The 72,089-nt window shown below is 37.4% G+C and overlaps 1 protein-coding gene across 1 annotated transcript; it reads right to left on the bottom strand.

Moving 5' to 3' along the window:
- Positions 1 to 30,701: 30,701 nt before the first annotated feature.
- Positions 30,702 to 70,708, bottom strand: CPA3 (carboxypeptidase A3). The gene is given in 12 exon segments (XM_090286412.1): positions 30,702 to 30,862; positions 44,342 to 44,426; positions 48,187 to 48,389; positions 49,392 to 49,469; positions 55,770 to 55,890; positions 57,195 to 57,277; positions 57,280 to 57,295; positions 58,342 to 58,443; positions 58,561 to 58,663; positions 64,071 to 64,144; positions 70,469 to 70,545; positions 70,624 to 70,708. Coding segments are annotated over 12 exon segments (1,188 nt in total).
- Between the last annotated feature and the right edge of the window lie 1,381 nt (positions 70,709 to 72,089).

The following is a 72,089-nucleotide window of genomic DNA, read 5'->3' as shown; positions in this document are numbered from 1 at the left end:
AATAGGGAAATAAATTTGACTTTGTCAGAATTTGAAGAAGGTAATGTCTGCAGATTAGAATTGAGACAGGGGTTGAAAACTGATATCTGCCTGGCACAGGCTGCAAAGTACTTTGTTTAATAGGTTACTATAAAATTTTTTAAATTTGAATTTATTTAGGTAGGGCATGCACTTCTTAGTTTGCTAGACTCCCCACCATTCCCTATCGTGTACCTAGCATTTCACACATTTCTCTTACCTTTCAGGCTCTTGAAGACATATACAGTGCAACCCCTGGCTTAGAGGAACTGGGAAAGGGAGACACAGGAGGGAGGAGGCAGAGTGGCATGACTACTGGGCCAGAGCTGGGAGCAGGAGAGTCACACTGGAGGGTGTATGGAGTGGGGCTACTATATATATACAAGGTTGGCTCAGACCAAGCAGCCATGTTGGAAAATAGATTACAAGGCATTGAGGTGTGATTTGAACAGTACTTTAGATCTGATCCTGCTCTGGAGAGCTCTGTAAGTGCTTGAGGATGAGAGAGACAGGAAGTCCTGGAATAAGATTCAGGGATCAACCTGGAAAAGTGCTGAGAGTCTAGTTCCTGTTTGCTATAATATCTGTTTTTGCTATGGGTTTTGATGACTAGAACTGCTCTTCTGAAGAGAAACAATGAAGTCTGGAGTCAAATATGACATGTAGAAATGCTGCCCCTTACCACCACCACTCCTGATCTCGCCACTTACCTGTGTGTCCCAGGAAAGTTGGGGGCTTGAGAGAATCAGCTTCCCATGTGTAGAACACGAGTCTCTCCTTGTATGATCTCGGTAGCACCAATGCACTGCCCTGGAGTCAGTGCTGTTCCTGCTCCTGGCATTGATGCAATGGCTCACTAGGGGCACAGTGACTTAATCACTGCACTTTGATTTTCTATAATAATTTAAAGGGGTTGCACAAGACAGCCTCAGAAGATTTATTCGGCATTAGTTTCTGGTGATTGGCACTCAGAAAAAAATGCCAAGACCGAGTTCTTAATAAATATACCCTGCCGTCAAGCAAGCACTTGTGAAGAGTCTGGGTCACATTACATTATGGGAGTAAATGGTGGGGGGAAGAGTGAAGGGGGGCAAAGTCTAATAAGATTAGACATGAGTTCCAATTCCAACTTCACATTTTTCTAACTGAGGGGCCATAGGAAAGCCATTGAACTTCTGTGAGCATCTGTTTCATTTGCAAAACAGTGACGCTGGGATGTGTGTGGCAGAGTTGGTTTTTTTTTTTTTTTTTTTTTTTGAAATGAAATGAGACAGTGTTTGTAAGTGTCTGGCACATCTTCATTCCTACTTCATCCACGTGCAAGTCACTCCTGGAACCCTGGAGTCCTGTCTGGGAGACGGACTCTTAGTGAGAAGGAGCCAAGTCTCAAGGACACAGCCTGAAGAGTTCCTCTGTGTGAGAGGAACCATGAAGAGATAATGCACTGATGTTTCCTGATTAACTCAATTAAACTCTGACCAGTTAACATGCTGTTAGCAGTTTTGATTGCCACAGCATTTTTTGTTCTGTTGCTCTGCTATCAGAAAAATCTAAGGAAGCATTGCGTTGAGGATCCAGAGGCTGCTTCCAGAGGAGGTGGGGGAGTGCTGACTGCCACTGTGGTGATTTGGCAGGTGCTGAAGAGGAGCCTCTGACCAAGAAACAGCTCTGCCTAACTGCCCTGAGGCCTGCAGGACCTCACCTTGTTGCTTTACATAAGTCATCTTCCCCCCCAAAGTCATTTGGCCACTTCCAGCAAAAAACCATGCTTTCCGAGACTTCCGGCCAAGATGGAGGCTTAGACGGACACGCTAGGTCTCCCTCTACAACTAGAGAGGAATACAACTACTTCAAAACAAAGGATAACTAGAAATTCCAGAAAATAAAACTACACGGAAGCCCAACATATGAAGTTATAAACCAGCGCTGCCATTTGGGCAGGTAAGAGTTAAAGAGGGCAGCGCTGTTTGCGGTCGCACCTGAGACAGCGGCGAAAAATCCCGGCGGCAGTCAAGCCCCTGGCAGTGCGCGACCCCAGCGCTGGGGAAAGCAGCCACCGCATCGCCTTGAACAGTGAGGCCCAGGGGGGCGGGAGGACGGATCCCAGTCTCCTAGCTGAATAACTGTGTGAATCCATCTTGGACCCCCGCCCCCAAAGAAAGCACCACAGGGCTGCGAAATAGGTCGCAGACAGGCGCCAGTCACTGATTTGTGACGCGTACGCAGGCACTGCCCCCTATAGCCAGCCCAAGAAAACAAAACGCATCTGTCAAAATGAGGCAGACAACTATAGAAATCCCGGTGACACAACTCACCAGGCAACAGATAGAGAACCTGACAGATGAACAGATAAGAAACCTGTCAGAGGCTCAGTTCTGGGCCATTGTTATCAGGTGGCTTACAGAATTCACAAAAGAGCAGGAAAAAGATAAGAAAGAAGCGAAAAACATTCATAACGAAAGGAACAAAACCACATACGAGACAGATGGTGAGGAAAAAAAATTCAGAGTTCATTTCAACAAACTGGAATATGGAGAAGGAACAAGCAGTCAACCAATGCAGCGAGAGGAAATGGGAAGCAACAATGAGAGGATCAGAAACCTCTGGGACAGCTATAAAAGGCCCAACATAAGAATCATTGGTTTGCCAGAGAGTGAGGAAGATGAACTAGAACTTGAAAAATTGAGTGAAAATATAATAAAGGAGAACTTCCCAGACTTGGGGAAGGGAATAGACTTGCAGGTCCAGGAAGCAAGGAGAGTTCCCAAGAGACTGGACCCAGGGAGAACCACACCAAGACACATTATAATCAAAATGTCAAAAATTAAAGATAAAGAGAGAATCTTAAAAGCAGCAAGAGAGAAGAAAAGAATTATGTACAAAGGGGTCCCAATTAGACTATCAGCTGACTTCTCAAGGGAAACCCTACAGGCAAGAAGGGACTGGCAAGAAATATTCAAAGTAATGAAAATCCAAAACCTACAACCACGAATACTCTATCCAGCGAAATTGTCATTCAGAATAGAAGGACAGAGAAAGTGTTTCCAGGACAAAATAAAACTGAAAGAGTTCATTAGATCCAAACCACTGTTATATGAGATGTTAAAGGGACTGGTTTAAAAAACAGAAGCTAGGGAGACGAAACAAAGGCAAACTAAACAGGCAACGAGAGTGGAAAAGGAACTGTGGGTACGGGAAGCATATTGGGGGGAGGTCAACAGGGAGGGGGAGTGGGGAGAGGGAGGGAGATGATATAGGAATTGGGGATCATGGTAGGAGGGAATGGAATAGACGGAGAGAGGTTGGGAGGAACTGTATGCACAACTAATGGACATAATCTAAAAGGGGGGGACAACTGGAGGGAGGGGGGCCACCGGGTGGAGGGGAGCAGAGGGAAGGGAAATTGGCACAAATGTAATATTTTAATCAATAAAACACATTAAATCTGAAAAAAAAAACCAAACCATGCTTTCCAACACTCCCGAGGGCTATGACACCTCCCCTCCCCCTTCACAGGGCTTTGTCTGTAGGGTAGGAAGAGTGTGGGGATGGGCTGGTTCTGGGCTATTGAAACAAGCCTCCAGCAGGTGCCTCTGTCATATCACAATTTCCTCTAGAAAACCTCAGTTAGAAATCTAAACCAATAATAAGGTAATCCATTCAGTAACTAACTAGAAAGGCCATATATCCAAAGATGAGATAAAAATCTGTTTTAGGTAGAACTTTGGATAGTTTGTAAGGCATGATGTCACTAAATGTGGTTTCCTAGTTTCATAACATAACAAAGACAATTTCTTTGACTGATTTTGTTTTCTCTTGAAACAAGGCCTAGAACTTCCAAAATTTTTGGTGAGCTCTTCAAAACTCAGCCACAGATTCCTAAGGACAGAAGCAGCGTAGTTGAGGCAAGTGGGAGTGAGTCTTGCGGTGGTGTGGGAAGGAGTGGAGGTGTGGGGTGGAGATTCAGAAGGGAAAGGAGCCACAGCACCTGGCTTTTAGGCAGAAATAAGAGAAAGAACACTGAGATTACAGAGGAGCACCTGCTCTGGGAGCTAGGGGCTGGGTGGGGGACTAGGGTGGGTCAAGCGAGAGAGCTAGGTGCTGAACTTAAGGAGGCACCCATTGTCAGGTTCATGTGAGCGCAGGGCTGGTGCCTGAGTGAGTGCCTCCTTAAATTTTGCATCATGGATGCTTGGTTTTTCTCATAAGAGTCCAGGCCCTGGACTAAGTTAGAAAGACACATTCTGGTTTCTCCAAGACAGTTTCAAATTTACTTATAATTTTGGTTACCCAGAGGTTCTAGTAAACATCTAAATGGCACAACTTTGGGGAAGAAAGTCTCAGATGATTATAGAGTTTATACTAAAGTAAAGAGAAAGCACAACCTAACAGATGTAAACATTGGTCATTTAAGGTTAAATTTTTTTTCCTCCAAATTATTGTCTATTTATATTTCAAGTACAGGCATAGGTTGTTTTATTGCACTTCATAGGTATGTTTTTTACAAACGGAAGGCAAGACTCACCAGCAAAAAGGTTATGACCTTTTGCTTTATTGTGATACTCACTTTATTGCAGTGGTCTGGAACCCTGGGACCAAACCTGCAATATCTCTTACTATATCCGTGTACGGCTGGAGAGCTGAGGTTTTCTTCCTCCTTCTTTTCCTCCTTTTGTCTTTTCCCTGTCAACTCTTCAACTTATTTCTCCCATTTTCCTTCTACTCTGTGTGACACCATTGAAGTGACGGCCCTTCTTTTTTTTTTTTTTTCTTCTTCCTTTGCTTCTGTTGCTTATAACAGATTCAGAAGGAATAAAAGAATCAAATATCTGTTTCACAGCCATTTTATAAACAATACAGGCCCCTTTCTTTTGACACCACTAGGCAATGAAAAGCACTGTAGGAGGACATTTGTGACAGTAGAGTGATGAATTCATGATGACTTAGGCAGTCTAGACTTAAAACAGGTCCACCGTGCTTCTCCTCTTTGAGCTGAGACCAAACCAGAATGAATGCCCATGGATGCCCTGCTGGATGCGTGAAACAAAGAGGTTTCCTATTTTGTGATGAAAGGAAAATAATTTGGGGGGGAGACCAAAAAAAAAAAAAGAAGCGACCCAAACCAGAAGTGTAGTTTGTATTTGTTTCAGCTAAGTTGCTTCAAGCCCTATCATATACTTCCATGGCTCTCAATTGCTGTTGAAATGTTTTTAAAGCCTTTCAGGTGTTGATAAACCTCTCCAGAAGTTTATTTCAAGATTAAGGAGTTACTAAGGCAGCTTTTCCAACCTTAGATCCTATTCAACATTCTTTACTTTTAAATAACTTGCCCTTTTTGAACTAAGTTCCTTTTTTCAAATTCCATTTTGAAGCAGTCACGTTTCATGCGAAATGGATTTCAGAAATTTACTTTAAAATCTGATAAGGATTCAAATACTCCAGTCTACCACAACAGGAGGAAGGATTAACGTGGATTATGCCACTCTCTTTTGTTTAAAACTTTTCATGATGACGCATATGCAGTGTATTGCATAAAGACAAGAAAAAAGTCTCACATGCCAGAGCTGGGAGGCTGGTGTGTGTGGTTTGCTTAATGCACACAGAACAATGCCAGGACTCCCTTCATATCACAGCAATTGTACATTTGTGTATTTATTACAGTAATTTTCTAGCAAATCACTTAGAAATGTTTGGGGACAGGAGCTCCCCCTCCACACCCCCATTTGCAAAATGTGCCATCTGGGAAAGCAGTGACCCTGATGCTGAGTTAATATTTAAAAGGTTTATTTTTGCTCATTGGGTCCCAGGCTGCTGGCTGAATTGAAGTGGATTGGTCATATCCTGCTGTGCTGAAATTTAGGACTTTTCCCCTAACTTGCTGATCATTCCAAAGCAAACAAACAAACAAAAACATGGAATATTTGTGTTCTTCAGTTCCCCTTGTTTTCATCTGCTTTCTCCTGGGCCTGATTGCTTCTTGCTAGGTTCTCTCTAGTCCTTACTTTATGCCAGCTGCTGTTCCAAGCTCTTGATGGATGCTTGTTCTCTGAGTCTGTGTTGTCGATCCTTTTTTTAAGGATGAGGAAATCAGGGCCAGCAAGGATAAGTAATTTGCCTGTGGTGACATAACTAGTCAGGGGCAGAACCAGGATTTGAACCCAGGCAATGTGGCTTCTGTCCCTTTTGAGTTGATCTCTTTTCCTGGAACCTGTGCAGTTGTCTGAAGTTCCATTTTAAACGGCCTTGACCATTGACTCTCTGACAGTGGATATCCCAATCCTCCATTGTGCCATTCTGTCAGATTTCCTCTGGGCACTGTCATTTGGTGCCTCACCAGACCTCCTTGAGTACCAGCTCTAATTTTAATCAAGTCCCTTAGCCCTGGTTCCGTCCAATTTCAAATTTCCACTGTTTTCTACTGATCCACAGCTGAGATACCAGCATCCCTTCCTGGTAGACCCCATTCGGCTTGTGAGGACAGAGATGGGAAATTGCTATTGAGGGCTATGTGATTTCTGTTCTTTTTAAACATTTTTATTTTATTTTATTTTTTTACCTACCAGTGTGCAAAGCCTCAAAAGTTTGATAATGTGCTGCTTCAGCTGGAGTGTGGGGAAACAGAGAGACTCCTTTGTTGGTGGGAAGATATATTTGTGTAGCCTCTTTAGAGGGCAATTTGGTAACCTCTGTCACATGCACTCAAAATACAGCTAGACTCTGACAACTTTTTAGTATCTCTACTACTGCCATTCAGGTCTGAGCCACCACATTGCTCACCTCCTCTATGGTCTCCCCACTCCACGCTTGTCCCCCCAAATCTATTCTCAACACACATTCAAAGTATTTTAAAATGAAAGACAGATCATGTCACATGTCTTTCTCAGATCCTTCCATTGGCTTCTCCTTTCATTAACAGCAAAAGCCAAAATTCCCCTCATGGGCTACAGGGGCCTACATAACTTGGCCTGAGCACTCTTTGATTTTATCTCTTATTATGTCTTCTTGCTGCCTCTGCTCCAGCCATACTGGCCTACTTGCTTTTCTTTGAATGTCTCAGTGATCTTTCAATTCCAGAGCCTTTGTCTGAGATACTTCCTCTGCCTGGAATAGTTTTCCCTGGATATCTGCAGGGTCAAATCCCGTACCTCCTTTAGGTCTTACGTGGGGCTTTCACTGACCACTCGATTTAAAATTGCAACCTCTCAATCCCATTCCCTTTTATTCTTCTCTACTTATTTCTGTAACTATTATTATCTTCTAACATACTATGACTGACCTATTTATTGTGGTTTTATCTCTTTCTTTCCATGAGAATGGAAGCTCATCAAGGGTAGAAGTATATATATTTTTGTTTTATTTATTGACAGTGCCTGGCAAGTTGTCAAATATGTACTTATAAGTATATTTCTAAAATATTTATTAAATATTTTTGAATTTATTGAATGGAATTCAATTCAGTAACTACATTCTAGGAATTTATTTTATGACACATTTATACATGTGCACAAAGCAACATAAAATGGTAGTCACTGAGCACTGTTTATTATAGCAAAAGTCTGAGCAGTTATCCTAAAAGATTAAGCATTACCTGAAAGTGCTACTTAAGGGATTGGCCAAAGAATCAAACCAGATAGGAATAAAAGTTGATTTGTGTTCCAGTACCTTCTAGAAAATGGGGGCTAATGTTGAAAACCACATCAGTTACAGTCAGGACTTAACTTTCTTTGTACCTCTGAGTAAAAACTTGAAATATATACATGTATAGAGTTACTGCCTTTTCCATTACTCCCAAATGGGTAAATAAGTTTCAAAGTTGAGAACAGAGGTGTTCTGTTCCTATGTGCTCAAGAGAAGTAGCAACACTTAAGATCAGGCACTTCCCCTGGGCTTACCAAGAAGTGCTCGACTGCTGCTGTCCCTTCACCCATCCCTTCTTCCACTATATGCTTATGTAAAGACTATGGAATAAGTCCAGTGATTAAGGTTCAGTCTCCTAACATGTAGTGAAGGGTTCCAGAAGACTCACTCTTAGGAATGGGGCTCCTGTAAGAAGGGGGACAGACTGGCATTTCCTTTCCTGGCTGAACGCAATTCTACCTGGATGCTCACTGTGCTATTATTACTGGAGTAGCGTTTACTTCTTGGGAAGCTTAATTGGTGTTCCAGGGGTTTGGAGGTAATCTGAACTAGAGGCTACTTATCTCAGGGTTTCTGCAAGTTGGAGGCCTGCAGGGGTTGTCTACTGCTGAGAAGTGAGAAGGGATCGGGGGAAGCTTGCATGGGAAGAAGAAGGGGCAGTGCTATCTGCTGCTCCCTGTATCCTTTGAAAAAATGGAACATAAATTTACAGGGTACTGGATCTGTCTTCATGTAAAAGAAAATGAGGGAGAGAGTTGGGAGTATAGGCCATGAGGTTGTCTAGGCAGCCTCTGGTCCAAGTGATTATATAAACTTTAGGGACTGTATTAGTTTACTAGGGCTCCCATAACAAAATACTACAAACTAGCGGGCTTAAACAACAGAAATTTATGTTCTCATAGCTGTGAAGTTCAGAAACCAAGATCAAGGTTGTTCATAAGTTTGGTTTTGTGTGAGGCCTCTATCCTTGGCTTGCAGATGGCTGCTTTCTCCTTGTGTTCTCACATGGCCTTTCCTCTGTGTATGCGCAACACTGCTATCTCTTTGTGTCTTTAAATTTCCTCTTTTTCAAGGGACACTAGTCACATTGAATTAGGGCCCATGTTAACTGCTTTATTTTAATTTAATCATCTCTTTGAAGACCTCTATCTCCAAATACAGTCACATTCTGAGGTACTGATGTTTTGGACTTCAACATATGAATTTTAGGGGAACACATTTTAGCCCATAACAGGGACCTGGTTGTTTAGTGGAGCTGAAGGGAGACACAGCTGCCACCTTCTGAGGTGGTTCTCAACAGTGGAGGAAGGCATGGCGGAGCTAAAAACCACCCTACACACGAGGAGACTGCCCTAGCAACACATGCTTCTAGCAGCAGGTGGAACTAGACTGAGCCAGAGCAAGACTGGGGAGCCTCCGAAACACCCATAGGTTGTCAGTAATGTAAGAGGTTCTCTACTTCTCCTATTCCTGCTTTTCTCCACTCTTAATCCAAAATGTCTGGTCCAGAAAAGGAGCCAGATTCTTTCCTTCTTACTTCACCCAGTGAGCCTCTTCTCATCTCCAAGTCCCCTGAGGCAATGCTAGGTCTACACTGGGGAGAAGAGAGAGATGAAGTTTAAATTAGATATAAGGAGGGATTTTAAACAAATTAAAATGAAATTTAACTGAAGTGGCAAGAAAGTTACAGAATCTGTGTAAGAAGTCGCCAGGAGGAAAAGGAGATTCTTCAGAACTCCATTGAATTGCAGTGCTTGAATAAAAGTAAAGGTATCTCAATTTAAACCCCACTGAGTTGATATATTTCTCAACACACTGGATATCTATCTCTATGCTAAGAAAGGAGCATGTCTTGGAAAACACAGTAAACTGTTTTCAGTAGTTCTTTCTGGGGAAGGAGAGTTTGAGATGTGGATTGGTGTGGGAAGAAAATGTACTTTTCACTCTGTACTATTTTAAATTAAAAAGAAGTCGTGTGTATATGTTACTTAAAAACTCAAACAATTTAAAACCGAAGTAATTAGAACCATGCGATACTAACAGAGCACAAGACTGAGTTAAGAAATAGCCTCAAAAGATACATGCCAATTCCATATATTTTAAAAGAATCTCTTACTGGTGGGAAAAAGTAATCGTTACAGGATAAACCAGGAAACTTGTAATGGAAAGAAGGTGAACTTCGCTGGGCATGAGGAGAACCTACTTCATGCATCTGGAGGAAGATCTGTAGAAGATGGAGGAGGAAACACTTGGACCGGAGCTTCAATGTTAGAAACCAGTATGAACCGCTGATGCTGTTGCTTGAAGGAGAATAAAAGTCGTGACAGATGTCTGCCAAGTTTTTGGCAAGGAATGGGGTTCCATTTGGTATGATGCATTTCAAGGTCAAGCTCTTTTGTGTCATGTAGATGTGGCATGTTTTTGGCTCAGTGCTGAACCCTGGGGTTTGGGATTTACATAATTGTGCAAGGCATTAAGTCAAGAGGCAACACACAAAGATTTGGCCAGTGACATTTGATACAATTCCTCGCACATATGTTCAAACAACAGAAATCACCACCACAATACCAGAAAAGGATTCTGTTAAAATAGGAAGAAAAGAGAGTCGCATCATTTAGGTTCACACATGTGTGAGGTCTACACACATATCATTCATTTGCCCATAACTAATGAATTCTGTTCTTGGGTGTGTGGAGTAAGTAAAAATTGTGGAATCATACACATTCTGTACAGGAAGAGGCCAGAGGGTGGGATGATAACCCTGTGATGTTCCTGGACCTGAACTAGGCCTGGACAGAGGAGGTCTGATGAAATGAGGTACAAAACTGAATGTAGGACTGCATGCAGTAAGTGTGGCCAGACCACACAAATGCCCACCACAGTTGTTTCCCTGACACTTAAAGAGATGAAAAGGGAAAAAACTATAAAATAGTAACATAAATAGTCGAAAATGCAGGTCTTTACCTTGTTTTAGAAGGAGTCTTTGCTGTTAAAGAGCACATTCCAAGTAGTGTGCTCTTGGCTTTATTTGATGCTTGTTACTTATTCAAGCCACTGGATCTGATGGGGGTAACCCAGTTATGCTCCATAGGAAGTGTCTTCCCAAGGAAGGACTTATATGCCAACCACTCTTGGCTCATATGCATTTTATTTCCACTGGGTTTTCAAATGGCAGCTTTCTAGTAACAGATAAGAAAATGTATATCACGTGTGACAGAAGCCCTTACTCAGAAAACCTGGAGCAAAATAAAGATTCAGGTGGAGAGGAATGGCTAAAATTTTGGTATCTTGAATACATATTGCAGTTAATGTGAATAAGCTATTGTAGGTATCAATGTAATAAAGAGAGCAGTGTTAAATAAAAAATAAGTTGGAGAAGGATTCATAGGATAGGCTAGTATTTAGGTAAATCTTTTAAAACACCCTACACTATTATATATTACTTTGGGACAAATGCTCATTGTAGTGAACGTATAAACATACAGAGAGAAACAATAGATACCATATTCGGAACAGGGGAATAAAGTAGGGTGAAGGATTTGGGAACCTTATTAAAGGAGTTTCAAATATATCTATTAATATTCTTTCACTTAAATCCGGTGAGTATGAGATAGAGGAGAGAGAGGACAGAACAGCCCCTGTTGAAAGCATCGCTGTAGGAGCACAGTGGCCTCTCCTTTTTTTGGTTGGCAGCGTCTTTGCATTTCTGAGCCAGAGCAGACAGTAGGGAGGGGCAAAACATCTTTCCACCTTCTTTTCAGTCATCGGGTTTTTTGCAACGCAGTGCCAACACATTCATGGGTCATCAATTATATTTCACAATCAAATTCCAAGGGCTTTTCAAATAGTGGCCACTTCTCCCAGATTTTGACAGTTAATTGTCAGTTCTAGTTTTCACTGCTGTAAGTTTTCATCTTTTTTTGTTGTTGTTGTTGTCTTTGTTGTGGGGGTGAGGGGAATCTTATTAAACATCTTTAATCATCAAATAGGCTGTATTGTTGTAATAAACAAACACCCAAATTGCAGTGGCTTAATCCAGTGAAGGTTTTCTCCCAGCTCCTGCAGTGTTCACTGCATGTATTTCTGGTCAGTAGGCTTTCCTGAATGGTTCTCCTCTAAGCAGAGTGCACATGCACCCAGGCTTCTTACATTGTACAACTCTGCCACCTTCTTAGCCATAGGGTGGAGAAGAAAGATGGTGGCAGATTGTGAAAGATGTTTAATGGTCAGTTCTGAAAGTGGTGTAGTTTATTCCTGGCCAATTCCATCAGCCAGAATTCAGTCACAGAGTTCCACCTGGATGTAAGGTGGTCCAGGGAATGTAGCGTTTCTCTGTGCCTGAGAGGGCAATAAAATAGTTTGGTGAACTCATAGCATTGTCCAGCCACCACATTTTATTGAAACTCTAAGACCCAGAGACAGAATTTAAAAACATCATATTTTGTTTTTAAAATTTTGCTTTTAATTATTTACCTAGTTATTGTTAATCATGTGATAACTTCCTGCAATTCCACCACCAAAAAGATTAAGAATTTGACAGTATCTTACAACTAACTATATAGTCTTCACTTTCTATATCACCTGACTCTCTACACAAGATAACCATCATCTTGAAACTGCATTGATCATTTATTGTTTTCCTTTTGTTAAAAAATTAACCTTTTATTTTGAGATAATTCTAGGTTCACATTTAGTTGGAAGAAATACAGAAAGTTCTTGTGTGCCCTTTATCCAGATTTCTACAGTGGCAACATCTTGAAAACTATATTGCAGTATCATAAGCAGGATATCAACTTTAACGTAGTCAAGATACAGAACATTTCCAGCATCACAAGGATCAGTTATGTTGCCCTTTTCTAGTCACACCAACTTTCCTCTGGCTTTCCACCCCTCATTAGCCTCTGGCAACCACGAGATTGTTCCCTACTTTAAAAAATTTTGTAATTTCAGGAATGTTATATAAATGGAACCACTTCTCTTTGAAAACATTTTTTTCCCAGTTAACATAATCCTTTGGAGATTTATCCAGGTAGTTGCATGGACCATAGTCCACTTCTTTTTATTGTTCAATAGTATTCCATGGTAAGATGTACTATAGTTTGTTTAACTATTCACTCATTGAGTGACATCTGGATTGTTTTCAGTTTTGAACTATAACAAATGAAGCTACTATAAATATTCATGTATTGTTTTATTTTTGGTGGACATACATCTTCATTTCTCTGAGATAAATATCCAGGAGTGCAATTGGTGAAGTGCATGTTTTAGCTATTCCAGTTGCCTTGTCTTTCCATAATTTTAGAATAATCCTGTATATTTCTACAAAAAAATCTTGCTAGGATTTTGACAGAAATAGTGTTAAATCTCTATATCAGTTTGGAGGAGCACTGACAGCTTTATTATGTTGTCTTCCAATACATGAACATGGTGTGGCTCTTCTTTTATTTAGATATTTTGATTTATTTTGTTACTGTTTTGTAGTTTTTAGCATACATGTTATGTTATATTCACACTTAATTATTTTATTTTTTTGTGGAATTTTAGTGATATAGCTTAAATTTCAGTGTCCACATGTATTCATACCTAGTATATAAATATGATAGATATTTCTATGTTTACCTTGTATTCTGCATCCTTACTGAATTTAGTTATTAGTTCTATGAAGTTTCTTGGAAATTCCTTTGAAAATTTCTATGTAGACAGTCATGTTCTCTGTAACAGGGACACTTTTATATCTTCCTTTCTGATCTGTATTCTTAATTTCATGTTCTTGCATTATTACGCTGACTAGGCCTTCCAGTACTGTGTGGAATAAAAGTGGTGAGAGTGAATACCCTTGCCTGTTCCTGATCTTAAGAGGACAGCATTAATCCTTCGCCCATAATTATATTAGCTGTTGAGTTTTGTTTTTGTTTTTGTTTCTGTAGTTGCTCTTCATCAGGTTGAAGACATTCCTCCCTATTCCTATTTTTCTGAGATTTTTGTAATGAATAAGTTTTGAATTTTGTTAAATGCCCCCACCCCCTTTTTTCATCTATTGATATAGTCCTGGGATTTTTTTTTCTGGGAGTTTGTTAAGCCCCTCTTGGTTATAATATATAATTCTTTTTATACACTGTTGAGTTCCATTTGTTAATATCTTGTTGGGGATTTTTGCATCTATATTCATGAGGAATATTAGCCTATGGATTTCTTTTTTTTTTTTGGCACTGTCTTTGGTTTTGTTGTCAGGGTAATACTGGCTTCATAAATGACATGGGTTGTATTCTCTCCTATGCCTTCTTGTTGAAAGAGATTTTGTAGAATTAGTATATAAAGTTTTGTTAGTTTTTTCAGTCAATTTCTGGTGTTGTTTAGATTGGATAATTTCTATTTTATTCTATTTTAGTCTGTTCATTCTGCTGTTGATCTCATCTATTGAGGTTCTTATTTAGTTAAAAGTTTTTTCTTGCATTCTAAAATTTCCACTTGTTCTTTTTATCTTCTGTTTCTTTGTTGATACTTTTTTTGGATGAGACTTTCTAATTTTCCATTTGTTTCAAGTGTGCTCATAATTGCTCATTAAAGCATTTTTTCCCCATGGCTGCTTTGCAGTCTTTATCAGATGATACTAGCATTTTCATCTGTGTTTTTTTCAACTATTATCTCTTTCATTCAGTTTCAGATCTTGGTTTTCGGTTTGATGAGTAATTTTCATATGAAACCTGGACATTTTGGGCATTATGAAATGGGGTTCTAGATCTTATTTAGGCCTACTTTTATTTGTCCTCTTCTGACACCTCTCTAGACGTGTAAGGTAAGATGCTGCCTCACTATTGCCAGGTAGGTAGGAGTAGAAGTCCACGTTTCCCCTACCTTGATTTTGTTGACACCAAAAGGTGGGGCTCCTGTCTACTGCTGGATAGGATTGGAGTTCTGTCTACTCACCCAAACTCCCCTGACAGAGAGGGTCATGCACTCCTCATTATTTCTCCTCCTCTGGCCTCCACTGACACCATGGTGTCAGTGAGCCTTGCTACTCCTTGGTGGTGGTATAGTACTGAATCTCCCCAAGGCTTCGTCTCACACCACCACAGTGGAGAGAGGAAGGAGCATCCTGTTACAAGCAGGTTTGAGGGGAAATCCAGGTTTCCCATGTTGTCTTCACTGAACCCGTTGGGGGTCCTCATTATTGCACAGTGGAGATGAAAGTCCTAACTTTCTACTCCCCTTTGACACCACCCCGGTGGGTGGTTTGGAGTTCCTTGTTACAGTCTGACATGGTCAGAGAGAGAATGAAAGTCAAGATATCCCCCTCAGTCTTTGCTGGCATGGGTTGGGCCACAGTTTTTCTGTGCTGTTTTGCTGGAATAGAGCAGTTATTTTCTATCGATTTTCTGTCTTGCTAGGCTGTCCTTTTCCTGGTTCTTTGTCTAGGAAAAATAGGCTCTGTTGGGGCTTTTGTTTTTCTCTGTATCTCTTGGTGTTTCTATGCTTCTTCAGCTTTAAGAGTGGTATGTATAAGACAAAAACAAACAAACAAACAAACAAACAAACCCAGGGAACTCATCAGCATATCTGACCTTGGGTCTGTCCCAACATCCCTTGATGGTCTGCTTTTTGCTCTCCACCTTTCAATAAAAAGGGGGGCCGGGAAGAATATCCCTACTCTGTTTTCAACCTGAATCTTTATATAGCAAACCTGAGGCTTTACACACTTGGAATATATTTACCTGGTTTTTTGGATTTGACTAATATTTGGGTTGGATAAAAAATTCTAAATCAAAAATTTTTTGGAAATTCTAATTCCATAGTCTTCTTGCAGTCAGTGTTGATTTTGGACAAATTGATTTTATTCCTTTGATGTGATATGCTTTTTCTTTTTGTTAGATGTTAGAATTTACTCTTTAACTTTCTTATTCTTAAATTTTAGTGCAATTTGGTATGGATTTTTCCTTGTTTCTCCTGTTTGACATTTAATAGATTCTTTCAGTCTTAGGACTGCTATCTTTTTAAAAATTTGGGATATTTATCTATATTATTTCTTCAAATATTTACACCTCTTTAAAATTTCTGTTTCCGTGATTTGGATTTTAGCACTTATGTTTCTGTCCCTTATTCCTATTGACTTTTCTTCTATATCTCTCATTTCTTTGCCCTTTTCTTCTTTCCTCAGCAGTGTAGTTTTTAAAATGTTTCTTATCTTTGTGTGTTTTTTTAAAAAGTTCAACTATTATAGTCTTATCTTTAAAATATTACTTGACACTCTTTAATGTTTTTTTTCTTTTATCATGTTGATACATTCTTCCCTTTTAAAAATATTTCATTAACCTGATTGAAAATTATTGGTTTAAATCTTTTTGTTTCTGATGGAATCTGAGATCCAGATAGTTGTACTTCTTAAATATCCTTTCCTTTTGGTTTGTGGGCTTGTTTTTCTCTGGGGGCATTTTTGAATCTGTCAAGCAATGCATATAGGGGAAGGACAGATCACTCTGTCACCACAATCTACTCAGGGGGTGAGAGTGGGGTGTATGTATAAGCTCTAATGTGCAGAGCGCCAGGCAGTGAGTCAATCACTTTTCATCAAACACACACACACACACACACACACACACACACACACACACACACACACACACACACAAGGGAGGGTTTGTTCTTTGCCCCTCAGGAAAAGAGCAGCTTTAGGTGGTGATCTTCTTTAAGCATAGCAATTTCCCAAAGTCATTACCTCAGGTTCAACACCATCTCACAGTGGCTTCTGCCATTGATTTTCAGATCACTTGGACCAAATCTGAGTTGCTATAGGTGTGGATGGGTGTACTCTTTGTTTCAAAGTATCTTTTATATTTTATCCTCTCTGTACTCTACTGGGCTGCCTCTTGTGCAGGGCGAAGCCATTCCCGCCCTCTTACATCAATTCAGAACAGCTCTCTGTCTTCATCTCAGGGATTTCTGGTACCTTTCTTGGTGTCTTTGGTTGATCTTCAGGATAAGAGACAATAGCAATGCCTGGTCACCTTCCTTGTAGGATCTGGAAGTGGCTCCACCTACCCTTTGCTAATGTTTTGGGGGAATTGAAATTTTTTGCATCACAAAGTAAATATAGTTTTGTCTCATGGTTTTAATTTTTACAAGTATAAATATAAATTGAATGTAGAATACAAAATGCTACACCCAAGCTCTTTGTATATGCTTCATTTCTAATCTTTAGCCACATACAATCTTAACTTTTTATACTGTAAGTTTTTTTTCACCTTATATTATTCTGAGTGTACTTCTTTTGGATTGTTCTTTTTGTTTATTTTTACTGTTCTGTAGTGTTTATTTTTAATATATTGCATAGCATTAAAAAATTATATATGAAAACTTACCAAAGTTCTTACATTATTGTTACTTTTCACTACTACAAATGAGTAGAATATCTTTATAAACATATATGAGTACATATGCACTTGATTTATTTGTTCACATTTATTTTAAGAATAAGATTACAAAGTCCATGGATGTAAAAACTTTATGGCTGTTAATAAGTATTGCTAAATTGCCTTTCAAGGAATAATGCTGTTTTTTATACACTTATTCTGAAGAATATTTAATTGCATATGCTCAAAGTTGTTGTATATCACTTAAGACAAATCTTCTTCTGTCTTTTTACACTACTCTGATTACATTTTTTTAAAGGATACATTAAATTAAAATGGTGATGGACCTCTTAAAAAAAATAAAAAGCCCACTATTACTTCCAAATAGCCCTGTAAAATTCTCTTAATTCTAATTCTAATTTAAGTAATTAGGAATATAAATATAAATTAAGACAATGGGTGACATTTACTCCCTCAGATTCTAGCAATATAGCAATATAGAGAGCATGTATTACTTATATCATTTGAGGTCTTAGATGTCCCAGAAATGTACCAAATGTTTTTGAGATTAGTGTTACTACTGTAAGTTGTCTGAAAGTCTGACTTCCCCTTCTGTTTGGAGCCATGTAAGTCCTGGGGTTTTCTACAATGCAAGAAAGGATTAGGAATGGAAAAAGGACAGCTATTAGACTTCTTGCCAACTGTAATGCCTGGTTTTAATTTGATATCAAACCTAGATTTAATTTCATATCAAAAAAATTCAAAACTGCAACATGTCTCACATATTGAAAGCCTGCTATTACTTGCTACTATCTTTAAACAAATACTCTAAATATATTGTTTACATATTTATTGTGCAGTATAACTTACAAGATTCCTGAAATAATTATGGTTAATATGTGCTATGCACTGTTTTAGATATTATGTTTAATCCTTGCATTAATTTTTGCTACATAACAATTACAAAATCTTGGGGAATTACAATAATAAAAGTTTATTTCCTTCTTCACAGGTCTGTGAGTTGTCTGTGGCTCACTTGGGCTCCAGGCAACTGGCCTTGACTCCAGGCCGTGAACTGGGTTCCCATCAGCTTCACCAGTGCTAGCAGCTACCTGGGGCATGACCTTCCATTGCAGAACAGAAATGTAAGGGGGAAGGCCAAGCCACACAAACATATTTAAATCTTCTGCTTATGTCACATTTGCTAAATTTTCATCATCCCATGCAAATTTCATGGTTAAGCCCAACTGCAGTAGGCTGAAATATATACTCTGTTCATCATGGGCACCACTGAGGATTCATGTGGGAAAAAGTGTAGATGTGTAACTATATTAAGGAGTGAGTGAAGAACTGAGAACAGCCCTGACTGGTGTGGCTCAGTGGGTTAGGCAATGCCCTACAAACCAAAAGGCCACTGGTTCATTCTCAGTCAGGGTACATGCCTAAGTTGCAGGCCATGTCCCCGGCTGGTTGCATGCAAGAGGAAACTGATTAATGTTTCTCTCTCTTCCTCCCTTCCTTTCCCTCTCTCTAAAAATAAATACATAAATAAAAATTTTTAAGAAAAGAATAGAGAACAATAATTCTATGTATTGTAATTCTCAAAACAATTGTGCAGACCGTCTATTGTTAACTCATTACCTTCCCCATTCCCATCCCCTATATTATACGAAAGGTGCTGATTGCACTGCGTTTTAGGGGAGAAGCCTAGTATACTAGTCAGCTAGAGTGGCCATAACAAAGTACCATAGACTGGATGACTTAAATAAGAGACACTTATTTTTCACAGTTCTGGAGACTGGAAGCCTGAGCGTAGAGTGGCAGCTGGGTCAGGTTCTGGTGAGACCTCCCTTCCTGGCTTGCTGCCTTCTTGCTGTGTGTTCTTGTGGCCAACAGAGAAAGGGGAAAACTCTGTGTGGTCTTTCAGGGGCATCGGTACCATTATATGGCCAACCCTGGTGAAGTTATTTAATCCTAATTTCTCCCAAAGGCATCTGCTCCAAATACCATCACCTTGCTTGTTAAAACTTAGACATATGAAGTTGATGGGGGGTGGAGGTGGGGCTAAATTCCGTCTGTTCTTTTCTAGGAACAATATTTCCTAAAATTCCTAGCTAACAGAGTTCTGGGGCAGGTTCTGTTAGTGAGAAACACTTAATTTGAGATAGCAAATGTGGAACATTATGAGAAGGCATTATTCTCTGCAAGGTGGGCCAATGAAGGGCAAATGACAGTCATGAGGTTTACTTTGAGTTCAGCTTTGGTGTTGCCTTCAGCTAAGATCTTCAGCAAAGATTTTCCTAGGTTTTCCTAAACCTTCTGACTTCTGGTTTTCCCTGACCTTTGCTCCCCCAGACGGTCCCGATTTTGTAAGCACTTGTCATATTATTTAATTTATGATGCCATTGATTGTATCACTAAGAAAAAAAATTCTAATTAGATTAAAAACTTTTAGCCCTAATATTGGTATTCTATATATTTTTAAAATTAACATTCCCCAACTTATTTATTGTATTTTTATTGTATTTTTTATTATCATTTATCCTCCCTATACCCTCTTCCACTTCTACTCACTCCCTTCCTCCCCACAATCACCTCTCTGTTGTCCACATCCATTATAATTTGATCTCTTTTTTTCTTTTTGCTCAATCCCTCCACCAACATCCCCAAACCGCCCAGAGCTGTCAGCCTGTTCTTTTCTATGAGTCTAATTTGCTTGTTAATTCAGTTTGTTCATTAGATTCCACATATGAGTGAAATCACATGGCAACTATCCTTCTCTTACTGGCCCATATCACTGAGCATAATGTTCTCCAGGTCCATCCATGCCTCTGCAAATGGTAAAATTTTGCTCTTTTTTATGGCCAAGTAGTATTCCATTGCATAAGTGTTCCACGGTTTTTTATTTTTATTTTATTTTTTATTTTATTTTCATCCATTTCTCTACTGATGGACACCTGGGCTGCTTCAAAATACTGGTTATTATAAATAATGCTGCAATGAACATAGGGGTGCATATATTCTTTCAAATTAGTGTTTTGAATTTCTTCAGATAAATTTCTGGAAGTGGAATCTCTGGGTCACAAGGCAGTTTCATTCCTAATTTTCTGAGGCAATGCCATAGTGCTTTCCACAGTGGCTTCATTTTTATTCCATACTTAAAAAAAAGACTATTTAGACTTACGTAAGCAGGCTTGGAAAAAGCATACATCACAATCATACATATATAAAAATGAAAATATGCATCCAATAAATTTGACTGCTATTTCTGAAATAACTTCACATTCAGAATTTTGCTCCTGTGAGTCATTTTTCCAGTCAGAGGCCTCAAAGTATGTCTTTTTTCAATCATCAAGATCCTAGGAGTCCTTATCAATATTGTATCCCCAATTCAAATTCACTGCTCCAGACCTGGCTCCCTCATGGGGCCTTTCCCAAATGTTCCAGTTCACGTGTGTTCCCACTTTCTCAGCTGCTCCCAGAGTTTTAGTTGCCAACCTTGGTAAATTGCTCCTTATGTAGGGTTACTCCTGAACCTATGTCTATACTCTTGAAAATCAGCCAGGACTGCTTGGACTTTTTAAAAATTCCAAAGACCTCCTAACCCCTGTCTGGCATAGTCCTGGCATCAGGAGCATTGTAACAGTGGACAGCTGTAATAGTGGGAATTCTAACCCACCCCACCATTGTTCTGACATTGTTTCCATAAGTACTGACTCTGACTAATATGTAGCTTGTAGATGAACAGCATGTTTGTATAAGAGTCCTAGGGACTAATTTCAAAAGATACAGACTCTGACCTTCAGGCATCCCAGCTCCAGGAGATTTGCTGACCTTCAACCATGGATCCAGGATGATGTGAAGCCAGGATGATGTGAAGCCAGGATGATGTGAAGCCAGGATGATGTGAAGCCAGGATGACTAAACCAGGATGATGCACACAGGACCATCACTCACCTTATTAGACTGGACTGTGCTCATCTGCACATAGAGAACTTTTCAATCCCCTCCCTTGATTTCTTTGATCTGTTCCCCTCTCCCTCCTTACAAAAACCTCTGCCTCCACTGAGAGGTGGAGATGGGCTTTGAGACATGAGTCTGCCATCTTCCAGGTGGCTGGCATCTGAATAAACCACTCTTCTTTATATTAGCGCCTGCCTCTGGAGTGTTGGCTTTTGTAGCAGCGGGCAGCCAGACCTGCTTTCAGTTACAGCATTAGTGTTGGATCATTTCTTAAAAGTTTTCAATCATTATCTTTTGTCTTTTCTTCCAAGCTGATAACAACTATTTTGCAAGTTTTACTGGTGTTGTCTTGTTTTTATGTTAACTCATAAACTGTTCTCAAATACTCCTTAAATGATTTATGGATTTAAAGTATGAGGATTTGCAATGGTTCAGTCTGTCACCAGGAATGAACGTGAGATTCTGTACTTTTCCATGTGCTAATTCTTTACCAGTTTAAATACATATTCCTGCAATGCATCAAGAACTGTTGAGTTGTGTAGGGTTCCTGGATGTCTATTATGAAGACCTTCAGCTAGCTGTAAGCAATCCATCTATGTTTACAAACATTTACCATAATATGTTGGGGAAAGATCTCTTGTCATCATATTTCTGCACATCAGATTCTGGACTGTGGTCACTCCATCTAAGTGTTGCCATGCTAGGAAGCCCTGCTAAACAGCCTTCCAGGGCTATGCCAGACAGGGGTTAGGAGGTCTTTGGAACTTTTAAAAAGTCCAAGCAGTCCTGGCTGATTTCCAAGAGTATACACATAGGTTCAGGAGTAACCCTACATAAGGAGCAATTTACCAAGGTTGGCAACTAAAACTCTGGGAGCAGCTGAGAGAGTGGGAACACACATGAACTGGAACATTTGGAACATGAGGGAGCCAGGTCTGGAGTAGTGAATTTGAATTGGGGGTACAATATTGATAAGGACCCCTAGGACACTTTATTTTTCAAGCCTTGGCCTCCCAAGCAAGTGCCATTTTAAAATGCGATGTTATTCCCCTTGGGTCACCAAATTGTCCAGCAAGTTAATTGAATTCTGTAGCTCTTAAGAGCAGGCAGCTTGATTGTGGGATTGAGGTTTGAATGTAGGTCCAAATGCCATGTTTGCCAAGGAGGTGGGCGATTGACATTTAGCAGTGTCCTTGGAGAGACTTAGTGGCTTACTTGTGTATGGGAAGCTCAGTTTGTAAATGCCTGGCAGCTCTGGGTGAGAGCCATAGATTTGGTGGGATCCATAAAGTGAAGACTCTGTTGGCCTACTCTGTGGGCAGCCAGACATATTATGGTTCATGGTTTCGGGTCCAAGCCATTGAGTCACCTGTGCTGGAACTTGCAGGGGGAATTGCTGATCCTGGTCTGTTGGGTGATGCTCTCCAGTTCCTGGGTGAACCTGTACCCTGTGAAGCTGTGCCCCCCTCTTGCTTATCACTGGGGAAGAGCTGTAGCATTTGCTTTCCCATGGGCTATGGTGAGATAGAGGCAGGGTCTATGGTGTCTCGGAGGAGCAGTAAGTCTTCTTTTTATTTACTCATTCTTTGTGAGTCTGTATTGTTTGTAAACTCTCACTTGTTAGACGAGAAAAGAATTCACTTTCAGTTCCAAAGGCCTTGAATGTTGTGATACAAGAATTTATGGTCATCATTGGAAAGCAGCATGCATGGGTCTCAGACCTGGGTTCAAATCCTAATGCTGCTCCTCTGGCGAAAACCGTGAGTGATTCTCTTAGGTTCCTTGAGTCTTTGTTTCCTCCTTTATACGGTGGTTAATTATACCTGTCTCATAGCATCATCGGGAGATTAAATAAAATAATGACGTAAAAAGCATGGCATGGAGGTCCAGAAATGTCAGTTTTCTTCCAATATAGCCTAGTATGTTAGTTGTGACACCTGACACTAAAGCCTTAAAAATTCAATTTAAATGAAAACTAAGATATTTATGCATTATTTAAGAAAGAAAACACTAAGAGAAAAACTTTTAGATTTAAACCGAAGAATTTTAAATGTGGAAGTATAGTTTTATTTCCTGAATGCAGTTGTATTCACTTTAGATGGGAAAAATTATGTCATGCTGAAGAGATAGCCTTGGTATAAAGGCATCTGATGAAATGCAGCTAATTAAACACATAATTTGGTACAGACTGTGTACCCAACATATTTTGGCACATAAAATATTTACTCTGATAGAATGAAGCTGTTACTCTGAACTGGGTCTGAGTTGTTATTGAGACTGAGTGTTTTTAATCTAGCAAACAATAACAACTTCATCACTTCCGACTTCGTGTGTCTGTTTCAGCCTGCAATGAGATTTTATAGCCTTCCAGCGTCTGTAATAGTGCTTGATAGCCTATTTCTCTAAGATCCTGTTTTTGAAAAGAACATTAAATGCTTGTTAATTTATATTTATATTCAAAACTCTAAATTTGTTCTTAACATAAGCGAATCTCTTTATTATGAATTTCCCTGCTATATTCAGTTTTGTGTGAATGCTAAGACCTTAGACAGCACAAAAAATAGACAGCCCCAAGTTTCTTTTCAAAATGCTTTGATGTTTTGCTCTCTGTCCTCTCCGTTACCAGATGCACATGTTCTCTAAAGCTCAAGATTCTACATTTTTTTTCTGACTGTGATGCCTCAGGCTCTGTAGCATAGTGTCACAGCATAGACTGTGACTTGCTCAGGCTGGGTGGGCAGGGTGCTGAGTCTACATTTCTCCCAGGGTCCCCAGCAATGCTGAGGATGCTGGTCTGAAGACCACACTGAGTAGAAAGAGTTCAGCAGACACATTTTAAAATTTGACTACTTGGGTTTGTTTGATTGCCTATTCTACCATCTATAGCTCTATGATCTTGAGCAGGGCATTTAGCTGCTCTTTGATTACATTTGACATCTGTCAAAATTAAAGTAATTAATATAGCATTTAGCTTTAAGGGTTTATTTTAAGAATAACTGATATAATCCATGTTAAGTATTAAATATCTAATAGCAAAATGATAACTACTAATAAATATTAATATTTATTTTATCTAGTAAAAAGAATTTCTAGAAAATTGGAAGGTGAGAGGAAGGAGCCCTAATATTTATTTATTTTTGCTTTAGAAATAATTGAGTACAACCTGTTGACTAACCATCCCAGTTTTCCGACAACTGTTTTGGTTTTAGCACTGAAAGTCTTGCATCCAGGGAAACACCTTGCTTCTGAGCAAGGCAGAAGCGTTCATTAACCTAATATTTTATATAGTACTTTAAAAATCTTCACAATAGTCTTGTGACGTAAGTATCACTATATGAATTTTACAGGTGGGCCATGGCTAGTAAATAGTGAAGCCTCTATTAAAATCTGCTTTGGAGTGACATCAGAATCTTTGTATGCTCCGTTACACCTCTTGCACATTCTAATGTTCTTGTATTCTTATTTAGCCTTATAAATTGCATTTCAGAAGTGTATTTGGTTTAGAATAAATAAAGACATAAAAGACGTTTAACCTCCATAGTTATTTTAATTAAAAAAATCAATAGGTAATTAGAAATATACAAGACACACCAGAATCATGAGGCTGCCCTGGTCCAAGTTCTAAGGAAAGGCATCTCCTCTTTAAGACTTGTTTTTTTTTCCTTCATTTTTTGATGTTTTATTGTTTATGCTATTACAGTGATCCCATTTTTGCCCCTGTGGCCCCTCTCCACCCAGCATGCCCCCCATTTCCATAGGTAATCCCCATACTGTTGCCCATGTCCATGAGTCCTTCATGTATATTCTTTCACTAATCCCTTCCCTTTCTTTCAATCAGTTCTTACCTCCCCTCTCCCCTCTTACAGACTTGTTTTCTTATATCAAAGACTTGGATTAAGATGAAGCAGAATATTTAAAAAATTATGAGAGACTGTTAGTTTGTGGAAGGGGCTAAGGAAAATCTGATTTTATTACTTTTTTCTTATTGACCTTTTGTTTCTAGTCTTCTCCCAGAACCACCAGTCACATGTTCCTTGTCTTCATTTCTCTGCCTTTGCAAAAAATTAATTAGAGCGGACACAATTGAGCTTTTTCAAGTGCAACATCAAGGGATGCCTAAACATAAGCAAGTTTCTGTATTATCCTAATACCCTGTCTGAGCTTGTTACGTGACAGCTAGGAACCATGTCAACTGGAATCCTCTCCTTAGTCCTCATGAAACAAGTGCTTTTGACTCCAAAATTATTTCTTCTAATATTTTTCAAGAACTTGCTCAGTTTTACCATAAGGAAGCTACTGCTCATTGCCAAAGGAATTTTCACAATGGATTTCAAAGCAGTTTCCTTAACAGACATAGTGGGCTTTGGTGGAGGTTACATTTTTTATTATCTAAAAATGAATTTGGATATGATAGTTAACATGAAGACTTAAAACATTCAATATATTGATAGATAAAATATACATAATATAAATAATTAAAATAAATTAATGCCAGCTGTCTTGCAATTTGTAGAAGCAACAAAATTTCAAAGCAGGGACACTTATTATCCATATATATATATATATTTAAAGATTTTACTTATTTATTTTTAGAGAGAGGGGAAGGGAGGGAGAAAGAGAGGGAGAGAGACATCAATGTGTGGTTGCTTTTTGCACACCCCCAACTGCGGACCTGTCGGGCAACCCAGGCGTGTGTCCTGACTGGAAATCAAACCAGCTACCCTTTGGTTCGCAGGCCAGCACTTAATCCACTGAGCCACACCAGCCAGGGCTATATTTTAAAACTTTTTATGTTGAGTGGATTTGAAATATGTAAACCTGTGTCCAAACACTTGGTTTTGCTATTTACAAACATTTTTATAAATGATAAAAATTTTAATGAAAAATATCCCTATTTTATCTATTTAATTTTCAGTTATAATTTTAATTGACAATAAAGCCTGTGAGTAAATTACTTTTGCAAATAAACTGCACAGTTCAATAGATATCAAATAAATATCAAATTATTGAAAAAAAAACTATTGAAAAGTTGAAGTAAATTTTAGAGTTATTTTATATCACTGGTTCTCAAATTGTGGTTCTTGGACCAGCAGCACCAGCATTACCTGGGGGAGGATTTCAGCAGTCTGCACTTTAATAAGTTTCTCAGGTGATTCCAATATGCATTCAAATATGAGAATTCCTAGTCTAGATAATCTAGAAGACTTTGTGTGATGAGTCATTAGCAAGTTCCCAGAATTAGAACTTAATTGATGACTCCCAAATTAAATAACCTTTTACTCTCTCCGCCTTCTAGAGAAGTAATGACCATTAAACAGTGTGGTGTAATGAAAATAATTTGAATTTTGAAGTGTGAAGATCTAGTTTCAACATGCAACTTTATATATGCAAGCCACTTAAGTACTGTGAGTCAGAGCTTCTAATATGTAAAATGTGGATAATAAATAGCCTCCCCGCAACTCAGAGATCTGATAGAATTTTGATCAAATGCAGACATGCACGTGAGGGCAATTTTTAAAATTACCCAGTGCTATGCAAATATTACTTCTCATATGATCATTACTGACAGTATGATTGCAATTCTCAGAACTTCTCCTTCTCACCCCTCACCCTTTGCCCCATTAAAATTTAATTACCTCTTGGTTTTTTCAGTTTTGCAGAAATTTAATAAAATAGAATTGGAGAATTTAAAATAAAAAATTCACCAGAGTTCTTGTTGTTTCTTTTTTATACGAAATGAGAGATACAGATTTTTCTTTGTTTCATGAATAGACTTTTAAGCCTTTACTCCACAGTATAAAATGAGTCAAGTCAATAGCACACTTCAGTGATACCATGGCAATAATAATGCACTTGCAACATTAAGTGTCAAATTTTCCTCACGTATTTCAAAAATGTTTTACATTTTTCTAGTTTAACCTCTCATGACACCAGTGAACTTAAGGCTTGTAATTGAAGCATAAGTGAGCAAAAAAGCAGTTCAAGTGATAATATATCCATTTCAATTCCTATTTTCTGGACGGAGACCTTTTATGCTAAGTTCATGTGAGAGTAAATTTTTATGACAAAATTATAACCCTTACATAGCTGTTACTCAGGCAGGCTGAGATCTGTCCTTATATAATGGATTTTGTGACAATGAAATGCAAGGGAGTCTCCAAAAAGCTTTGCCTAAGGAATTTTTGACAGTAGCTTATATGCTGCTGAGATTTTCAAGATGCTATTATGACTCATTTCTACTCATTATAGAAAAATGGCTTGGTACTTTAATCATGAAATACAATTGTATTGAAAAGGAGTAAGAATTGTAAAGGCATAATCTTTGAAATATTGCCATGTATTCATATTAGCTACACTATTTAGTAAATGTTTTTGCTTTTAATGTGGTTTTACATAATAAAACCTAATTTGGAAGGTTGCATAAATTTGTTACTCATAATTTTTTGCATGCCACTAGTTGAATGAAAAGGAGGCATCTTCTACAACCAGAGGTAATCTGAACTTCATATAATTCTCTATAAGTTACTTATTAAGTGGTAGAAATACAGCTTCTCCTGTTTTAATGGGTTAATTTTTTTGAGTGAAAATATGTCTAGTTGCCTCAAAATATTGTAACATGCAGTTACAAATATCATAGCATCTGTAAAAGCCACATTATTTTCTTTTTTCCTCCAGCTTTATTGAGATATAATTCACATAGACACTGTATAATTTAAGGTGTACTACCTGATGATTTGATACACGTATGTGAAATGATTATCATGACAGGGTTAATTAACACCTTCATCATCTCACATAATTATGTTTGTGTGTGTGTGTGTGTGTGTGTGTGTGTGTGTTGAGAACACTTAATGTGTACTCTCAACAACTTTCAAGTATATATCCTTCCATTTGGAATGACCAAAGTTAATGTAAACGCTTTGCGAGAACAAGTTGCTAGGGGAGGACCTGATGACAGAGGGAATTTGTGTATTGTAAGTGATGTGTTTTAAATTTCTCTGGGAGTTACTTGTTTATTTTTTTCATCTAAAGAAAATACGGCATAGATATTTGTCTTAAATGAGAAACAGACTCTTGTTTATTAGCCAAGGAGCACTTCTGTAATTACAGAATGTATCCAATGTGTAGGATGTGGGGAGTGTACCTCTGATGAGACATTTTAAAACCAGTTTGGAGTCCTAATGCTCATCGGAAACTCAATTTTTGTTTACATTAGTAAAAATAATCTGTAAGATCTTTTATTTATTTACTTATTTTATTATTTTATAAAACTTTTAAATTGAATTTATTGGGGTAACATTGGTTAATAGAATTATATAAGTTTCAAGTTTACAATTCTATCATACGTCATCTATATATTATATTATGTATTTAGCACCTCAAGTCAAGTCTCCTTCCATCACCATTTATCTCCCCTTTGCCCTCTCTACATCCTCTCTCAGTCACTAGAAGACTGCCAGAAAAAAATTTCAAAATATAAAACGATGTCCCTTGAGTGAATTTGGTAGTAAGAATACTAAAAAAGGAATGATGATTTAGAAGACTTTGTGTGTGTGTGTGAGTGAGACATATTGTAAGAGACAGCATAACATGTAACTTGTGTAAGAAGTCCTTTTACTGATAAATGAGAAATGTCAAGGAGAGAATCACAACATTGAGTACTCAAAGTTTCCCATAAAGTTTTAGTTTTTAATTTTAACACAGATATTTTTCTTTACCTACTTTTCTTCACAATTTATACGCAAAGAAGCAAAATACTCTGAGATAACATGCCAAAGCTATTTAATTAAGACAAGAGATAGTCTTGCTAGAATTTTTGAATTTTTACTCACTCAGATGATTTTCCTCTGATTGAGAAAATAAATGTTAAACTACATAACTGCTTAACAAAATAGTACATAAAACGTTTGTGTCCTTTATAAACTGAATAATGGATGAACACAGGATGATATTCAACAATTGGGATTATCCTCTCACCCCCTCCATTTACACACCTAATGGAATTAGAAATACTTATGTAAATTTTAAGGTTAGAATTTCTTTTAGTCCTTTCTCAGTTGAATAAGCAAGTGTGAATGAGTGTTTAATTCCCATATGGCATGTTAATGAAATACATTTACACTCCTATGCTCTGAGCCAGTTTTGAATGTAAATATTTAGTTATATATATTACATTTTTTATAAGGGACAACTTAATCACATAACCAGTTTTGGCTTTGAATTTCTTGACTTTGTCATTTTCTCTTTCTCTTTGCTTATAAAACAATGTTGTTAGTTCATATTTGTTCCCTCAGACAATTTTACATGGAAAACTTTTACCTTTATCTACCTCATTACTATGAAACACTGTCACCTGTAGATTTGATGGAATACTTTCTTTTATGGGCCCCTAAAGGATTCATGAGGAATGTGCCAGGGTATTTGTTGACCTGGTTTCTCAGGATGTTATGGATCCTCAAAAATTTTTTTAGAATGTTCTGTAAAGTAAGTTTAAAGGAAGTTAAGGAACTTTGTCCTTGGCTTCAAATTCTGTCAGGCATCTGTTTTCCAGATTCTGAAATGCTGACACTACCATTGTCACATGATGCAGTATTGAAGAATTAAGGTTAGGGAAAAGCTATTTTATAACACTCTCTTAAACAATAAAATTATGACAGTGTGAGGGTATAAGTTACTCCAGCTGTCCTTGGTCAATATGACTTTTTCTCTTTTCAACTTGTACTACATTTCCAGGATTCCTTTCGATCTCTTATGGGGGCAGGGCTCTCAGTTGATCAGATGTCTTGACTGTGTCTGTACTGTGAAGAGATGTTTTGGCAGATAGCTCCCTCTGGTTATGACAGGTTAAGCTATTAAAAAAATATTTTATTTATTTATTTTTAGAGAGAGAGGAAGGGAGAGAGAAAGAAAGGGAGAGAAACATCAATGTGTGGTTGCCTCTCACATGCCCCCAACTGGGGACCTGGCCCACAACCCAGGCATGTGCCCTGACTGAGAATTGAACCAGCGACCCTCTGTATCGCAGGCTGGCGCTCAATTCACTGAGCCACACTAGCAAGGGCCAGTTAGACTATTTTGAATTTAATATATATTATGTTGATGGGGATTGGTTGTTTAAAGCACTGAAATTCATCTCTATATGAACCACTTTATTTCCTGTTAGGACATACTTTTGCTGTTGTGAAGATATAAACAATCCCTATGTGTATTTAAAAATATACCTAGGTAAACAAAATATGTTTTTGAAATTGAAGATATTTTTTATTAACAGTATGCATAGGCAACATTAATGCTTGATTATTAATGTTAATAGAGGAATATAGAGAATATAGTTTATACAAAAATAGAAGATACATTTTGGAATGTGTTTTATTTTTCTCATATTAACACATAAAATGATAAAACCACACTGTGAAAACCTGACTGTGGAGAAACTGAGTATTCTCATCTCTTTCTGGTGACCCACTCTTTATCACCTTTGAAAATATTCAAAATAATACTTTGTGCTGGGTTTAAACTTTACTTCAAGCAAAGAAAGGTAGTCAAAAGCTTTTGTTTAAAGCTATTTGCTAAGTTGCTACTGAGAGAAAATAAAGCAAGAAGAAATAATATAGGACTTAAATGAACAAGAGTCAGGCTATGCTGAAGCTTTATTTAGGGATAATTGAAGATTGACATTGTGGTGAAAGGCACAAAGAAGAATTAATTGGCTTATACAAAACTGAGAGCAATTCTTTAGGAAGTGTGCTTGAGGATATTCTTGGCAATATATTTGACAGCTAGCATTGTCTCTGGAAGGAGAAAACCAAATTTGACTTTATCTTGGAGCTCAAAGGCAAATGTGTGTTTGATACCCAGGTTGTAAGCCCAGTCTAAAGAAGAACCTGATGTTGGGTCTGTAAAACATAAGCAGTAAGTATTTAATTAGAAACAAATGCTAATGTTTTTCTTGAAATGGAAATTCACTGGTGTAAAACTAGCAATAAAAATAATTATGTACACAGTTAATTGCAGTAATGAATGGGAGCAGTGGCCTGCATAGTATAGAGTACAGAATGAAATACAATCATAACTTTGGAACCCACCACACATTTTAAATATATGCTGCATTTTCAAAATTACATTTTGCTTGGGTCAGTACCCTAAACTGAGTTTATTTCCTGCACACATTGATGCAGATGGAGATGGTCTGAGCAAGGAGAGCAGCTAAGGAAAATCAACTGAGGTGGGGGTCACTGGTAACTGAAAATCCACCATAAAAATTATACATACAAACTATGCAAAATCACATTCTTTCTAACAGTTCAGGTCTCTTTCTATTCATGTTGATTAGGGTAAACTCTTTTACAGTTAAAAAACCAAGAAAGTTATCTTAAGGATGTATTTAAACCCCTAATTCAAATTTTCCATGGCAACTTTTATGAAATTTTACTAAAAATGGAATTATTTGGTAAAAAGATTAAAAATAGAAACATATCTAGAAGTTATATACTTATAAGATTTATGTAAGTGCATATAAATACTAAAATATATTCATGTATATTTTGCTTTACATAATTATATAACTATGTTTTTGTACATAAAATAATATATGTTCCAGGACAAGTGTTGAGTTCAATTGACATTAACATTTTAGGTTTTAAAGCTAAGAATTCAAAGCTGTGATGAAAAAAAGAGAGAAAGAATATTTTGGTGTAAGCAGATAAGGCTGGCTCTTAAATTATTCAACAAATATTTATTAAACTTTAATATGTACAGTGCACTTCACTTGGCATTGTGGAGGGTGGGTGGTGCAGGTGCAGAGATGAAGATGCCATTGGTGTCTTTGGGAACTTAGAATTTAGGGGAGAGAAGTCAGAGATGCAAATCAGTTGAGACTAGACAGAATAAAATATCTTATGAAGATATTAAGGAAAAAAGAGATTACACCTGGTGACGATGATGGCATTTCATATTCAATGCCTTCATGATGGAGGTGGTATTTGAGGTGTGCCCTGAAGAAAGGTACTTTTCCAGATGGAGATGGGAAAGAGGCATTCTGGCCAGTGAACCACATGAATGGAAAAGCATGGATGCATTTTTAGGAACCAGTGATATCCAGTTGAATTGGAACAAATTAGAGCAGTGAGAATTTGTAGGTAAAACTCAGAAAACCTGACAAATCAGGACACAGTGTTATGTTCAGGAGGCAATAGCAGCCATTTCAGTACTTAGGATGGTTAATCTGGACTGGAAAAAGCAGAGGCCAGTTAGGAGGTATTGTGAAATGAAAGCCTGAACTAGGATAGACCCACCACACTGGGAACAGAATTGAGGGCTCTATGTAAGAAACATTGGAATGAAAGAGTCACAGAACTTGATAAAATTATTGAGATTTCAATCTGGATGACTGAAAAAAAATCCACTTTATTAACAGAAACAGAGACTCAGAAAGGGTAGTGACAGGGAAAAGAAAGAGTAAAGAAAGTAAGGCATAAAGATATGCTTAGCGCTGGCTGCTATGGCTCAGAGGACTGAGCACCAGCCTGCGAACCTGTCAGGGCACATGCCTGGGTTGCGGGCCCGGTCCCCAGCTGGGGACACACAAGAGACAATCACACACTGATCTATCTCCCCTCCCTTACCCTCTCTCTAAAAATAAATAAATAAAATATATATTTTTAAAAAAGATGCTTAGATCAGTCAGGAACCTGGGAAAATTAATTTTGACATTTTGACAGAAGCATCATAGATGAAATTAGTTTGCATAAAATTGATTCTTTTATTATTATTAATGTTCCTTCTTGGTTCTAGAAAATTTCTTTGATCTGAAATTTACTTTATCTGATATTTCATATGGCCACTCCTTCTCTGATTAATGTTTTTATGGTATATCTTTTTGCAGCCTTTCCATCTCAATCTATCTATGTTATATTTGAATTGGATTACTTATAGTGTATTGCTGAATCATATATTTTAAAATCTATTTTCCAATCTCTGTCTTTTAATTAATTAATATATTTAGGTAAATTATTGTCAGGAGTTAAATCTGTCATCTTATTATTTAATTTTTGTTTGTTCCCTTTGTTTTTATTACTCTGAAATAGGAATTTATTTTATATTTAATATATTTAATTATATTCAATATTTTATTTTATTGCCTTCTGCTTTGTTACATGAACATTTTTTAGGATTCCCTTTTGCTTTATTTATAATAATGTTTTTGAGTATAGTTTTCTTAGTGGTTGCTCCAGATATTATAGTATACATACATAATTTATTAAAACCTATAAGTATCAATGTTTTATCATGTCAGGTGAGATATAAAAAGCTTGCATTTAGTTCCTTTTTCCTTTTCCATTTTTTAAATACAATTGTGTTGAGTACCTCTATGTATATATTGAGCATCATAAATTAGGTGGGGTTATACTTTTTTAAAAAGATTTTTATTTATTTACTTTTTGGAGAAAGGGGAAGGGAGAAAGAGAGTGAGAAACATCAATGTGTGAGAGATATATCAATTGGTTGCCTCTCGCATGCCCCCAACTAGGCACCTGGTCTGCAACCCAGGCATATGCCCTGCCTGGGAATCAAACCAGTGACCTTTAGGTCTGCAGGCTGGTACTCAATCCACTGAACCACACCAGCCAGGGCTGGAGTTATAATTTTTGATTCACTCATCAGGAGGGAAAGAGAATCTATTTCATTCATTCATTCATTCCTTCATTCATTACCTAATCTATTGTTCTTTTTTCTTTTCTACAGTTTCAAGACTTTTTCTGTTATCATTTCTTCATTACTTGGAGAGCTTCCTTTAGCCATTTTAAAAAGGTATGTCTGTAGTTGACAAATTCTCTTAGATTTCCGTTGAGAGCATCTTTATTTTTCTACATTTCTGAGGGATATTTTTACTGAATATAGAATTTTTGGTTGCTAGTCCTTTTAGCATTGAAAAATGTCACTTCTTTTTGGTCTTTCATGATTTCAAAGGAAAACATGTTGGCATTTGAATTATTTTTCCCCTATAAATTATTTCTCTGTGGCTGCCTTCAAGAGTTTGCTACCTTCAAGAGTTTTTTTTTTGTCTTTCAGTTTTAGAATTTTAGTATGATGTGGTTCAATGTGGGCTTCTTTGAGTTTATCCTGTTTGGGTTCACTCAGCTTCTAAGGTATATTAGCTTATGTCTTTAGGAAATTTAGAACGTTCCAGTCTTTATTTCTTCAAGTATTTTTTTTATACCCCCTCTTTCTTCCTCCTCTCTTTTGGACTTGGATGACATGAATGTTGGAGCTTTTGTTATTATGCCACAGATTCCTAGAGCTTTGCTCATATATATATATATATATATATATTTTTTTTTTTTTCCATTTTAGGTTGTTTTCTCTTCTGATTGGGTGAATTCTCTTGTTCTATCTTCAAATTCACTGAATCTTCCTTCCATCATATTCATTCTACTATTGAAATCACTCCAGTGAGTTTTTTAATATTTAAGTTATTGTATTGTTCAGTTTTATAATTTCCATTTGGTTCTTTTTCACATCTTGCATTCCTCTGGTGAGATTTCCTATATTACATTTGTTTCATGGCTATGTAATGCTTGATGAGGCATTTTCATGATTGTAACTTTGAAATTCTTGTTAGATGATACCAACATCTAAATCATCATCTTAGTGTTGGCATCTACTGATTGTCTTTCTTCATTCGAGCTCTGATTTTTCTCTTCTTTGATATAACAAGTGATTTTTGACTGCATACTGGACATTTTAGTTATTACGTTAAATCTGAAATCTTAACTGAAATATATTTTAGCAATAGTCACCTTATTTGGGTTTTGCATGCAGGCCCTGCATGGTCTTCTATTGTGACTTGTGGTTCAATTGACAGTGGAGTTTTTAGAGCCTTTACATTGCCATTTCGGTCTGGTTAGTTTACTTAGTGCCATGGAGTTACCACTGATTCCTGCAGGTGCCTGCCACATGGAGGAAAGGTGCTTTCCTAGCTGGGCTGCTTGGTGCCTCTAGGTAGCAAATGCAGGCTCCACCTTGTGAGGATAGAGAGCACTTCTATGATGAGGAAAGTAGTAGGAGGGGCCTGAAGAGAGAACCTTGTGAAATATCTACATATTATACCTAATTTTTGGAAAATGTCTACTTTTAGAAGCAGTCAGCAGAGACAGAATAGAAAAGAAGGATGAGAAGGCAAAACAGGAGAGTCTTGTGTTAAGGAAGAAAGAAGAATGGCAAGAAGGAATATCAACAGGATCTAGCGTGGCATGGATTTTGTGGAGCATGTAAGCTGAGATACCTGTACTAGCTTTAGTGATCAAGAAGACTGCAGTTTTTAGCTAGAATTGAGTTTAAGTTCATTAGGAAAAAAGCACATAAGGCAAGAGTTTGGTAGCAACAGAAGTAAGGAAAATAGAAATTGTGATTTAGAGTATGTTAGATATTTTAATAAACTGGGCCAGTTTCTAGCTGTACTAACTCTCCACTTGCAGTTAAATAAACTCTTCTGTTTCAAAGAATTAAAGACTATGGCTATTCTATGGTGACAAATTTACTTTATGTGAAATTTCTCATTAAGTTTATATATTTGTCCAGAAGGTATCCAGCCATGGATAGAGACATTTATTGAAGAAGATACAATATACAAGAAACATTATACATAAGACAATGACACCCCTGTCCCCTTCAAAGTAGGTGCCTTGGGACCTCACACAGTTCTCCCAATTGCCCTCAGCTGCCCTGTTGTAGTTTCTTGAATTTCTTCAATTGTCTGAAATCTCGTCCCTTTCAGAGGTGATTTTAGTACAGTATTGAGAAAAGCCAGAAGTCTCAGGGCACCAAATCTTGGCTGTAAGGGTCTGAGTTACTTGGGAAATTTAACGTTTTGCCAAAAAACTCTGCTTGAGGCATGATGTATGAGTGTGTGCATTGTGGTGATGAAGCTGCCAGTCACCAATATGCCAATAGCTGCAGCCTTCTGAATCATCTGAATAGTCTCCATGGAGGAGTGTTCAAACTTAACGCACAATTTGATGCAGATTTGTTGTTCTACTTGCTCAGTCATTTTGACTGTGACAGCCACACAGTACACATGCTCACTCAATGACATCTACTGCCTCCACTGATTAGTATAGTGAATTCATCATTGTTCATACATGCACATTTCAGCCCCCTCTCTGTGGCTGCCAGGTTACGTTGATGTCATGCAAACAATTCTTGTTATATTAACAATGGCTGGACTTTTTCGGGACAGACCCTACATACACACACATACACACACACACACACACACACACACAGTGGTTTTTCATAATTGTGTGATGTTATTGAGTATAATACATTTTCTTTTATGATACCACTTTTTGTATCTTCAAAACCTTAAATTTATAAACCAACATTATAGTAAGGCATACAATAAATGCAACATTAAAAGCTTTTTACTTGTAAAAATATATACTTATAGAACTGAATTTGTTGAACATGTTATTTAGCCTATTTATCTCCTTCTGTACCTACTAAAATATGTGTATATTTATAAAATATAATAACAATCGCTCGCTAAATTAACTCATTTTATTAATTTCTATCACAACCTTATGATTTAAGTACCAACTGCTGGTCTTCAGAAGAGGAAAACTGTATTCAGAGTTTGTGCTATTAACCATATAGTGTACTACCCACCATATGTCAATCTATAGTTCTCCCAGTAAAGAGTCTTCACTGAGTTCTACAAGATAATTTTTTTGTTGACAATATTTTCTTAATATATTGACATTAAAATTTCTTTTTACTCCTTTCAAGGCACATTATGTACAAGGAATTTACTGTAATATAATTAAAACAAGTCAAAATAAAACTGAACTGAACTAGGAATCCAGTTTTAGCTCAAAGGAATTTTCATAAAGTGATGCTGTGAATTAATATATTTTCCTTTTTTAGAAAAAATTTTATTGACATGCATTAAACATAATAACCTGCACTTTTATATCAACACTAAGAGAAAATTCTATTTGAAGCAACAGAGCTGAAGCTAGAGATACAGGGTCATAAAGTGCAATATTTTCTCTGCCCTTCTGTTGTTCCTTAATATAATCTCAGCTTGAATTTCTCTTGGTAGCTAGATATTGGGTGTTGTGAGCTACAAATTTGAGGTCTTGATTTTATCCTTTTCAAAACGTATTGTAGAAAATAGTATGAGGTTGAGAAATAGGAGCAAATCTGGCAGTTTTGGTGTATGGAAAGGCAATAAAAGAGACACTTTGAAATTAACTTTTTAATTCATGATGTGACTCACAAATGGATATTAACAATGATGCAAGTAACCTGGTTTCTATTAATTCAATGAACTATTTTTGCTAACCAGATACTATGGTTAGTTATTTCTAAGATGGTATAGGATTAGATATACTGTCAATATGCAAATGTAAACATTTCATAATCTTTTAACGTCAATTTTTGTGGGATCTAAATGTTGCTGCTTTGTGGCAGGATACTTGGCATACCATTATGCTTTGGCATGCTGATTTTTGTTTCTATTCTGCTTAAATGTAATAAAATCTTCCTGTATGTCAATTTTACAGTCTACAAATGAGGGATTTAGTTAAGACCAGTGGTTCTCAACACTAGTTTCATCTTAGAATCACTTCAGGTATGTTAAAAACAATGTGAGTGCTTGAGCCCCACCACAGACTAATGAAATCACAATGTTTTGGGGTGGGGCCTAACCATCCATATTTGAAGAGCTTCTCAGATGACTCTAATGGAAAGTGAGGCTTAAGAACCATGAATTTAGATCAATGATTTTGAACTGGCGTGCTGCAAGAGGCACAAAGGTGTGCTACAAGAAACTTTAAAACATGCAATATTTGACTATTTAGTCAGGGGCATTGACCTTTTTCCCTTAGATTGTCAAATAAAAACAAAACAAAACAAAGCACAATAGCCAATACAACAATAGCCATCTTGTGTGAATGAATCAAAATTATACCAATTTCTGTCAGATTGGCAAAAAATTAATATATTTTAGTTATTAATTTATGTGTGCCATGGGATGAAAAAGGTTGAAAATTACTGAAGTAGATAATCTTTTATGTTTCTTCCTGGTTTAAAGTTTTTTGGTTTTAACTTAAATTTTTTTTTTTCTTTTCTGTATTTGTTTCTTAGGATCAGGTTACAAACATATTTAAATTTTTCTGGAGGTCAGAGATCCTTTCACAATTCGGGTATTAAAAATGCTCCCTCACCTAGAACAAATACTTCAAAAATTTATATGGAACCAAAAAAGAGCCCGAATAGCCACAGCAATTTTGAGGAAGAAGAACACAGTAAGAGGAACCACAATACCTGATACCAAACTATACTACAAGGCCACAGTAATCAAAACAGTCTGGTATTGGCATAAGAACAAACATATAGATCAATGGAACAGAACAGAGAGCCCAGAAATAAACTCAGGTCTATATGGTCAACTAATATTTAACAAAGGGGGAAGGAACATGAAATGGAGTGAAAAGAGTCTCTTCAACAAATGGTGTTGGGAGAACTGGACAGGGACGACATGCAAAAAAATGAAACTAGACCACCAACTTACACCATACACCAGAATAAACTCAAAATGGATCAAAGACTTAAATGTAAGCCGTGAAACCATAAAAGTCCTAGAAGAAAACATAGGAGGAAAATTTCAGATATCCCACGTAGCAACATTTTCACTGATATATCTCCTAAGGCAAGGGAAATAAAGGAAAAAATAAACAAATGAGACTACATCAAACTAAAAAGTTTCTGCTCAGCTAAAGAAAACATCAGCAAGATGAAAAGGAAACCAACCATATGGGAAAATATATTTGCCAATGATATCTCAGACAAGGGATTGATCTCCAAAATATATAAAGAACTCATATGACTCAACACCAAGAAGACAGACAACCCAACTCAAAAATGGGCAAAGGACCTGAACAAACACTTCTCTAAAGAGGACATACAGAAGGTCCATAGACATATAAAAGAATGCTCAACTAGCTATCAGAGAGATGCAAATAAAAACCACAATGAGATACCACCTCACACCAGTCAGAACGGCCATCATCAACAAATCAACAAACAACTTGTGCTGGAGAGTATGTGGAGAAATGGGAACCCTGGTGCATTGCTGGTGGGAATGCAGACTGGGGCAGGCACTGTGGAAAACAGTATGGAATTACCTCAAAAAACTAAAAATGGAACTGCCTTTTGAACCAGCAATTCCATTGCTAGGATTATATCTGAAAAGTCCTGAAACACCAATTCAAAAGAACCTATGCACCCCTATGTTCATAGCACCACTATTTACAATAAGCAAGTGCTGGAAACAACCTAAATGCCCATCTGTAGATGAGTGGATGAAAAAAACTGTGGTACATTTACACAACGGAGTACTATGTAGCAGAAAGAAAGAAGGAGCTTCTGCCATTTCTGAAAACATGGATGGAACTAGAGAGAATTATGCTTAGCGAAATAAGCCAGGCAATGAAAGATAAATACCTTATGCTTTCACCTATTACAGGAAACTAATAAACAACACAAACAAATGAGCAAAATTGAACCAGAGGTATGTAAACAAGGAGTAGACTAACAGTAACAAGAGGGGAGGCGGGAGGGAGAGAAAGGGGTAAGAAGGGGGAGGGCCTAGTCAAAGAACATGTATGGATGACCCACGGACATGGACAACTGAGTGGGGGCTGAATGTGGGGGAAGGGAGGGACAGGGTGCAGGGAAACAAGAGGGGGAAAAAAGTGAGACAACTGTAATGGAAAAACAAAAAAATTTTTAGTTGGGGAGGAAAATGAAAATATGAAGAATAGAAATGCCAGTTCAGTGAATAATAGAAGGACAAGAATTTTCCTTCACACTGTATATTTTTCTCCCTATTTGATCCCTCCAGAGTTTGGCATTCTAAAGAAGTAAGTAATGACATAAGGTTCTTTGCATAAAACTAATAAGACCAGTTGTTAATAGAGGTTTCTTTTGACAAAGTCTTTGACTGGAATGTCATGCCTAAAGGAGACATGCTTGGGCTCTGGTTGTCACCAAAAAGCCCTGAGGAACTGGGAATGACTTTCGAAGGTAATAAAAGCCCACGAGATAAAAGGCCTGGTACCGTGGTTGGTTGTGCGGTCCACAGCAATCTTTCCAGGGAAGGAATGAAGGTTGTTTTCCTGAAATATGGCTAGCAGGGACCTTAAGTCACAATGGAAAACCAGAAGGACTTGGAAAAGACAGGTGTTTACAGGCAAGGCTGAATGCCAGGTATATATATGGCTCAGCTTCTATGCCCTGAAGGGCAGACTGAAGGTCACCATAAATGTTCCTTGCGTAAGTTCCAGCAAAGCAGAACTAAAGATCATAAGTGATCATTTTCTGCTCTTGTTGTGTTTATACAAATGAAAAAGATAAATTAAAACTGGACTTAATGCAGTCCTTTTAATGACAAGGAGGGTAATCTTAAGGAGAAAAATCGTTATTCAAGGAAAATCACAATGCTCAGTGGTAGACTATAAAGTAGTGCAGCTAACCGTCTTTAAAGTTTCTTTTCATTTAAAATATGTTTTCATTTGAAAGTTAAACTATGTCTGTGGTATCATCAAAGATGTTCAATTTACAGGCAAGAAGAATGTCAAATGCCTTGCAAATGGATGTCTTTCCAATAAGACAGTTTCACAAATTTAGAGACTTGTTTGTCGGTTATGTTACAGAAATTAACATATGTTTTCTGTTTTCAAAGGGCATAAGCCTATGATCTCATTACCTAAGTGATTGTCAGTACGTGTAGGCCTCACTTAATCCTGTCTTCAGCCCTGCCTCCTGAGACCCAACGGTTTGGTTGAACTAAGTGGCTGGGTTGGTGAAGTGTGGGGTGGTCTGTGGGCTTCACTTTATAAAACCGGTTTCTCTTTTTTATCCTAATGGCTTGGACAGAAAGGGACCACAGGTATGGGGGGTGGGGGGAACTTAAAATATTTCCCTCAGCCCAAACTAATTATATTGGGCAAAAGGGTTTTGGACAGGTGAGATGTGCCTGACACACCTTCCTCCAAAAAAGTCCTTTTTTTCCCTAATGTGGGACATTGAAAAATTAATCCCTGCCTTCTGTTATCTAGTGGTTATGGATTGAATGATGTCTTTTAACCCTTTTCGCCAAATCTGTTGCCCCAGAATACAACAAGGATGCCAGCCTGTTAAACCAAGCACGCTGTTGTCCAGAGACAGCCAACTGACCTGGAGTCTGCACAATCCTTTCCCATGTGGGAAGGCCACCTTCCCCTCCACACCCCCACTCTTATTAGGAAATTCTGGACCCAAGGGTAGGTCGGACGATGATCATGTCCAGCTTGAAGCAGCTAGAGGAGCTCAAGACCTTCGCCCATTGTCCTTTGTAAGATTATAAAGGGTCTTAAGTCTGAGAGGGAGGGATTGTTATTTTTTATTGTTAAAATAATTAATTAATCATTTATTTATTAAAAAAAAGAAGAAGAATATATGAAAGGGTGAATCGGGAGAGCTTGTATGTACGACTCATGGGCATGGACTTGCGGGGGATTGTTGGGGGGTGCTGGGTGGAGGGGAGCAAAGGGGAATAAAATTGGAACTATTATAACTATATAATCAATAAAATATACTTTAAAAAAATGCTCCCTCAGACATTTTCTTTTGTCGCTATCAAACCAAAGAGAGAAGAATACTGGGAAGTGCTGGATGGATGCTTTCCCAAAATCCTGGACTTGTTAAGTAACAATCAGGATATTGGAATGACTAAAGTTAATTGTGGAGGGCCTTTATTTTCTATTCTTACCAAGTCAGCCACATTTCGACCCTTTCTCATGACTGCTTAACATTCGATCAGTTGTTTTATTAAGCAGTCACTGCTAAAAATTTTGAACATCTATGAAGCTGCTGCAGCCCCTTATGAAAGAGGCAATTCTACCTAAATCTGAATTCCTCTAAAAATCTTTTAATATTATATAATAAAAACTATTAAAATACTGCTACACAGCTGTACAGAATAGTAATTCCTCCTCACCCTCTCTCTCATTTTGAAAGTAGCACATGAAGGCATGGAGCTATGGTACCTTTGGCTATCGTTCAGTCAGAACGTAACTCCTTGAAAGTATTCATTGTGTCTAATTCTTCTTACCTATCTCCCCAAGCTCCAAAGTGCTGGGTAATTATTAGGTAGGTGCTCCGTAAATTAAATGATTGTTATGCAATGCTATGCATAGCTCTACTATGCTCATGATTTACATATATAGATGTGGAAAGTGTGTAACAATCCTTTAATTTTCTAGTTGCCATTTGTAAAGCCTGTCCTTGTTTGGAACGCTTTGTTTTTTGATGCTAAGAATATCTGTGTGTTTTTCCTGCTTATGCTGTAAGAGTTGCTCTGAGTGGCTTACCTGGCCCTGCAATTTCTCAGTATCCACTAAGTAGGCTGCTGTTTTAAACTGGTGTTCTAGTCTACTCTCTGGTTCTTTGCTTGCTTTTTGTCCACTCACGTAGGTAGATAGATCATGTTTTGAAACCTTATTGTCATCCACCTGTATGTAGAATGAATTCCTGGCATGGCTATGTTTCAGCATGATCTATTTGTATGCTGGCACTTGGCCGTTCATTGTACTTTTTCTTCAGCCCTTTGGGAATGACTGGTTGATCGGAGATTGCTGATGAATGTTTTCTAGGAATGGGACTTGCCTGTTTTTTTTTTCTTTTCTTTTCTTTCTTTCTCTTTTTTAGTCATTTATCTAATTCCATCAAAAAGCTGCCAATAAGTTGGCTCTAAAACTTGTATTCAGTGACTACAGCATTTTCAAATTTCATAGCAATTATTGAGAATATAGGCTTTTAGTTCAAAGTTTATACTTTTAGCTTGGGCTAGGGAAGTGGTTTATAAAGTATAGCCAGGGAGAGTTATTGCAAGGAATTCATAGGTTTACAAGCACATATTCACTTTTTCAGTCCATGAATTCTAAAAATATAATAGAAATAAGCATGTGTTGTCCATGAAATGGAGTCTTCATGCTAAAAATTTTGGCTATCAGAGCTCTAGAGAGTGATGCATGCTAAATCAAGTCTAGTCTCGTGGTTTCAATCCACATTCACTCTTTTTGGATAAGTTAGAACACCATTTTCAATGAGCAAGTTTATGGGAACTATTCTTGATGTCCATGCCCTGTATTGTGCTAGATATTTGGTGGTATAAGAGGGGATCAGATATATGATCCTTACTTTTGAGGAATTAAATTTTGTTAAGAAGTTAAGGTTTTGTGAGCAGCTTCATTGGGAATTTTCTGTTAAGTTTGGGCCTAAGAACTGAAGCTCAGAAATGATTTGCAGAAAAGGCAATTTTTACTAAAGTATTTCCAAACTAACACCAATGGGATCTAGCTATGAGAGCAGACACAATATCACTTTCCAGGGTCCAAATTAATGATTTTGATTGGTGAAAAACAAATGAATTTACTTTCATTGCTTTAATATGAAAAAGCCTAATTACTGTAACTGCAAAAACCAAATGGGTAAGCAGTATGCACAGTGGTCAAAATCACAGGCTTTGGGTTTTGTTAAAACCTGGGAATGAATCCCAGTTTAGCTAGTTACAAGTATTGCTCAGGTCATAAGGTGCTGTGAGGATTAATTGAGATTGTTAAAATCAAGGGCTATGCACAGTGCCTGACTTGTAGGAAATATAAGTCAATAATTTAAAGTGCAGAAATAAGTCTAAAAATAGTACAGAGTAAGAAGTGGTGCTGAGGCACTAAAACAGAACAACAGAACTAGAACCCTGTGACCCCCTTTCTTAATCCACCATATAGATTTCAGCTGAACACAATGGAAAGTGGCTGGCAAGAGAGACAGGAAACTAGTTTTATATGATTAAAGAGGCTCAAACTGTTGGCCTACCGATTTTTCCACCAAGAGCTAGGGAAAAGACTGTGCTTTCCTGGGAGACTAGCTCAAGTAAGAAAGAGTCCAATTAAAGTTAAAATGATTAAAAGAAAACAGTATCAACTCTGCCCCAACTAATTCTTACTACTGCTGCGAGGATAAAGCATTGAGTGATTGGTGGGCACAGGAAGCGGGATGAGTTAAACTGTATATTTGTCTTGATTTAGTAACTTTCATTGACTTTGTAGCCTTGTAAAAAGTTCAGTATAATTTGTTTTAGAAAAATATCCTAACCAATGGCAGATTTTATCTCCCAGATGCACATATAATTTAAAATCACCTGTTAAAACTAAAGGTTAAATTAGCAATTCCAAATGTTCTAATCCTAATTTACAAATTCTATAACTTGCTTTACTATTTATAAAAAAGAATTAAGGAAAATGACACGTTGAGTAATAGGGAAAACTTACAAATTTTTGACACTATTGGGCCATATTTGTAGTGGGTTTCACAGTGAGTTGATAAAACATCAGTGCCGATCTTTGCAACTTTGGTCTAGAGAGAAAGAAAAGTTAGGAAGTTACGTATTATGTAAATGCCATTAATTTATTGAGGATTAAAAAGTAAATTTTACTGGTTACTTAGTATTTGAAGATCAAAATAAAATAAATGGTTAAATGAGAAATTTATTTTCAGTAAGATATATTGTCATTGTGAAGACTTCTAAATGTGAAATCAGTTATCTACAGTAATGTCTTTTCTCATTTTGTGTTCTATACTTTCTTTTCTCTCTCTCCTTCTTTCTCTTCCTCTGTGACTTCCTCCCTCTCTTCATTCCATCACTCCTTACAATAAAATATATCTTTCTCCTTTCTTTCAGATTTTTTTCTGGCTTCATATTTTTTTAGCTTTGAGATATATATATATATATATATATATATATATATATATATATATATATATATATATATATATTTGCCCTGGCTGGTTTAGCTCAGTGGATTGAGCGTCGGCCTGCGAGCTAAGTGTCGCTGGTTCGATCTTCCAGTCAGGGTACATCAGAGAAGGAAAACTCTGACTCCAAAAAACCTCCGCTGCCTTGCGGCATACCTCTTCTGGGGAAAGGCTAAGGGAGTAAACCCCGACAGAAAATCCGGAGCCGGAGTCCCTAAGGCGGTTTGACGTTGTAGTCAACACCGGCAACTCCTGCGGCGCACCTGAAGCCAAGCTGTATCGACTCCGTCTTTCCCTTGGACCCTTCAGCTGCGAAGAGAGGGGGTGTCTGCTGCATGGGCAACAGCAGACCCTCCATATCACCCTGCCCAGGCTCTGTAGCTTCAGCTCCACTGGAGAGGACACTCCAGCGTCATCGCAAGATGTCAATTCAACACGGGAGGAGACAGATGCCGTGTCACTCCCGAGTCGGACTGCACAGCCATTCTCGGCGGTGCAGATAGACACTTAAGAAGCTACACCATCGTCTCTCGAGACGGACGGCTGCCGCCGCCGACGATATATATATATATATATATATATATATATATTTGAGGTATGCCCTGGCTGGTTTAGCTCAGCGGATTGAGCGTCGGCCTGCGAGCTAAGTGTCGCTGGTTCGATCTTCCAGTCAGGGCACACCAGAGAAGGAAAACTCTGACTCCAAAAAACCTCTGCTGCCTTGCGGCATACCTCTTCAGGGGAAAGGCTAAGGGAGTAAACCCCGACAGAAAATCCGGAGCCGGAGTCCCTAAGGCGGTTTGACGTTGTAGTCAACACCGGCAACTCCTGCGGCGCACCTGAACCCAAGCTGTATTGACTCCGTCTTTCCCTTGGACCCTTCAGCTGCGAAGAGAGGGGGGATCTGCTGCATGGGCAACAGCAGACCCTCCATATCACCCTGCCCAGGCTCTGTAGCTTCAGCGTCATCGCAAGATGTCGATTCAACATGGGAGGAGACAGATACCATGTCACTCCCAAGTTGGACTGCACAGCCATTTTCGGCGGTGCAGATAGACTCTTAAGAAGCTACACCATCGTCTCTCGAGACGGACGGCTGCCGCCGCCGACGCCGATATTTGAGGTGACATTGCTTAATAAGATCATGTAAGTTTTAAGTGTACATTTCTATGCTACACAATCTATATATTGCTTTGTGTGCCCATCACCCAAAGTGAAATAATTTGGGCCCATTTACCGTTTACTACCCCCAAACCCCCTTCCCTCTGGTAACCACTATATTGTTGTCTGTATCTCTGAATTTCAGTTTTATATCCTTCATATGACTAAAATTATATGGTTCTTAGCTTTCTCTGACTGACTTATTTCACTTAGCATAATATTCTCAAGGTCCATTCATGTTGTCACTAGGTTCAGACTTTTGTCTTTTCCAAGCCAGTTTCTCCCTTGTTCCTCCTTCCTCTGTCTTTATAGGTTCCACATCATCATAGAACTTTCTCTGCATCAGATTTTAGCATGCCAAGGACAGAAAGGAGGTTGATTCTTTTTTTGTTTTTAAGATTTTATTTATTTATTTTTAGAGAGAGAGGAAGGGAGGGAGAAAGAGCGGAAGAGAAACATCAATGTATGAGAGAAACATCAATGTGCGGTTGCCTCTCTCACGCCCCCAACCAGGGGTTGGCCCGCAATCCAGGCACATGCCCTGACTGGGAACCAAACTGGTGACTCTGGTTCACAGGCCAGCGCTCAATCCACTAAGCCACACCATCCAGGGCTGGTTGACTCTTTTTTAAAAGTTCCGTTAAATTAGTTTTTCTTTCAGAGTAGCATTTCGTGATCTTTAATACACATTAGTGTTTTGTGCTATGTGAATGATTTATTGGAACAAACTTCAGTGGAATATAGTCACTAATATATTTGTAATCTAAATGAAGTTTTATTTTAGTCTATGTGTATAATATATATAACCAGAAATATATATTTTTAAATCAGTTTAGTCGTGTAAAAATTCTTACTTTACATAAATTGTTTGTTGTATATATATGTAGTTTTTAAACCATAACACCATTTTCTTAAGGGCAGATTAAAATTGCATTGCTGTGTCTTTGTATAAGTTATTCATACTCATGGATTCAGATTCTCAACTAGATTGGTTAAATAAATGATTCTATGGGCCCTAGATTGCTTGTATATTTTCTTTGCTGCATATACACACATAGTTTTAATCATTGGTCCAAATCTCTGTTTCAGCTCAAAATTAAATGCTGTTTTGCTGAAACAATTAACTGAAGTCAGAATGACAAATGTGTGTGTCTTAATTTTTTTTTTGTAAAAACTTTGAGGTAGTATTTGAACCATAACTTTTGCTGGATGTGTTGTATTTGTCAACCACCATGGGATTTGGAACATTAATTTTATCTGCTTTATTTCTTTTCTTCTACAGAAATAAAAAAATTTTCTTTTCTTTTCTTTTCTCTTTTTAATCCTCATCTGAGGATATACTTATTGATTTTAGAGAGGGGGAAGGGAGAAGAGAGAGGGAGAGAAACATTGATGTGAGAGAGAAACATCAATTGGTTGCCTCCTGTAGGTACCCTGACTAGGGACTGAACCTGAAACCTAGGCATGTGTTCCGACCAGGAATCAAACCCACAGCCTTTCAATTTACAAGACAATGCTCCAACCAACTGAGACACATTGGCCAGGGCAAATATTTATTTATTTATATGGGTATTCATTTATTCACATTGCCCATTCTTTTAATTCATTGAAACCCATATCTAGAATTTCTTTTAAAAGCCAACAAATTAGTTTCCATAGAATGGAAAAGGCTGCTTAGTGGATCATAGTTCTGAAAAGACTGTTCTTAGTGAGGAAGTGTAACAAACATTCTTTGGATAGTAATGTTCTTTGTTTGTATAGTAAAAGTATTAATATCATTTCTAAGTTGATGGGGAGGATAAAAATACAATGGATACCCTTAAATCTGGTATCTCAGGTATAGGAATAACAGACATCTTTGCTGTTCTATTAGACTTTTGCTGTGTGTAGTTTTACAGTATGACATGTTGTAAATGTTTAATGATCTATGTAGTAATAGAATTCTACTCTGATAGTCTAGACATTTCTTCCTATTCGCTTTACCTTAGAATTATGTTGAAAGATTTTTTTAACTGTATAATTTTAATATATAAAAATTAATCTAAGTTTTACAATTTTAACTCCAAAGTAAACTTCATTAGTTCTTTTCTTTGGTATTAAAATGTGGAATTCTTTTAACATAACACAAGTTGTTAATGAAGAACTGACTGAAAGTCAATGGTGGTGTCAAAGCATGAACCACAGGTTTTTTTCTACATACCAGTTCCTCAATGTTAGGTGGCAACTCTGATGCATATCTGTAGGGAAACAAGAGTATCTGGGAGTAGGAGTGTATGGTGATGTATGCCTTGATTATTTTCAGGTGGCTTTGAAAGAAGTCAGTGACAGCTTTGGTTTCTTTCTCAGACTCTGGTATGGGGCCCGCATAGGTTTCCTCACACGAGTCTCTGGTGTCAGGAAAAGCTACAGAGGACATAGACGGATGAGATCACAATCTGCTTGCCTCCTCAGTACAGCCACCACTTCTGCTGATGTGAATTCACAAAATGTTGTAAACATTTTAGTCTCCCAGATTTATAGGGCCCCTCTATGTTTCTGGTGTCATAGTCACTGCAGACTAACTTTGTACACATACCTCAGAGTATAACAGACTTAGCCAATGGGAATATTCTTAGTCTTGTTTATTTTCCCTCAGTCCAATGTCACAGGAATAATACACCAGGAGCAGTCCAGGGCTTGGGGCCAGAGAGATCCCAGTTCCAATTTATCTGTAGTTCTAACTTACTGGGTACCGGTTATGTTCTTTGAACCCGAGTTTCTTCAACCTGTTTTAGCAGGCAGCCATCAATTAGGGAAGCTGCTATTATCATATTCATTATGGTAGAATAGAATTAAAAGCTGAGATGGCGTTTTCAACAAAGTTAGGTAACAGATATTATGAATTGTGATAGTGATCATTTTCCCTTGAATATATGTAATTATACAGTCATATTTGTGTAGCAACTATAAACTCATCTGATATAGCAGGTCTTTGTTTATTATTGTATTTTCATTAAACCTTTTCACTCTTTTTTCCCCAGATATTTCTTTTCACTAAACATCTAAAGAACTATCTGTATGTTGGTTTTAACCACTGGTATTTCTCAATTTTTATCATATCAGGATAAGGAAAGACCTTAGACCTCTCTTCAGATTATTTGAACTTTTTGTACATCTGAAGTGTGCTTAAATTTTAGCAAGTTAAATATATTCAACCCCACACCCCAACACCCCACTTCCCACTTCCTCCCATATGATAAAACATTCGTAATGTCTCTATAGAGTGATGATATCTTTCATTTTTAGTTTAGAAAATTAATACTCACTCAGGTAAAACATATCTTTACTGAATAAGTAGGTGGTTTAAGTAAATTCCATGTCTAAACACTCTTTATAGCTCTTTTCCTTGAGATCAAGTCAACTCACAGTTCCATGAGGCATTAAAGTTCCTGTTGAGGTCAGTGCCAATGCATTTGGAGTTTTGGTTCTTGGAACGATTTTCTTCTCCACAAGTGGTTCTGCAGGATTAAATAACAGAAGTATTTATAGCAGGTCAATTTGCATTTTTCAGTTTGATTATTTCAGATCTTCCCTGTGTCTACAGTTATATTTGAAATCCATCTATGTAAACTGAGGCCTTTTTTTTATAAAGAAAAATGTATTGTGTTCTTGTAACTTAAAATATTTTCAGAAATATTGCTTTTTATATAAGTATTTTAAACAATTCAGTTAGTTTTAAAAACTGTTGATTAGTTCTCAGTATTAGAAATGATAAATGATCTTCTGAAATTACCTATACTTAAGTTATAACTTCATTGCATCTTTCACCATTTAGAGATTCAGATATAATACAGGTAAAATTGTGACTATTGGAGCATACTTTTCAGAAAAGAACTTTATGTGATAGTGTCTGTCTGAAAGTTCATTATTAATCTAATTTAGTGGCAGAAGGGAAATGAAGGATCTTTTTAAAAGCCAGACAGATATCTGCATCACTTTTTAATTTATTTTTTTATATAATTAGTCTCAACTTGAATTCTGTCCCAAGTTGATGGAATATGGTGACGTTTGCTTTGAAGTTAATGTATTCATAATATTTTTAAACAACCACTAGTCTTAGTTAGAGTATCCTTTATAGTTACTGCTTTATTTCATTTTTCCACATTACCAGATTCAGCAGCAAAAATTTCATATTGTTTCAAGAACACTCAGGGGGAAACAAGATGGCGGAGGAGTAAGTGGAAGCTACACTAACTTCCTCCCAGAACTAGTCTGGATTTACAACGTAATTTTGGAGAATCATCTGGAATAACCAACCGAACACCAGCTGGAGAGAAGTCTTATAACCACGGAGAGACAGAAAAGGCCACTTCATCACAATGTGACGGTAGGGAGTGCGGAGATGCGGAAGGGCTGGCTGGCGTCACACGGGTGGCAGCTGAAGGGACTGAGAAACAGCTGAGCAGCCAGGGATTCCCCCTGAGAAGGGCAGGGTCTAAACCCCCAGCTGGGCTTCCCAGCCTACAGCAACAGAGTGGAAAGTAAAATAGTATCCAGCTGAGAAAAGCGAAAAGCCACAGGGGTTCTTGCTAGCCGGAGAGAAACAGCTGGAGAAAAAGAGCTCTTAAGCGGATCACATATGAAAATATTCTGCCCCCACTTAACCTGGGCACAAGCAGAGGGAAGACAGAGAGGACTGGAGATGCTTGGGGAGAGTTTGGTGTGGTGGCTTTGAGGGGAGAGCTGGGGAAGCGGCCGGCTGGGTCCCAGGGCTGACTCATCCCCAGTAGTGCGGGTAGACCATTCCCAGCCAAGTGGCATCAGCCTGAGGGGAAGCAAAAGCCCTGCCTACAGGAATTAAGCTGCCACACCCACAGTCCTTAAGCCTGACAGCTAATCACAGATTGAATAGATTAACAACTAAAGGAGTCAGACAAAGGCAGTAGGTCCCTGGAAGTCTCCAACAGGCTGCCTAGGCCCAGACTGGTACAGGATCTGACGCCCCCCAGGGGCAGATCCAGGAAGTGCAGGTCATTCTAAGAAGCACCAACAAACAATAGGAGTCACAAAAATGGGGAGACAGAGAAACAACCCCCCATCGAAAGGAAAGGTAGAGTCCCCAGAAAGAGTGCTAAATGAAATAGAGGGGAGCAAACTATCAGATATGGAATTGAAAGCATGGATTATGGAGAAGCTCAATGAGCTCAGCGGAAACTACAAAGAACTCCAGAAAAACTACAGTGAACTCCAGAACTATAAGGAACTTACTGAGAATTACACCAGCATCAAAAAGGACATGGAAGCTATCAATAAGAGCCAGGAGGAAATGAAGAATACGATCTCTGAATTGAAGAACACAGTAGAAGGAATTAAAAACAGGCTAGAGGAAGCAGAAGATCGGATCAGCGAGCTGGAGGACAATGTAGACAAAAACTCCCAGACAGTGCAACAAAATGAAAAAAGACTGAACAAGACTGAAGAGGCTCTAAGACAGCTGCAGGACAACATGAAACGTAGTAATATCTGTATCATAGGAATTCCAGAAGGAGAAGAAGAAGAGCAAGGAATAGAAAATCTCTTTGAAAAACTAATGACAGAAAACTTCCCTAACATGAGGAGAGAAAGAATCATGCAAGTCCAGGAAGCACAGAGGGTCCCAATGAAGATGAACCCCAACAGGCCCACTTCAAGACACATCATAATTAAAATGCCAACATTCAAAGACAAAGAGAGAATCCTAAAAGCAGCAAGAGAGAAACAACTAATAACATACAAGGGAGCTCCAATAAGGCTATCATCAGATTTCTCAGCAGAAACACTACAAGCCAGAAGGGAATGGCAAAATATATTCCAGGTAATGAAAAACAAAGGCCTACAACCAAGAATACTCTACCCAGCAAGGCTCTCATTCAAAATGGAAGATGAAATAAGGAGTTTCCAAGACAAAAGAAGGCTAAAAGAATACATCTCCACCAAACCAGTATTGCAAGAGATGCTAAAGGGTCTGCTTTAAGAAGATGAAGAAACAGAGAGAGACAGAGAGGAACATGAGTACAAAGGGGGAAAATGACAATGAATAAGTACTGAAAGAGAGAAGGAACTTCTACCATTTGCAACAACATGATTGGAACTAGAGAGAATTATGCTTAGCAAAATAAGCCAGGCAACGAAAGAAAATTACCTTATGCTATCACCTGTTACAGGAAACTAATGAACAACACAAATGAGCAAAATTGAACCAGAGGTATGTAAACAAGGAATAAACTAACAGTAACAAAGGGGGAGATGGGAGGGAGAGAAGGGGTAAGAAGGGGAAGGGTCTAGTCAAAGAACATGTATAAATGACCCATGGACATGGACAACTGGGTGGAGACTGAATGTGGAAGAAGGGGGGGCAGGGTGCAGGGAAGCAAGAGGGGGAAAAAGTGAGACAACTGTAATGGAAAAACAAACAAACAGAAAAATTTTTAGTGGGGGGAAAAATAAAAATATAAAGAATAGAAATGCAAGTTCAGTGAATATTAGAAGGACAAGGATTTTCCTTCACACTGTATATTTTTCTCCCTATCTGATCCCTCCAGAATTTGACATTCTAAAGAAGTAAGTAATGACCTAAGTTTCTTTGCATAAAACTAATAAGACCTGTTGTTAATAACGAGTTTTTTGACTAAGACTTTGACTGGAATGTCATGCCTAAAGGAGACATGCTTGGGCTTTGGTTGTTACAAAAAAGCCCTGAGCAACTGGGACTGACCTTCAAAAGTAATAAAAGTCCACGAGATAAAAGGCCTGGTACCTTGGATGGATGAGCGGTCCATAGCAATCTTTCCAGGGAAGGAACGAAGGTTGTTTTCCTGAAAGATGGCTAGAAGGGACCATAAGGCACAATGGAAAACCAGAAGGACCTGGAAAAGACAGGTGTTTACAGGCAAGGCTGAATGCCAGGTATGTGGCTCAGCTTCTGTGCCCTGAAGGGCAGACTGAAGGTCACCCTAAATGTTCCTTGCGTAAGTTCCAGCAAAGCAGAACTAAAGATCATAAGTGATCATTTTCTGCTCTTGTTGTGTTTATGCAAATGAACAGGATAAATTAAAAATGAACTTAATGCAGTCCCTTTAATGACAAGGAGGGTAATCTTAGGGAGAAAAATGATGATTCAAGGAAGATCACAATGCCCAGTGGTAGACTATAAAGTAGTGTAGCTAACCGTCTTTAAAGTTTCTTTTCATTTAAAATTTGTTTTCATTTGAAAGTTAAACTATGTCTGTGGCATTATCAAAGATGTTTAATTTACAGGCAAGAAGAATGTCAAATGCCTTGCAACTGGATGTCTTTCTGATAAGACAGTCCTACAGATTTAGAGACTTGTATGCGGGTTATGTTACATAAATTAACATGTGTTTTCTGTTTTCAAAGGGCATAAGCCTACGATCTCATTACCTGAGTGATTGTCTGTACATATAGGCCTCACTTAATCCTGTCTGCATTGCTGCCTCCTGAGACTCAATGGTTTGGCTGAACTAAGTGGCTGGGTTGGTGAAGAATGGGGTGGTCTGTGGGCTTTACTTTAAAACTGGTTTCTCTTTTCTATCCTAATGGCTTGGACAGAAAGAGCCCAGAGGTCTGAGAGGGGGGAAACCTAAAATATTTCCCTCAGTCCAAACTAAGTATAATGGGCAAAAGGGTTTTGGACAGGTGAGATGTACCTGGCACACCTTCCTCCAAAGAAACTCTTCTTTTCCCTAATGTGGGACATTGAAAAATTAATACCTGTCTTTTGTCATCTAGTGGTTACGGATTGAATGATGTCCTTTAACCCTGTTGCCCCCAGAATACAACAAGGATGCCAGCCTGTTAAACCAAGCATGCCGTTGTCCAGAGACAGCCAACCAACCTGGAGTCTGCACGATCCTTTCCCATGTGGGAAGGCCACCCTCCCCTCCACACCCCCACTCTTATTAGGGATTTCTTGACCCAAGGGTAGGTAGGACAACGACCACGTCCAGCTTGAAGCAGCTAGAGGAGCTCGGGACCTTCTCCATTGTCCTTTATAAGATTGTAAAGGGTCCTAAGTCTGAGAGGGAGGGATTGTTATTTTTTATTGTTAAAATATTTAACTATTTAATTATTTAAAAAAAAGAAGAAGAATATATGAAAGGGTGAGACAGGAGAGCTTGTATGTATGACCCATGGGCATGGACTTGGGGAGGGGATTGTTGGGGAAGGGGGGTGCTGGGCGGAGGGGAGCAAAGGGGAAAAAATTGGAACTATTGTAACAATATAATCAATAAAATATACTTAAAAAAGAAAAGAGAATAGGACAGGGAAGCAGATTAGAGCAAATTAGGTTATTCCTTGGCAACATTAAGGTTTCCTTGAAGTCTGTCATCATTGACTTAACATGAGATTATACAGTATTATAATGTGGGTTTTCTCTAGCCATATTCAGCAACAAGTTTTCAGGCCTGTAAAAGACAGACAATTGGATTAAACTGAGGCTGAAGTTAAATAAAGTAACAGAGAAGAAAAAAGTTACAAAATAAATGAGTCTTGGAGCAACTGAATGGTTATAATAATGGGATTATGACATCTAGGATGATCATCATTGTAGTCTTTCCCATTTAATGCTTTTGCTCTTGAATGCCACTTTATCGGAACGTCATATTGTCACTGATATTTCCTGTTCATTCCACAAACTGGCATTTTTGCTCATTCTTTTTACCTTTAACAATTTTGAATTACTTGTTTTTATTGAGTCTCTCACATAAAAATTATAGAATTAAGAGCAGTGGTGATAGTGGCAGAGTTTTAATTCCAAAAATGTGTTTCTCTAACCAAAAGCAATATTTTCTGATTTCAGACTGTTTTTATTTCATAGATTGAATAAATATCCTCCCAAATCACATTTATAACATAAATTAGAGATTATTTACATTCTCTCCATCACTTATATAACTGTGCTGGGATAATTTACAACCCTAACTTTGGTTTCAGCTTCTTAATCTCTTTTGTATGGAAATTTTTCTCAGTTTGCTACAAGTACAGGGTGATCAATGTACTTCCAGTTTGGGATGTCAAGATTGTTCTTTCAGATAATGTTTATAGTCAATCAGACTCAGATTTAAAAAGAAAATGTTTTTGTTTTGTTTTGTTTTGGTTTTTGGAATCTTAATCTGCAAGATAAAAGGGTACCAAGATTCAACTGCCATGGCAAGTAGTAAGAATGATAGCCCAGCTGCTACGCTAAATAATTTTTCTGAATGCTAGCTGGGATAGGCTTTTCTGAACCAGCATGTCCCCTCCCTCAGAAGCCTTATGGAACAGTGTCCTTACTTCCTCAGCATGACCTCCATGACAAATCTAAACTAGAGGTGCTGCTTTCACAGAAATCTCACTCCTTGTGGACTATGGCAACAGTGTATTTTGCAAGAGTAATTGCAAAATCAAGACTTGCTCATATTAATTGTCCATGGCCTATCTTTGTTTTCGGTCGCTGTTATTTTGAGCTTCCTTCCTAGTTTCTAATGTTAGTTTCCAGTCTGGAACTGTTTTATTGTTGTTCTGATCTTCCTATTAAAATAAGTATTGGCTATTTCTATGACACACACACACACACAAAAGAACACTCAGAAAATCATATTTGCCTTAGTCTGAAATTGAGATTTTTAAAAATATACTTTTGTGAATTAAAATAAACTGGTTACCCAAATTTTAAACTTAATACATAGCAATCATGGTGCATTAAAGTCAGTAAATAACATATTATCTAAATGCAATAAAAAAAAAAAAAAAACCCTACAGAACACCACATTACCTGTTTCCATGACCAAATATATCCATCAATGTTGAACACAGGAAGAACATAAAAATTCATTCAGTCCAGGAGTTTGGTCATAATTTTGTTTCTTCCATAAGTTTTGGTAGCCTGTGAGGATAGGAAAAAAATGAAGCTATTGGTGTAAAGTTTAGCTAATATAGGGAAAGTTGTGGTTATAATAGCAATAACTACCACTCCTTAAGTCATCTGCCTTAGGTCACATGATTTTGAACATATCTCTCCTAGATGGTACAAAAATAAATGACCCATATAGATGACATAAAGTGACATTTATTCAGACTAATGAACTTAATTGAACTGAGCACTTTAAAGGATCATTTGATTATTGAGACTCGTAGCATTTCAAATGTGGCATACAATCATATTCATAGGAAGAATAGAGGCCAAGTGAAAAATTAGCAGTATAGCTTATTTAAAATGAATTATTTCCCTCACACCCTTTTTGAGTCTATAAGCATTTGAATATATACATATTGGAGAGGATTCATACATTTATTATAAATAAGATTAAAGAAAAAGTGCTCTATTGATAAAAAACTCAACAGTTTAGAAACTGACCAATCAACTTCTTTATTTTTTCACATGTGACTGAAATTTCTCTAATTATCTGGACTTTCTATGGCTACCTAAAATCTCTGTCATCAGTTTTGGAAAAATCTCTTCCAGGTACAGCTGTATTGGAGCCAGGAGATATCTTGTAGTCCTATGAAGGGTGTTCCTTTATGGGCTGAGTAAGGGGTGCACTGGGCTTTCGGCTGGAAGAGCTAGAACAGGGCAGGGATAATCTGCTCAAGTGGCAGATTCACACCTAGTGAAACTATCCACATCCAGAAGGCCATTGTCATGCCTATTTCATCACTGTGTTCTGTGCAAAAGCGGCAGACAGAGCAGGTTAAACATAGAAGAAGTCAGAATACAATAGAAATAGAGTGAGAGGGTTAACAAACACAAACTTTTTAAAAAGTGAGTTATTTTTCACTTGGAAAGGGAATTTAAATGTGCCAAGTGTATGTGTGGTTAATGAAATACCTAAACAGAACTAAAGTCTCTGCTTTGAGCTTTGAAAGGCCATGTTTGTATGTTAGAATATTAAGATAGTTTCAGATTTTCCATGCTTAACTGTAGGAAAAACTCTCGTATTGTAATACCCACCCCCCCCCCAATTTTTTTTTTTTTAAAGCTGTCAGCTGGAGTTAAGTCTGGAGGAAGGTGTCAATTTTATAAAAACTGAATGTTGAGTAAAAACCAGAGCATCTATTTTCTGACAGCACTAAATGTGGGCTTGTCTAGTTCAGTGGAACTGCACTCGTTTGGAAAGGGTAGTTGCCACTTGGTGAAGTGCTGGAGACTTGCCAATCAGTGGAGGATTGTGTGTGTTCCAATTCACTTACCTGATAGACAAACCACTGACAGAATGCTGGGGAGATCCATTCTTGTGCATGAATGCCACAGTCCATGAAAATAGCCTTTCTCTTTCATCTTTTTTCCCAATCTATTTACAAATAAAGTCAAGATATTATTGTATTTTGTACGAATTCACACATTGATCTATCGTTGTCTTATAACTCATTCATATTCTCAGAGTAATTCTTCCTCCTGTCTCCTGTTGAATGAGTAACTGTGTAAACACATATTGTTCTCAGGTAGGACCATGACATATATCCTTAAATGTCTATACATAATTCATAATCTATCACATAGTATATTTTTCAAAAGTTTTTCCTAGTGTCAGAGTTGCTTTTAGAATTTTTTAAAAAATCGGTCTTGCTTTTCTTATTTTCCTGCTAACATTCTTTGGCCTGAGATATAAATTATAAAGTTGCTTCTGTTTCTGACATTTTCTTTTGTTTTGTTGTCTTCATAACCTGAGGATGTTTTGCTTGGAGTGAAAAAGATTTTGTAGTGTTTTTGAAGTGAGAGGGAAGACTAGTGACTGGATGTTTGAAGGGCTGTCATTTTGAAGAGAGGTTAAATTTGTTTTGTGTAGTTGGAGAGAATAAATGGATGGAAATTTAGGGTAGGGAAGGGCTTCCCAGTTATTAAGGGGATGTATCTGGAAGCAGTGTCTTTGGATGTACAAAAATCCAGCAGCAGCTGAATGACAGTTACCATCTCGGTTATAGAAGGAAATCACCCATCAACGTGGGGTTGAAATGCCTCACTTACTGTTTTGTGAGCCTATGATTCTATGTTCTTGAACTTTTCTTTTCTTCATGACATTTTAGTTATCAGTTTCACTGAGTTTTAATGGACAGGAAACTGTTTTCTATACCAGGGACACCACTAACTCTTGTAATAAAGATACAGGATAAGATACTTGTGTTTGTCCACAGTGACAAATGATTTAATCAGGAACTTTCTTGGTTCCACCTAAAATCATCTGTCACTTCTGTTCTAGAATGGATGTCTAGAGCTTAAGTATTCTCTAAAAAATAAGACATTTATTGTATAAAAATTAGATATATGTGTTAAAAAGTAACTTTAAACTTCATGTTTTTCAACAATAATATGAATCAGTAGTTCTTAAATTATTTTTACCTTGAGAATATACAGTGGGTTATCTTCAATGGTAGTTCTAATTTTAATACGAGAGATCATTTCAGGATGCTTATGCACCATTTTTTCAGTCCAAGCAACAATCTTAAGAGTAAAATCATTATGAGGAATTAGAATAAAAGAAAACTAAATGACAACAAATGTTTAGAATAGCTCTTTTTCTTTTCTTCCTTTTTGAAGCACAGGCATTTTATACTGTACCTTGTCCCAGGTATTGTATTTTGCATAGCTGTGCCTGCCTGGAATATCCTTTTTGACATCAAACTGTTTCTCAATCACTTCCTGTAGATTATGAATCAAGATTCTGTTTGACAGGGGAATGATAAAATATACATTTACTGGAGAAAAACACATTTATCTTTCATTTGCAAAAAATTTCTCTTCCTTTTTCTTTATCTTAGATCAGGTTTTCCCTGTTTCTTGATTATTCTCTTACCATTTCCTTCAGACATGTCATTTGTCTGGCTTCAGATCTTCCCATTTTTCTACAGCTATGCTGTCCAAAATAATAGTTTATAGCCACACATGGTGATGAAATACTTAAAATAGACTTGTCCAAACATAGAGATTGCTGTATATGTGAAATAACTCACTAATAAGTATAATCATTACATGTTGAAATAATATTGTGGATGTGTTAGCTAGCTCAAATAGAATATTTTGTTAAAATTTATTTTTTTAATGTGGCTACTAGATTATTTGAAATTACCCATGTGTCTTGCATTATACTGTTATTGGCCAGTGCTACTCTATAGTCACTCACAGTCTTTCTTCAAAACACACACACATTCATGATCACATAGCTCAGACAACAGTGGATACTCTTGTGCACAAATCTACTGACTGTCCCAAGAAACCTGAGTAACAATAATAATAAGCATTTACTTAGCACTCATCATGTTCCAGTCATGCTCTAACCAACTTGCATACATTAACTTATTTAATCTCCACATTGAGATTATTATCCTAATTTTAGAGATGAAAAAGTTGAGACATAAAGTGTTTAAATAACTTGTCATTGTTACAGAGCTAGAAGATGGCTAGGTTGGTTTGGAGTATGTGAAATAAGGTGCAGGAAGAATCATTGGAAAGCTAGTGTTAGGGACCAGAAGGCTTATTCTGGTCTGTGTCCTCTTATCTATTTCATGTCATCCTGAGTTATATCATCTCATCACCTCATTGAATCACATGGCTTTGATGGCAACCTAATGGTCATCCATATTTATACCTCCACTTCTGGCTTTTTCCCTGACCCTACTTCTCCCTAACCTCTCTCCCTACCTCTCCCAAGGCTTGCACATCCAGCTTCCTACCTGAGATTTCAGCTGGATATTCATATATGTAGTATGGTCCAGGTACTGTCTTACACACATTATTTATTATATTTTATTTAATTACTATTAGCACCATTTACAGATGGAGATGTTCAGAAAATTTAAATATAATTTGTGTGTGGTGGAGCTGGAAATTTGAATGTCAGCTTGGTATTTCAAAAATACCACTGTCATCATATGCATAAATACTTTTTTCTTTATTTTTATCGTTGACACTATTATAGATATTCCCATTCCTCTCTGCTCCCCTTTGCCTTCCTCATCCAGCCTCTGTCTGCCTTTTCCTCTGGTCATCACTACATTCACAAATATTTCTATATATTTTGTTTGTTTAGGAATTTTCTATTTTGTCCTACTAATCTGTTTTCTTGCTCTTGTGTAAACATCAAACTATATTTAACTATAGTTTTAATATTGAATTTGAATATTTCATAAAGTCTTTGTCTGGTTTTCAAATTTTTTGAGTAATTTTACCTATTTTTTAGGAATGTTTTGTCAGAATCATTTTAGAAATTATTAGAAGAGTTAGCCTTTATTAGAATTGCACTAAATTATGAATAAGTTTGAGAAATTTATAATTAATAATAAAGCATAATATAGGTTTTTTATTCTTCAATAAAATTTTATATATTTTTCTTATAGAGTTTTTTTGAGTCTTATGAGTGGCTTTTTTACAACTAGATACATGAACTGATTATTACATATATCATATATTAAAAAACATTGCTTTCATTATACTTATCTATTAGCCACTGTATTAATTTAAAAATTATCTTTTTACTTCTGATACTTTTAGTTATGTCTTCAGAGTTTTCAGTGTAGTTATTCTGGAAAAATAATACTTTTTACTTTTTTCAATATCTATTTTTTCTTGCTTTATTGCATTGGCTAAGCTCTTTGAACAAAGGAAATAATAGCGGTGAAAGAGGATGTTCTGTTTTCTTTTTCTGGTTTTAACAAGAAAATCTGTCTTTTACCATTAAGTATATACAGTGTTGATTACCATTTAGAGGTTAATATAGCAGTGTTTATATAATCAAGTTATTATTGTCCATTGATGTATGACTGCAATTAAAATTTATTATTAGATTTGTTAATATGTTAAATATTATGTTACAGCCATAGGATATTTACATACACTCTTACAAAAATGCCTTGTTCTTCATAGTTTATATATAGTTATAAAAGCTTGTGTAACCTAGGAGGAATACACTGGACACAGGGAAAATGATTCTCAGGAAGCAAGCATACCATCAGTAGGTGATAGCTGAGAGCAAAAAATCCCCCAAAACAACAAAAAAGTAAAATTACATAGATAGAGGACTTAGGAAACACAGGGGTCAAATGTAAATCCAAATTACCCAACATATTTTGGGAACTCAGCCTTTGAAAAGATCATTCTCTTATAGCACAGTATGAAACTTGGTTTTATAATGATAATCTCTCAATCAAAAGCAAACCACATTCAATATACTCAATTTTTCAGTGTAGTAAGGCTTTTAATGAAAATCTTTCTGTGAAATATTTAAAATAAAGGACTTTCTGAAGTTGTATTTATCTGAACAATTTATTTGGCTAATATAATTTCCCATTGACTTCATATAAAAAAGGCATTATACTACTTTTGTGGATGAAACACAGGAATTTTTCTTCTGTTAGCAATGAGTTCTAAGTAGGAAGATGTTTTCTATTTTTAAACATTTATTCTAGTCATTTAGGACAGTATCATGCACTCTTTTACTTCTACAAATTCTATCAAATAAGAAAGCAGGGATTCAGTGGGAAGAGGTTCTGTGATCAGATATTCTTGGATTCCAACCCCAGTCAGGCTACTTAATGTGATCTTGAGCAGGTTAACTATTTCTCCGATTCTCAGTTTACTCACTGTAACAGTGGTACCAAATATACCAGCCAGGGCTGTGTGAGGATGAAATTAAGTGACATAGGAGATGTACCTGGCATTCCATAGGCACCCAGCGAACTTCAGTACGAAAGTGAAAATGAGTCACAAAACTGACAACCACTTCACAGTTTTAACATATCTTTAAAACAGGCTTTGATGGTCTGTACTTGTTTGACTCTGATTTCTTCAATTTCTCATAATAATGAACTGTGACACTGAAGCACCCACTCTACTTGTCAGTTTCTTCTTGCTGATTGACTGACTGATCTCAGTTTGGAGGCAGAACTTAAATGAGGTATACTGCTAATTAGGGTTTATTTAGCACATGAGACCAAGTACTGCTCATGAATATTGATTCCTATTAACAGCACTGACAAGCACATTATTATGCACATTATATATAACTCACTGTTTGCTTGGCTTTTGACTTATGATAAATCTGAGATTTCTGAGAAAAAGAAATTCTAAAAATTTTGGAATCAGCTGGGGCGTCTTGCACTAAAACTCACACAAAGGCCTGAAAATGTTGGGAATTATATTTTGGGTGGCAACTACATACATAATTAATTATTTTAAGTTCTAAAGAAAGCATGTGGTTTTTGCTCTACCTGCATTAATAGAAATAGAGGAAATAGGCCAAAGAGAAATTTTATGGTCCCCAAGGTTGATTTGTAACATAAGACAGTATTAATTAATCACAAGAAGCTCATACCTAAGAATATTTTTAGACTTATACATATCAATCTAGCTCTTGAAAATTGCAAGAGCTGAAATACAACCTTTCCACAAAGGCAGCTGCATGTGGACATCAGAACAATTCCAGATTGTTGCTGGTAGGAACTAGAAATTAATCCTAAGGCTGAAAATTAAGAACTAGGGCCAGATGTTTTTTTCATGAGCCCTTCTAATAACCAGCAGTGAGGCTTAGATGAAACCAAATTACTTTTTCTTAAATATTACTTTAGCACTCCAATAATTGTTTAATTTGTTAAAAATATTTCTAAATGTAGGTGAAAAGATAAATAATTATCATTGAGGATTTAATGATGTGAGTGGCTCATAATTATTCAGTCTTTCTTATGTGCCAGGAACTGTCTTCAGCATGGCATTTATACCTAACCTTTTAATCTTCTCTGCAACACTATTAATTGTATACCATTATCATCCTCACTTTTATACAGGGTATGTAGGTTTCCAAAGTTCTCACAACTGGTAAAATACAGAGGTTGGGATTTGAACACAGAGATGCCTGACCTCTAGCTGTGAACCATTATACAACAATGCCTCCATTGCAAGGAGTGACATCCCTGGACAGTACCATACCATCAGACCTGCCGTTTCCTTAGTCTACTGAGAAAAGTTTGCCTAGTTGGCCAGCTCTCCTGGAAACCTCTGTCACAATATCAGGGAGCAGAGGAGAAGTTCAGAGAAGAGGCAAAAATGAATCCTATTTTGGTAATTTCAAGGTGCCCTCCTTCTGCTGCTTTAGAGAGGAACAAAGAAGGAATGATGGAGAACTGTTGGCCAGTGTACAGTAATCTCCTGTTATCCAGTTTCATTGTCCAAGGTTTCAGTTATCTGTGGTCAACTGTGGTTTAAAAATATTAAGTGGAAAATTCCAGAAATAAACAGTTCATAAGTTTTAAATTGTATGCCTTTCTGAGTACCTCACTGCTTCTCACATAGACATTGTATCATCTCACATCATCACAGGAAGAAGGGTGAGTACAGAATAATAGGATATTTAGAGAGAAAGACCACATTCACATAACTTTTATTATAGTATATTGTTATAATTGTTCTATTTTATTAGTTATTGTTAGTCTCTTATGGTGCTTAATTTATAAATTAAACTTTATCATAGGTAAAAACATAGTCCGTGTGTGTGTGTGTGTGTGCTGACAATGGGGAAGCATGTTTCAGGGAGGCAGAGTCATTGTTATGGTGCCTTATAAACTGGTATGAAAACCCAGCTCTGGGTTTATGCCCACATTTCAGTAGGATGGTCTAATCAAAAGCATGATTTCAGGTTTCCACAAGATCCCATTTATCCCAAGTTGGGTTACCATGTATCAAACTGGGGCACTTTCTGACATGGATCCCCCAACACTGGAGTCATATCCAGTGTTGGACAATAAACTTTAAGGCATTAATTAATTCACTAGTAGGGAAAGGGAGCCTCTGGTGATAGCCTCTAGTTATCTTCTGTTGCACAGTGTGTGTGCGTGCATGCGCAATTGTGTAAACACATGTAAGTGGTCTTTCCTCCACTTGATCTAATAGAAGCAAAGGAACCAGGTAAAGAGTGATTCTATAGTCCCAGTCAATATCATGAAATCCCTGTGAAACACCATTTTAAAGATGAAGAAGGTGAAGTAGAGAGAAGCTAAATAAATTGTTCATATTAAATACATAATGCGTGTTTTAATTGGGACTGGACCCAGACAGCCTTGCTCCAGAATCCACAGTCTTACCTATCGTACTCTTCTGCTTTCCATACCAACATCTTGTCACCATTTGTAGTAGGTATCAATATACCTGCTTCACACTTGGGTAAGTAATATACAAAAATGTAGAGCAGAAGGAAAATGAATGGAATAGATATTGGAATAATTTTTTATTAAAATATGTATTTTACAGGACTGTATATACTTGGAATATGAACATGTGTCTGACTGAACATTATTAATTAATTAGACATTAATATGAAGGGTTAATTGCTGTGTCAGTTTGGTGTAAATATCTTTTGCATTTCCCACATAAGATTATGTGGATCTTAATAAGATTTTACTTAATTGCATCATTTGAATTTTACAATTATATTAGTAGTAAACAACTCTTTATCTTGTAATTTAACTTTTGATCAAAGAAAAGATAACCTAAAATGTCTCTAAAATACAAATGTCTAAAATATAAAAATATAATAAAAATGCTAGGGTTTTTAACTGATGACTCTAAATATGGTGTATGCCCCTTTAGGCTCATTGAATAGATGTATTTTCCTTTATATATCTTTTCACCAGTCTATTCAGGTTTGTTAGTATATACATTTTATTATTTTTAAAAATTTGGTCTTATATGATTTTGTAAAAGCGTAAATGAAAAGAGAGCAAACATGCTGCTTTAAAATCAAATTTGTCTTAGTAATTTAATTTTCTGAAAATTAAAAAATCACACACAGATGCTTTAAACTAAATAGTGGTTTATATGCACTGTCTAATGAAGGTTGTCTAAGTAAATCATTGTGTCAAACCAGCCTCGTAATGTGGTTTTATTCAGAATGGTGCCTGGGTCCAACCAGATGTTTCTGTTCTTAGAACCCTCTCCTGTTACTGCTGACATCAAGTAACACATATAATTAATATGCAAATAAAATTATCTATTTAATTAGTACTTGGAGACAAGATTTTAAATAGTTCTCGTCTGCACAGATCACTTTACATATTTATATTTCTGAGTAAGGTAACTATCTAATTAGATATGTGGCTTTCCTACAACTGTGGCTAATTTGGACCAGTTTCTAGAAATCATGTCCTAATTAGATAAAACTAATTTTTATAGGCAGTTTAACACTTTGGTTTTTGATGTGCATAGCAAGTAAGTATCATGGCAAAAGACAAATTGAAAAATGCACTATTTATGAGGATCTGAATTTAGATAATTAGACTTCTGTTTGAAGTCAGAATTGTCTCAGGCTACTAGAGGCAAATACAGGACCAAAGAGGAGAGAGGGCAGATGTGAGTGATTGGATAAAATGAAGGCATGTCAGCTACCTGCCCAGGTGCCTTCTGTCACAGTGATTTATTCCACTATCCACACTCATGTCAAGCAACTAGCCTTTTGTCTACATTACCAAGATACAAAGGAAAACATAATACTTCATTTTTATCCTGCTGTTCCAACCAAATTATACAAGATTAACTACTTAAAATTTATTTCAGCTTGGGCTGGATACTTTGTAAGAATTAGTTGATCACAGGAATATGACTCAGGTCTATATTAATGAAGCAAAGTGAAGGGTGTAGTAACTAAGGCATGCATTTGAGAAGTCTGGCTGTGAGTGAACCAAGAGACACAGTCACTAGGGGGTATATAGGGTGGAGTGGTGGGGTCTTTTAGATGAAAGAATCCGGAAGTCATCTGAACCTTAGCGTAATGCATTACTATTTCCTATGATCTTGGAGGTATATTTATAAAGTGTCTCCTTTGCAATTTATAAAACATAGAAAAACACATGTTGATATGTTATTTAAAAGGAGTTAAATGCTGATAAAAATTAATTTGAATATGTTCTCCTCATTTATTAACTTCATTTGTTTCACATCCCTCTTGAAACAGCAGAGGAAACAAAGAAAGAGATAAACAACAGCCTGCTACATTTTAAACTATTAAGCCATGAACGAGAAATTTTTTTAAACCTGTTTTACATATATTTTTCTTAATTTCAGTAGGGTTTATATCTATTGAGGATATTGAGGAATATTATAAATGCAACCAAGTTGAGATAAGCAGCAGGAAATCTGCTCTGCAATAGATTATAGCATTTTTATTTCAGAAGAGGTCTTTTGAGTGACAGTACTGTTAGGTAGCAGGAGCATGAAATAGCAAGTAAAAAAAAAGAACTAGTACTTAGCTATGTTTTGAATGGTGAAGATCTCAGTAAAGGGGATTCCTGGGATGCCAAGGGCTGGGGGAGTTAAAACAGGACCCCTTTTAATCACTAAATGTTTGAACATATAAAAACACATTTTGGGACTTCCGGCCAAGATGGAGGTCTAGACAGACACATTATGTCTCCCTCCACAACTAAGAAGGAATACAAATACCTCAAAACTAGAGACAACCAGAAGTTCCAGAAAACTGAGCTGCATGGAAGTCCAACAAACAAAGATATAAAAAAGAAATACTCATCCAGACAGGTGGGAGGGGTGGAGCTGAGGTGGAGAGGACACATTTTGGCAGAGGCAGCAGTGGCAATAGTGGCAGGCCAGTGGAAAGTGCAATTACACATTTTAAAAAGTAGTGAAGGATACCTGGGATGTGTTCCCAGCTCCTGACCAGACCACACAGCTCAGGGTCCCAGCGCCAGGGAAAATCAAGCCTTATTGTTTCTGACTGTGCAAACAAATGGGGGTTGGGGCAGAGGAAGAAACTTTAGGTCTCTCAGCAGACCCCACTTGTTTAAAGGGTCCCTATGGCCCTAGAACATCCACAGACCCACCCACTCTGGGAACAACAGCCCGGGCAACAGCTAGAGAGGTGCCAGTCCCATACAGAAGTAGGAGAATGCCTGGAAAAGGGTAAGTGTTGAGCAGGCAGCACTGTTACCTCTCAGACCCCTCCCCCACATACAGCACCACAATGTGGTGAAACGGGTCACCTGTACTGATGAATACCTAAGGCTCTGCCCCTTACAATGTAACAGGAGCGACAGCTTTACCTAAGACACAGAGGAAAACAAACACAGGAGCCTGTTAAGAGGAGGAAACGGAGAAGTATGGCCCAAAAGAGGGAACAGGATCAAGGTTCTAGTGGGAGAATTAAGCAACAAGGAGACAGCCAACCTAACAGATGAGCAGACCAGGTAAAGCTAAAGGAGTTCATCATCACCAAGCCATTATTGTATGAAATGCTAAAGGGACTTATTTAAGAAAAAGAATATCAACACTATGAACATTAAAATGACAGCCTAACAGATACAGAGTTCAAAACACTGGTGATAAAGATGCTCACAGGCTTTACAGATATGCTTAAGTATGGCAAATGCATAAGGGAAGAAGTGAAGGCTATGCTAAATGAAACAAAGGAAAATCCACACAAAATCAGTAGTAAAGGGAAAGAAACTGGGGTTCAAATCAATGATCTGGAACCTAAAGAAGAAAAAAACAGTCAACCAGAACAAAATGAAGAAACAAGAATTCAAAAAAATAAAGAAGCTTAGGAACCTCTGGGACAACTTTAAATGTGCCAACATCTTAACCATAGGGATACCAGATGGAGAAGAGGAAGAGCACGAAATTGAAAGCTTCTGTGAAAACTTCCCAAGTTTGGCGAAGGAAATAGACATACAAGTCCAGGAAGCACAGAGAGTCCCAAACAAGGTAGACCCAAAGAGGATCACACCAAGACACATCATAATTAAAATGCCAAAAGTTCAAGATAAAGAGAGAATCTTAAAAGCAGCAAGAGAAAAGCAGAGAGTTACCTACAAAGGGGTGCCTATAAGACTCTCAGCTGATTTCTCAAAAGAAACTTTGCAGGCAAGAAGGGACTGGGAAGAAGTATTCAAGGTGATGAACAGCAAGGGCCTACAACCAAGATTACTCTATCCAGCAAAGCTATCATTCACAATGGAAGGGCAGATAAAGTGCTTCCCAGGCAAGTTAAAGCTAAAGGAGTTCACCATCACCAAGCCATTATTGTATGAAATACTAAAGGGACTTATTTAAGAAAAAAAAGATCAATACTATGAACATTAAGATGACAACAAACTCACAACTATCAACAACTGAATCTAAAAAATAAAAACAAAATCCAACTAAGCAAACCAGAATAGGAGTAGAATCATAGGCATGGCGATCATTCAGAGAGGGGGAAGGAGGAGTAATGGGGAAATGGTGCAGGCACTAAGAAGCATAATTAGTTGGTACAAATAGACAGGCGGAAGTTAAGAATAATATAGGAAAGGGTGAAGCGAAAGAACTTATATACATGATCTATGGACATGAACTAAGAGGGGTGGGATTACTGTAGGGAAGGAGGGTAATGGGCAGAGGGGAGCAAAGGGAAAAAAAATTAGGACTACTGTAACAACATAATCGATAAAATACACTTTAAAAAGACAACAACAACAACAAAAAAAAAAACATTTTGTTTTCTGTATTGTGCTGATTTGCAATATTCATCACTGGGTTCACTGCTTGTTCACTGCCCCCATGCCCAAACAATGCATGGCTCATGGCTGGTGCTCAATACATTCTAATTCCCCCTTATTTTTCTATGGGATCACAGCGCCCCATTTTGGCCTCTTTGGTCATTCGAAAATTTTCTTCTCTTGGATTTGTCTTATTCCATTACATTGATTTGCTTTCTTGGAGGAAGAATTTCTTTCATAAAAATTATTTATTTACTATACATTCTATAGTCCCTCAACTCTGCCTTAAAGATGAACACTATTATTTGGCTCTCCTTTTATGCATCAGAATTCAAATGCAAAAATGCGGTGCTAGTGGTCACTAATAGCGTCTGGGCTCTGGGTGATTGCCTGTTGAGGTGACGAGTGTGGCTGAGCCATCCATGTCTGCTGATGTGCTCTCTGCCCTCACTAGGGGCTGGTTTTTGGAGATGGCAGGTGTAGATGATTGCTATTCTTGCAGATCAGAGCAAACATAAGGTGGAAGTTATGTGACCAGATTTGATTTAATTATCTCTGTAGTCAGGTCTCAACAGTCTGTTTTTACTTTTCCCAATTAAAAAATAGTACTTCCCTTTCAAGACACTCCAAACTTTGCATCTCCAGCACATTTGAATATTGAATAAGAGGACTTACTCTTAGTTCATGTCCATGGGTCGTGTATATAAATTCTTTGGCTTCACCCTTTCCTATATTATTCTTAACTTCCCCCTGTCTATTTTGTACCAACCAATTATGCTTCTTAATCCCTACACCATTTCTCCTCCTTCCCCCTCCCAGCTGATAACCCTCCAAATGATCCCCATACCTATGATTCTGTTCCTATTCTGGCTTGCTTAGTTGGATTTTGTTTTTATTTTTTAGATTCAGTTGTTGATAGCTGTGAGTTTGTTGTCATTAGTCTTTATAACAACCTTAGGAAATAGGTATGATTTTTATCCCATTTGATGGAGAAGAAAGCTGAGAGCCAGAGAGGTTAAGTACTGGACTAAGGCCACATAGCTGGGGTCAGAACCTCTGAAGATCATACTCTTTCCATGATTGGCTGCCTCTCATGAAAAAGCTTCAGATGGAGGAATGCAACCATCAAGTTTTAGAGCAAACAGTCGTGTTAAGGTGTGGACTGACTTTGTGAGAGGAAGGACTAGAACCCCGAATACTAGTTAAGGGACCATTAAAATGGTCCCCAAAGGAGGTAGAGCCAACATGAATGGCAGTGGCAGCAAAATGGAGATAAAAACATGGATTTGAAAAACACTTGGGAATTAGAGTAGGTGGAACTTCTGATTGATTTGAGGTAGAGATAAGAGTATATGGGACTAGAATAAATTCCAGATTTGGTTCTGGGTTTAAATCTGTTGTGTCATCTTGATTATTTAATAGAACTTCAATTCTTCTATTTTCAATGGGTTAAGTTATGACACCGACACTGAAAATCTATTGGAGAATTTGAAGTGATGTATGCAACATGGCTGGGACAATGCACCTTTGTATGGGAGCAGCTGAATAAATGATAAAATGATTATTAGCCCGGTGTGTTTTAAAAGACTGATCAAACTTTAAGAGTTTCCTTTTAAACTGGACCTGCTCTTGGAAAGGACCACATCTTGGTCGTTAATGTTATCAGTTAATATTTTAAACAGACTAGGGTGGGAGTGAACCCAACGGAGTGAGCAAAGCATTATTAAGGAGGAAAATGAGGCCTTAATAAAGGAACATACCCTTATTTCCCAATTCCAACTAGAAAAAGTTCTTGTTTGCCAGGCTTTTGGGAAGAAAAGTGGAAGTGGTAATTTGGGGAAAAACAACAAAAAAAGAATTGGCGATTGGCTGAATTATCCAAGTAGCTCCTGCCACTTTCGTTTATCTTTGTCTTTAGACATTGAACATAAAATTTTTAAAAAAGCAATTTTTAGAGAACAGAAAGAAGAGATAAAATATCTTTATAACTGCTTTACCTTGTTGGTTTCGGCCAAGTTCTTTATGATGCTTGCTTGTTTTTCATCCTGGGGCTTTATGCGGAACACTTTTTCCCCTTCATGAATGCAAAAGATGAAAATGTGAACTGTAAAGAGTATTCCTGAATCCTCTTCCAGCACAGACACTGCCACACAAGGTGGTGAGATTTACCTGTCAAAGCGGATGGGAGCAATTGCCAGGGTGGTAGCGATCAAACCCACAGGCAGGATGAAGCGCATGGTTCTTGTTTGCCCGTCCCCAGACCCCCTGCCAATGTTATGCCTCAGCCCTCATCCGGAGGAGCAGCTGATTTCCTCTTAGGGTTCTGGTGGATGAAATGTTCCCACCCCCACCCCCTATGTTTTCTAGTTGGGGAGAGAGAGGTAGGGTGGCAACATTAACACTAAATGCCATGCTAGTCATATGTGTTTTACAATAGGGAATTCCCATTTTACAGATGCGATGTGTGGCAAATTCATTTTTTAGCAAATAACTTTCTCAAGACAACAGAACTAGTATGTATGTTCACAGACCCGGGATTCAAACCCAGTTCTTTGTTTCAAAATACTATTCTACCATATGTTTGAACTGAATGGTGGAAGAAATCAGTTTAAATTCATACTTGGAATCTGAGACATATTTGAGTATCTGACCGCTGACCCTTGGTAGGTGGTACCTAATAGCATCAAATATGTTTTTGAAGCTACATTGTAAATTGTTAAATTCAAAACATTGGAATTACAGAATATTTTGAATATAGTATAAGTAATCTAGAAAACGTTGATGTGTTCATCATCTAGATTTTATGATGGTAACACTTTTGCCATATTTGTTCCATACCTTTCTTTGTAAAGAAGCAAACATTACAGAAAGAGCTAAAGCATCCACCTCTCCAGCCCTTTCCCCTTCCCCTCCCTCTGTCCTCAGAGGCAGGGCTTGTGCCCAAAGCAGTGAGGACTCCTAGATGGCAAGGTAATATGGCTGCTCAAATGTTGTACACTGGCTGCTGTCTTCAGGATCTGGATGGTGCAGGTGCCCAATAAATGGTTTTGTGAAAGTCGAATGAATAAATGTAATTTATAGGCCATTTTAAACAGTCTCCTGTGGGAGGGTCTTTAGTTTTGAGCACAGCTCAGTTAATTATGGATTATTTGGGAGACAACACCACCTTTGCCCAGAATCATAGATAATCTAACAGAGTGAGTAAATGGATCTAATCAGATAACTGTTTAGAATTTCCTTTTAAAATCTACTTCTTCACATTGATGGATGTATAGGTGGTTGTATATAAAACTTCTTAGAGTCATGGTTGCCTATTTTTATTATCAAATAATATCTTGGGGGAGATTATAAATTATAAGTAGCAGCAATAGTTTATTTCTCTCCATCTGATAGGTATGCAATATAATGTATGACTTTCTTTTATTCCTTCAAAGGTCCCCTTGCCCCAGCCCTGCAGGTAAGAGGAGGGTTTTACAAATGGTTTCATAATCTTGACATTGGGCAGCACTAGAAACTCCCAGAGCAAAGGCTTGTCCTATTGTTTCTAAGGATATGTTTGGCGGCATACAGAGAAAAAGAGTTTGACTTTGCACTTAGATAGTTATAACCTCAGAGTAG

This window comes from Furipterus horrens, unplaced genomic scaffold (genome assembly GCF_987537825.1).
Source record: "Furipterus horrens unplaced genomic scaffold, mFurHor1.1.pri manual_scaffold_1, whole genome shotgun sequence".
NCBI classification, from domain to species: domain Eukaryota; kingdom Metazoa; phylum Chordata; class Mammalia; order Chiroptera; family Furipteridae; genus Furipterus; species Furipterus horrens.
Note: the sequence above shows the minus strand (reverse complement) of the source record. Positions and strands in the feature narration are given on the sequence as shown.